General features: G+C 38.4%; 2 protein-coding genes across 3 annotated transcripts in view; both read right to left on the minus strand.

The window, feature by feature from the left end:
* Positions 1-12332: 12332 nt before the first annotated feature.
* On the minus strand, positions 12333-26868 carry LOC114201216 (interferon-gamma-inducible GTPase 10-like). Its single transcript, XM_028093778.2, has 2 exons — positions 26697-26868; positions 12333-14040 (listed from the first exon to the last, which is right to left on the minus strand). The coding sequence occupies exon 2, from the start codon at positions 14018-14020 to the stop codon at positions 12698-12700; it is 1323 nt and encodes a 440-aa protein (XP_027949579.1). The 5' UTR covers positions 14021-14040; positions 26697-26868; the 3' UTR covers positions 12333-12697.
* Positions 26869-62845: 35977 nt separating this feature from the next.
* Positions 62846-72089, minus strand: part of LOC114201215 (interferon-gamma-inducible GTPase 10-like) — a 23911-nt gene continuing 14667 nt past the window's right edge. The window contains exons 1-2 of one of the 2 annotated variants that reach the window (XM_028093777.2): positions 67413-69788; positions 62846-64571 (exon numbers count right to left, since the gene is read on the minus strand). In XM_028093777.2, the coding sequence (XP_027949578.1) occupies positions 63226-64551 (1326 nt within the window). In that variant the 5' untranslated portion in view covers positions 64552-64571; positions 67413-69788 and the 3' untranslated portion in view covers positions 62846-63225. Of the gene's footprint in view, positions 64572-67412; positions 69789-72089 lie in introns of those variants that run through there. The other variant, XM_028093776.2, reaches the window with a different exon arrangement.

Genomic DNA, 72089 nt, shown 5'->3' on the forward strand with positions numbered 1-72089 from the left:
TTTTGAAAGAATTAACATGATTGATAAACCCCTGGCCAGACTTATCAAAAAGAAATAGAAATGACCCAAATAAATAAAATCTTGAATGAAAGAGGAGAGATCACAACCAATACCAAAGAAATACAAACAATTATAAAAACATATTATGAGCAACTCTATGCCAGCAAATTAGATAATCTGGAAGAAATGGATGCATTCCTAGTAATGTATCAACTACCAAAACTGAACCAAGAAGAAATAGAAAACCAGAACAGACCTATAACCACTAAGGAAATTGAAGCAGTCATCCAAAATCTTCCAACAAATAAAAGCCCAGGGTCAGAAGGCTTCCCAGGGGAATTGTACCAAACATTTCAAGAAGAATTAATACCTATTCTTCTGAAACTGTTTCAAAAAATAGAAATGGAAGGAAAACTTCCAAACTCATTTTATGAAGCCACCATTACTTCGACCCCCAAACCAGACAAAGACCCCATCAAAAAGGAGAATTACAGACCAATATCCTTGATGAACATGGATGCAAAAGTTCTCACCAAAATACTAGCCAATAGGATCCAACAGTTCATTACTTCACCACGACCAAGTGGGATTTATCCCTGGGCTGCAAGGTTGGTTCAACATCCGCAAATCAATCAATATGATGTAATACATTAATAAAAGAAAGAACAAGAACCATATGATCCTCTCCATAGATGCAGAAAAAGCATGTGACAAAGTACAGCATCCTTTCTTGATCAAAACTCTTTAGAGTGTAGGGATAGAGGGTACATACCTCAATATCATAAGCCATCTATGAAAAACCCACAGAAATATCATTCTCAATGGGGAAAAATGAGAGCTTTCCCACTAAGGTCAGGAATACAGCAGGGATGTCCACTCTCACCACTGCTATTCAACATAGTACTAGAAGTCCTAGCCACAGCAATCAGACAACTAAAAGAAAAAAAGGCAACCAAATCCACAAGGAAGAAGTCAAATTCTCACTCCTTGCAGATGTCATGATACATTATGTGGAAAACCCAAAAAACTCTACCCCAAAACTGCTAGAATTCATACAGAATTTCAGTAAAGTGGCAGGACATAAAATCAATGCACAGAAATCAGTGGTATTTCTATACACCAACAACAAGACATAAAAAAGAGAAATTAAGGAGTTGATCCCATATACAATTGCACCCAAAACCATAAGATACCTAGGAATAAATCTAACCAAAGAGGCAAAGGATCTGTACTCAGAAAACTATAAAATACACATGAAAGAAATTGAGGAACACAAAGAAATGGAAAAACGTTCCATGCTCATGGATTAGAAGAACAAATATTGTGAAGATGTCAATGCTACCTAGAGTAATCTACACATTCAATGCAATCCCCATCTCAAAATATCATCCACTTTTTTCAAAGAAATGGAACAAATAATCCTAAAATTTGTATGGAACCAGAAAAGACCCCGAATAGCCAGAGGAATGTTGAAAAAGAAAAGCAAAGCTGGCGGCATCACAATTCCAGACTTCCAGCTCTATTACAAAGCTGTCATCATCAGGACAGTATGGTACTGGCACAAAAACAGACACATAGATCAGTGGAACAGAATCGGGAGCCCAGAAATGGACCCTCAACTCTATGGTCAACTAATGTTTGACAAAACAGGAAAGAATGTCTGATGGAAAAAAGACAGTCTCTTCCTCAAATGGTTTTGGGAAAATTGGACAGCCACATGCAGAAGAATGAAACTGGACCATTTCCTTACACCACACACAAAAATAGACTCCAAATTGTTGAAAGACCTAAATGTGAGACAGGAGTCCATCAACATCCTAAAGGAGAACACAGGCTCTTCGACCTCAGCTGCAGCAACTTCTTCCTAGAAACATTGCCAAAGGCAAGGAAAGCAAGGGCAAAAATGAACTCTTGGGACTTCATCAAGATAAAAAGCTTTTGCACAGCAAAAGAAACAGTCAACAAAACTAAAAGACAACCAACAGAATGAGGGAAGATATTTGCAAATGACATATCAGATAAAGGGCTAGTATCCAAAACATAAAGAACTTATCAAACTCAACACCCCGAGAACAAATGATCCAAACAAGAAATGGGCAGAAGACATGAAGAAACATTTTTCCAAGGAGGACATCCAAATGGCCAATAGACACATGAAAAAGTGTTCAACATCCCTCGGCATCAGGGAAATCCGAATCAAAACCGCAATAAGGTATCACCTTACACCAGTCAGAATGGCTAAAATTTACAAGTCAGGAAAGGACAGATGTTGGCGGGTATGCGAAGGAAAGGGAATCCTCCTACACTGTTGGTGGGAATGCAAGCTGGTGCAGCCACTTTGGAAAACAGTATGGAGGTTCCTCAAAAAGTTGAAAATAGAGCTACCATATGATCCAGCTATTGCACTACTGGGTATTTACCCCAACGATGCAAATGTAGGGATCTGAAGGGGTACATGCACCCCAATGTTTATAGCAGCAATGTCCACAATAGCCAAACTGTGGAAAGAGCCAATATGGCCATCGACAGATGAATGGATAAAGAAGAAGTGGTATATATATATATATATATAATGGAATATTATACAGCCATCAAAAGGAATGAGATCTTACCAGTTGCAAAGACGTGGCTGGAACTGGAGGGTGTTATGCTGCGTGAAATAAGTCAACCAGAGAAAGACATGTATCATATGACCTCACTGATATGTGGAATTCTTAATCTCAGGAAACAAACTAAGGGTTGCTGGAGTGGTGAGTGGTGGGAGGGATGGGGTGGCTGGGTGATAGACATTGGGGAGGGCATGTGCTATGGTGAGTGCTGTGAATTGTCCAAGATTGTTGAATCACAGACTTGTACCTCTGAAACAAATAATACATTATATATTTAAAAAAAAAGAAGATAGCAGGAAGGGAAGAATAAAGGGGCAGAAATCGGGAGGGGAGATGAACTATGGGAGATGATGGACTCTGAAAAACAAACTGAGGATTCTAGAGGGGAGGGGGATGGGAGGACGGGTTAGCCTGGTGATGGGTATTAAAGAGGGCATGTTTTGTATGGAGTTATATGTTTGTTATATGCAAACAATGAATTATGGAACACTATATCAAAAACTACTGATGTAATGTATGGTGATTAACATAACATAATAATAAAAAAATAGAAAAATAGAATAAAAAGAATGACTGGGTCAATCATGAAATTAGAAGAACTTACCAATTCATGCAAACTAATGAAAATGAAGACACATCAATTCAAAACTTATGGGATACTGCAAAGTGGGTCCTAAGAGGGAAGTACATAGCAGTCCTTGTCTCTAAAAAATTGGAAAAAATCCTAAATACACAAGCTAACCTTACACAGAAAGGAGCTGGAGAAAGAACAGCAAATAAAGCCTAAAGCAAGAAGGAGAATAGAAATAATAAAATTAGAGCAGAAATCAATAAAATAGAAACCAGAACAGTAGAACAGATCAACAAAATTAGAAGCTGGTTCTTTGAAAGAATTAATAAGATCAATAAACCTCTGGCCAGACTTATGCAAAAGAAAAGAGAAAGGACTCAAATTAATAAAATCATAAATGAAAGGGGAGAGATCACAACCAATTCCAAAGAAATACAGGGAAATATTAGAACATATTATGAGCAACTATAATGGATATATTGCTGGAAACTCATAAACTACCAAGACTGAAACAGGAAGAGGTAGAACATCTGAACAGAAGAACATCCAGGAAGGAAATTGAAGCAGTAATCAAAAACCTCCCCAAAAAAACAGGAGTTCTGGGCCAGATGGATTCCCAGGGGAATTCTACCAAATATTTAAAGAGGAATTAATACCTATTCTCCTGAAGCTGTTTCAAAAAATAGAAACCGAAGGAAAACTTCCAAACTCATTCTATGAGGCCAGCATTACCCTGATCTCCAAACCAGACAAAGAATCCCTCAAAAAGGAGAGCTACATAGTAATATCCCTGATGACCATGGATGCCAAAATACCCACCAAGATCCTAGCTAATAGGATTCAAAAGTACTTTAAAAGGATTATTCACCATGACCAGGTGGGATTTATTCCTGGGATGCAAAGTTGGTTCAACATTCACAAATCAATCAATATGATAGAACACATAAATAGAGGAGAGAGAAGAAACATATTGTCCTCTTAATTGATGCAGAAAAAAGCATTTGAAAAAATACAGCATCCTTTCTTGATTAAAACCCTTCAAAGTATAGGGATAGAGGGAACATACCTCAACATTATAAAAACCATTTATAAAAAGCCCGTGGTGAATATGATTCTCAATGGGGAAAAACTGAGAGATTTTCTCTTTAGGTCAGGAACATGACAGGGATGCCTACTCTCACCACTTTTGTTCAACATGGTACTAGAAGTCCTAGCCTCAGCAGTCAGACAACAAAAATAAATAAAAGGCATTCAAATTGGCAAAGAAGAAGTCAAACTCTCTCTCTCTGCAGATGACATGATATTGTATGTGGAAAACCCAAAAGACCCCACCCCAAAATTGCTAGAACTCATACAGCAATTCAGCAAAGTGGCAGCATATAAAATCAATGCACAGAAATAAGTTGCATTTCTATACACTAACAGTGTAACTGAAGAAAAAGAAATTAAGAAATTTATAAGATACCTAAGAAGAAACCTAAGCAAATAGGTAAAGGATCTGTACTCTAGAAACTACAGAACACTTATGAAGGAAAATGAGGAAGACACACAGAGATAGACAAACATTCCATGCTCATGGTTGGAAGAATAGACATGGTTAAAATGTCTATGCTGTCCAGAGCAATCTACACATTCAGTGCAATCTCTATCAAAATGCCATGGACATTTTTCACAGAGCTATAACAAACAATCCTAAAATTTGTGTGGAACCAGAAAAGACCCCAAATTGCTAGGGGAATGTTGAAAGAGAAAACCAAAGCTGGGGGCATCACAATGCCTGACATCAAGCTATGTTACAAAGCTGTGATCATCAAGACAGCATGGTATTAACACAAAAACAGACACATAGATAAATGGAACAGAATAGAAAGCCCAGAAATGGACCCTCAACTCTTGGTCAACTAATCTCCTAAGTCAGTTTTAACTGGAGGAAAGGATTTCCTCAGGATGGTTTTCATTTTATTGGCATCTAAATCAAAGAACCATCTTTACTTCATCCACCTGAAGAAGAGAATGACATAGTTACCCAGAATTGGACATAGCTGGGAAGGCTGAGGAATGCTTTATGACAGAACAAGTCATGAAATCAGTCTCCAGTTCACTTTATGGAGAGGGTACAGATCCAGAGACTTCCTGATGGCCCTGTTCTCCTCCATGGGCATCCCCATACTCTGGGCCACATGATAGAGAGATTCCTCATCTATTCCAAAGAGCTAACAGCAGATGTTCAGACACTACTCTAAATCGTCTTCATCCTGGACACCAAGAATGTCCTGAAAATACAGTCTGGGTATTCTCTTCTGCAGAGAGATTGCCTTGTGATTAATGATCTTCTCACTGGTGTGAACAGGTTTTCCATGGGACTATGACACCTGATGTCAGGGAAGCCTCTGTGCAAGGTGTCCCTCAAATCTGGGAAGTCATGAAATAAGGGGTTGAGGTTGAAGGTCAGGAATATGATGGATTCACATACCCATGCCTGGAGAATTCCCTCGATATTATCCCACATATTCTGCATGAGTCATTCCTCCAAGAGGGCAGTTCCCTGTTCACCTTGGTTCAGACTATATAGAACCTCTTTTCCAGACCCTATATGGTTTTGGCACGCTTCACAACATTCATGCTGAACTGTTTGGATGCAGTGATGTTGAAGAGATTATAATGGTTAAAGTGCTTCTCCTCCAGATAGTTCTCCAGGCTTTGGGTGGCTGCCCCTGTGCTAAGTACATCCCATAGCACCACACTGGTAAAGTGAGAAAAAGAATGGCAAGTGTGAATTTGGGATGTGGAAGCTGACCCCAGTGGAAGCTGAGGCATCCACCTCTTGCTTAGTTCGCCGCAGTGCTTTGATGAAGGACACGTTGTTTCCAGAGTCCTCAGGGAATGCAATGCTTACTGGGGCACTGGATGCTTTCTTCAGGGTCCCCCTGACCAGAGAGACCACCTCCAGCCAATTCCCTTCTCCCAAGGCTTTTTCAATGTTCATGGCACCTCCTTGATGTAAAACCCTCTAGTCCATATTGTATTGCACAGCAGAGGTGAATGAGGAGATAATTAGGTGTGAGGGGACAGAGGTGGCTATATCATACTACTTACTAGTGCAGTAACCTAAAGAAGAAGGAAGACCAGAGGAGTTAGGAGGGTTGGGTGCACAGGACAACAGAGGAATGTCAGACTTAGCATCAATCCCAGGTGATTAGATCCACACCCAAGCTGCTAACAAAGATCTTTTGATTACAGAGTGAGCAAAACCCTCATTCAAGAATATGCACACTCTTAAGGGTCAGAGGAGACTGTTGAGGAATGCTCTACTGCTGTGATGCCAGTGGTCAGCACCAAAGCATGTTATGGACAGAAGAGAACTTGAGTAGCAGCGCATCTGTGGTTCACTCAGAGCCAAGAAGCTGCCCGTCCCTCATCCACACAGCTAAGTGAACAGGACAATCCATGAGGGATGTGTGAAGAGCAGGGGTTAGCTTGTGCTGGCTGTCCATATTCTTCACTCATTGGGAACTTCTGTCTTCACTTCGTTTGCCTTTTGAGTCAAGAATAATTTATTTTTATTGGTATTGAAAAGTGCATTTTCCTTCCCCTCAAGACATTTCTTCATAAAATATTTGATATCTTTCCTTTTTTCCTCTTTTTAAAAATTTAAATTCAATTAGCCAACATTTATCACTTGTGTATAACACTCAATGCTCATCCCATCACATGCCCTCAATGCTAACTGCATACCTAAGGAATGCCTGTGTCTCTTCAACTTGAACATCTAAGTCACAACAAACTTCCCAAATAATTTCCTACCAATTTTAAGTCAACACTTACAGTTGTATTGATTGTTTATCATTGTTGCTGTTGTTATTGTCATTATAACTTATTGTAAGTATTTAAGATCTTCCATGAATGTAGGTTATCTTATAGGCTGAACCCTGCAGTGAGATAAGGCTGGATTAGGAAGGAGAATTGGTTGGGATAACCTGGTGGACTCTCCTCCTGGTCACTACACACAGTCCTCTTGGCTGGAGGACTTTCATAATGCCACAAGTTATGAGTGCCTACTTGCTAATATCCCTTAAAATTCTACTACTCCTATATGCATGAATGCAAATTTTTAAAATTCAAGACCTTTTTTTTTGGCTAAGGAGTTGCCCTGTGAGCCCATGATGACCTTTTGTTCCTTGGAGGGCTGTCTGTCAGGCCAATCTATGGGGCCCTTTGAAGCGTCTGCAGACCCATCCTCACCTCCATCTGTTAAAGTTCTGCCCCAGAAGACTCACTGTCCCTTCTCTGGTATAAGTTCCACACCTATCTCTATGCCTCATGGTGCTGCTTCATGCTCATCTTCTTGGGGCACCCAAGATCACTTTTCCTAGGGTGGGTTCTATTTGCTTCATTGCTCCTCAGACTCCTCTGGCTGCATTCAGTGCCAGGGCTTGGACTCACTCTCCCCACTGAGGGAATGGGCCAACAACTCTTCCTGAGGCAACATGAATATTTTCACATTGAAAACCAAGTTGCAGTGTTCTTTGCTGTGCAGCAGGGAAGCCATGGGACCTACCTCTCAGGACTTCAGTGAGGGTTTCATGGTATGATGCAGGCGAAGCTCTCTCAGCAGGGCTCCCAGCACCTCTCAGTGAATCCTCTCTGGTCTTAATAGGATCTCTGAGGAAGATTTCCTCTGGTTCCTCTTATTCCCTCCAATTCTTACAACAGTATATGAAGGTCCTATGTCTGTGAGTCTGTCTAGGCTGGGTCTTTTGCATGCCTTTTCTGGATTAATCTTCCCCAAGCTCTATTAGAAAAAGGATATTATTATTCCTGGTTACAGATGAAGAAATACTGTCTCTGCAGATAAGAAACAAGCCTCAGTGGAAAGAGCCAAGATGTCCATCAACAGATGAATGGATAAAAAAGATGTGGTATAAAGATGTCCATCGACAGATGAATGGATAAAGAAGATGTGGTATATATACACAATGGAATATTATGTAGCCATCAAAAGGAATGAGATCTTGCCATTTGCAGTGACGTGGATGAACTGGAGGGTGTTAAGCTGAGTGAAATAAGTCAATCAGAGAAAGACATGTATCATATGACCTCACTGATATGAGGAATTCTTAATCTCAGGAAACAAACTGAGGGTTGCTGGAGTTGTGGGGGCAGGAGGGATGGGGTGCCTGGGTGATAGACATTGGGTAGGGCATGTGCTATGGTGGAGCGCTGTGAATTGTGCAAGACTTTTGAATCACAGATCTGTACTTCTGAAACAAATAATGCAACATATGTTAAGAAAAAAGAAAAAGAAGAAGATAGCAGGAGGGGAAGAATGAAGGGGAGTAAGTCAGAGGGGGAGTCGAACCATGAGAGACGATGGACTCTGAAAAACAAACTGAGGGTTCTACAGGGGAGGAGGGTGTGGGGATGGGTTAGCCTGCTAATGGGTATTAAAGAGGGCACATTCTGCGTGGAGCACTGGGTGTTATGCACAAACAATGAATCATGGAACACTACATCAAAAACCAGTGATGTAATGTATGGTGATTAACATAACAATAAAAAAGAAAAGCAATTTAGTGTTCTAGAAAATCAAATGGAAACATGCAGAATAAAAAAGAAATAGAAAAGTTTTTTAAAGTCATTAAGTATAAGCTTAGCATTTGTAAGTTTATAAATAATGGAATGAGAACAAACGAAGATGTAATAATAAAGAAATAACAGGAAAAAAGATGTCGTATATATATACAATGGAATATTATGCAGCCATCAAAAGCAATGAAATCTTGCCACTTGCAATGACGTGGATGGAACTGGAGGGTATTATGCTGAGCGAAATAAGTTAATCAGAGAAAGACATATATCATATGATCTCACTGATATGAGAAATTTTTGATCTCAGGAAACAAACTGAGGGTTGCTGGAGTGGTGGGGGTGGGAGGGATGGGGCGGCTGGGTGATAGCCATTGGGGAGGGTATGTGCTATGGTGAGCACTGTGAATTGTGTCAGACTGTTGAATCACAGACCTGTACCTCTGAAACAAATAATACATTATATGTTAAAAAAAAAAAGAAGAAGAAGAAGAAGATAGCAGGACGGGAAAAATGAAGGTGGGGAAATCAGAGGGGGAAATGAACCATGAGAGACTATGGATTCTGAGAAACAAACTGAGGGTTCTAGAGAGGGTGGGGTGGGGGGATGGGTTAGCCTGGTGATGGGTATTAAAGAGGGCATGCACTGAATGGAGCCCTGGGTGTTATATGCAAGCAATGCATCATGGAACACTACATCAAAAACTAATGATATAATGTATAGTAACTAACATAACATAATAAAAAAATAGCAAAAAAAAAAAAAGAAAAGAGAATTCTCAAATAAATGCATGTTGATAAGTAACCCCTACACATACACACACACACATACACAAAAAGAGAGAGAGCAAAAGTAGTAATGTCTCTGACATGGACCCCCACAACATTTTTCTAGAGATGTCTCCTGAAGCAGGGGAAACAAAAGCAAAAATAAACTATTGGGACCACATCAAAATAAAAAGATTTATACAGTGAAGGAAACCATCAACAAAACAAAAAGTTTACTAAATAGAAGATATTTGGTAATGATATATCCAATGAGGGGTTAATATCCAAACATATAATGAGGTAATACAACTGAGCGGCAAAGAAATCTAAATAATCCAATTAAAAAATGAGCAAAAGACATGAACAGCCATTTCTCTGAAGAAGACATACAGATGGCCAACAGGCACATGAAAAGATGCTCATCATCACTTATCATCAGGAAATGCAGATTAAAACCACAATGAGATATCACCTCCTGCATGTCAGAATGGCTAAAATTACAAATGCAAGAAACAACAAGTATGCTGAGGATTTGGAGAAAAGGAACACTAGCACACTGTTGGTGGGAAGGCAAACTGTTGTAGTCACTGTGAAAAGAGTGTGATTGTTCCTCAAAAAATTATACATAGAATTACTGTATAATCCCATAACTCAAAAAGTGAAAAAAACAATCCCATTATCTCCACTACTGGGTATTTACCCAAAGAAAATGAAAACACTAATTCAAAAAAATAAATGCACACTTATGTTTATTGCATCATTATTTACAGTAGCCAAAATATGGGAGCAACTCAGGTGTCCATCCAGAGATGAGTGGATAAAGAACATGTGGTGGACATATAAAATGGAATATTACTCAGCCACAAAAAACAATGAAATCTTACCATTTGTAATGAGATGGATAGAGGTAGAGAGTATAGTGCTTGGCAACATAGGTCAGTCACAGAAAGACAAATACAATAGGATTTCACTCCTATGTGGAATTTAAGAAACAAAACAGATAATAGGGGGAAAAAAGAGAAAGAGAGGCAAACCAAGAAATAGACTCTGAACTATATAGAGAACAAATTGATGGTTATCAGAGGGGAGACATGTGAAGGGATGGGTGAAATAAGTGATGGGGATCAAAGAGTACTTATCATGATGAACACTGAGTAATGATTAGAAGTATTTAAATACTATTTTGTAAAGCTGAAACTAATATAACACTATACACTAATTATACTGGAATTAAAAATTAAAAATAAATAAGTAAAATCTTGAAATAATTTGTTTTGTTATATCAACAAAGCTTAGATCAATTTGTTTTGATTTGTATTTCTATAAATGTTGGATCTTTTCACTTAATTACACAGTTATATAGTTTTGTAAAACATTTGCATGTTCCAATGTAAAATAAGTTGCATTGAGTAAAACCTAGTCCTTACAACCGCCTCTCCACACAGTACCATCACTTCCCCTATAGATAACTGAATTTTATTACTACAGTTGTCTTGTGTTTAATTAAAGAATATGTGCAAATATATATATACATATTTTACACTGTCTTAGATCATCAGTAACATACTATACACATAATTCTCCATCTTACTTTTTTCAATGAACAATAAACAGTATATCCTGGAGATGAGAGCATAGCAATATATAGGATATTACTCCTTTGTATATATAAGCCGTCTATATTGTGACTGTAACATTTCCTTTAAAGAACATTTGAATTTTGTGTTTTACCATTTCAAATAGTGCTGCAATTAATAATTTTAAGCATGTATCTTTTTAAAATTTTCCAGCTTTTTTGTCCCCCCCAGCTTTATTTAGGTAAAACTGACAAACAGAATCATATATATTTAAAGTATACAATGTGATGATTTCATATATATGTACATATGGTGGAATGAGCACTGCAGTCAAATTAATTAATACATCCATCACCTCACATATTCACCTTGTGTGTGTGGTGAGCAGGCTTAGGATCTACTGTCTTAGCAAATTTCAAGTATTGTTGTTGTATAGTATTATTATACAGTATTATTAACTATAATCACACTATACATTCACCTTATAACTGAAAGATGTGCTCTTTCAACAGCATTATATGTTTCCCCCACTTTCCAATGCCTACCAACCACCAATCTACTCTCATTTTTTTATGACCCTGATTCTTCAAAGTGAGATCACTGGGGCAAAGTGTTAATGTGTGTATAATTTTCCTAGAGATGGGTTAATTTACCACATTGTAAGCTAGATCATTTTGTGTACCCACCAACATTGCATGATGACAACAATTTTTCTATAGTTTCACCCACAGAATATCAAACTCTGCAATTTTCCCCAATCTAAAGGGAGATAAATGATATTTTTGTGTAGATCTCATTCCTAATTTGCATTTCCCTTATTAGATGGAGGATTGCATATATTTAAATACCTTTTGCATTTTTAAAATTTCCACTTAGATTTATCAAAATCCTCTTGTCTGTTATTCCCTAACCTCTCAAGTTCAGGCACCAAATACACTGATAGCAGCCAAGGAGTGTCTAGACCTACAATATGCAAACCTTGGACTATTTTTCTATCTTAGACACTTGTCCCTCTCACAAAGTACCCCAGATAAAGTTTTTCCTTAGCTAATGTTTCCCTTTCATTTCCTGTGGCACATGTTCAGCTATCTTTTATGCTTTTAAATAAAATGATAACTCTGGAAAGGACAAGGAGGATTATCAGTCACATTAATTGATGATCTACTAATAATCAGAATTTATGCATTCACAAAAGAATGACAGGAATGCCAAAAATAGACTATGTATCCATTTATTTAAAAATCAGTTTTGAGGATCTACTGTGTAAACAGTAGATTTTTTTACTACTATGTCAGTAGAAAGACCAGTGCTGGCTATACAGTAACAATGACACAAAGTGTTATTCTCTCCCATGAGCAGAAAACTCGATTCTTGTCCTTTATTTTCCTAGGAAGGATCATATCAAAGGATTCTTTAGAGCTGATTGCTTTCACTGTTAAGTAACAGTCATTAAATTCATGGTTTGTTCAAGAGTGAATTATGGAAATGTCTGTGAAACACCTTGAGGGCAGTGGGTCAGTATTGTTTCAAGGGAAGTCCTAACTCAATTTTCTAGGCACCAATGCTATACCAACACTGAGAATAATTCAGGAGCTGGCTGCCTCACTTTTCCCATTTTCATTCCCTACATTATGAAGTGGATAGGTTTGCCCAGAGCCCACAAGGTCCTTAAAAATCTCTTCTTTTTTAAAAAAAACTTTTGCGTCACTCACCACAGTCTCAAGGAAATAGTTTTGCAAGTAGAAAATCTTCCTAAAGTAAAGACCAGTGGCAATGAGTCCTCCATTAACAGAGCAGAATTTTTCCACATATCTTAACAGTTTTTCTCCTAACGATTCATCATCCTTTTCAATTGATAGCAAGTGGGGAGAACTAAGGTTTGCCTTGAGTTTCTCCAATGACATGTTAAAGTCCTTGGCCATGGTTTCCAGGGATGCATCATCCAGCCCAAAGTAAGACCTGTAGAGGGTTAAGGTCTCCTCCAGCTTCTCCACATCATTATCACTGATCAAGCCCATGAAAGGGATGGTGGCTGATGCTCCAGCCTTCAGGGCCTCCAACCAGACCTTCTGTCTCAGGGAATCCCTCTTCTGGTCAATGGCGGCCTCAGTAATATTTGGCAGGTATTGCATGAAGATGTGGCGCTTGTGGGCTGGGAGGTCCCTCAGAAGGGTGGTCTCCAGGCTTTGGAAATCATAGTCAGACAACTCGAGGTTGGAGACTAAGAAGACCTGAGGGTCTCTCACTTTGGCATTCTGCAACTGAGTCACACAGTCATTGCGGATCCTTTGCAGGATTTCATCCTTATTGAATGTGTTGGGTTTACTCCTTTTTAGATTATATAAATCACTGTCCACTTTAGATCGGACAAAGTAGAAATTCTTGTTCATTTTTCTAATTGCCTTTGCTAGATGTGCATCATTGCTTTTGAAGCGTGTAGAAGAGATGATAATAAAGAAGTCATACTCACCAAATTTCATTTTCTCCAGATACTTCTGAGGCGGAAAGTTAGTGGTCCCTATGCCTGGCAGGTCCCATAATGTCACATTGGGAAACTTCTTGTGTTCATATTTGGTTCTCTCAAAAGTTGTTTCCAGTTCCCCAGTGGGGGCAGCCCCTTCTTCTTCATGCTCCAAACCCCGCAAGGCATTGATGAAGCTGGACTTTCCTGTCCCAGACTCCCCAGTCACAGCAATGCTCAGTGTGGCATTGTCAATGTCTCTCAATGCATCACTAATTGCAGAAACTGCTCTCTGAAGGTCCCCCTCCTTCAGGCATGATTGAATCAATGTGACGGTTTCCTGAGAGAGGATTTTGCTTTCCACCTTGAAGTTCTTAAAAAAGTTGTCAAAGCTGGAGGCCAAATCGCAACCCTTTCTATTAGAGGATGTGGAAGAGGAGGACCCCATGGCTGGAGCAGTAGAGGACCCTATGGGGAGCAAAGAAGAGGGAAGCAAAACGAGTTAGTGCAAGAGGTGGCTTGGGTGTGTTATCATGGGCAATGGAGAAACTCAGTCTTCACCACAACATTGTATTCAGGAGCTCTTCTCTTTCTGTTCAGGCTTTGTGTAGACTTCTGACCTAGAGGAAAAGTTTGCCCATGCTCAGCCTCTTCCCTTATCTTGGAAAGCCCTTCTTCTTAAAGGTGTTCTTCATTTTTCTAGACTTATTTCAAAGCCTGATTCTTCCATCCAAACTTAGCTGCCCATATTTTTCTTTATTTAACTTGCTTCACTTTTCTTTATTTGTAATGTTATGAAAATAATACTTCTTTGTGGTAGCAAATCTAAAAAGACAACACCAACATTCACCACCACACCCCTTCTCACCTGTGGTGTAAGAACCTCCAGAAAACACACTTCTGATAACCTCCAACATCAGCATGTCATAGACATTGATTCCCCTCTGAGGCAGCTAAATAAGAATTAGTGGCTCCTTTCCTTCTCAGAAAAGATGCTATATATCTTGATTAGGAGATAGAAAGTTTTAATAGTTGCAAATGTGTTTTCTTTTATCTAGAAAATGTGCTGGTTCATGAAACAAGGTATTGAAAGGATTATTTTTATTTTTCCTCTAGCAGAAGCAGTAGGTGGCATGGATTCCCATGTTCTAAAAAAACGTATTGGACTATCCACTTGGGACTTGCTATGAGTCATCCCAACTGTCCTGTGACCCCCACCCATTACCTGCTTTATGCCTGTGTATAAAAGTGGAAAGAAATCATGTAGGAGAGATAATCCACCTAGAGGACTGACTGATGTATAAAGTGTCATTGATGTAAAAGATCATGTTAGCAAAGACTGAAGCAGTTACTGAATGGGATGTAAGATATCAGTCACGATAAGGAGGTCCCTCTGTCACCTTCTCTGATGTGAATGAAACTGAGCACATTTTGGAGTCCTGGATCTATCTGATCACTGGAGACTTATACCTTAAGAGGTGCACCAGAAGAAATCATATACTCAGGACAAAATGTAATGTGCAATAGTTGTATACTGTCCCCTACTGAGATTGGGTGCAGAATTTTTAGACCAGGGAACAACCTCAAGTCACTACTGATGCCTGGGCAGCATGCAGGCTGTAGAAATGTCCTTTGGCTAGAAGTGAGGGATCAGGACATCCTCTATGGGCTTCCTTGTAGCCAAAGTCTGAAGTGCAGGAGAGGATGGCAAAAGATATTTTTGGAAGAAATTATTCAGACCAAGTGTACATTGTCTGGACTGGCACACATATGAATGGGGCATGCAAACATTCTCCTTAGAAGAGAAAAGTATGGGAATCTAGCTTGTCAAATATGAAAAAGGAAGCTATTAAGCTATTAATCATGGTGCCAACACTTCTGACTACCTGGCAGGAATATTTTTCACATACAGAAGAGTGGAAATCTTGAGCATCTGGCATGTGAAGGGACGACCCCTTGCTGTTTGGAGACCAAACCCCCACAACCCCTTTGGACAGCAGGCAGCACACAAAGCAAAATGAGCAAGCCTGGGTGTGGAAGTTGCATATACAACCTGGGCCTCAAGGAGGAGCCAACAAGGTGAGACTCCAGCCCCATCAGGTGTAGTCTCATGCCTGTGCATTCTCAGAGGATGGGGGAGGAAAAACAAAAAGAGTCCTTTAAACACCTTGCTTCATGAGCCAGCATACTTTCTAGATAAAACAATACATAGGAGGGTGAGGAAATCTGACTGAGACAGGTCCTAAGGAATGGAACAAATAAAAAGAAAGGGAACCAAATGACAGGATTAGAGGGTAAGCAGATATGGACAGTAAAATTCTGTGTGCTGAGCAAATTTCAACCTCACAAAAGCCATGCCCTATTGTTAAGGTTCTATACCTCACCTGATGTTGTATGTGAAGCTCTGTTATTTATTATTTTCTGCTGCAACAGCAGTGCAGGGGGAGCAGGGGCAGAGTACTTTATGGTATCCCTGGGAGGTTGTATTTCACCCTCAAGCAGTGTGTTCTCTGTAGCTGGGATAGAAATGGGAGGAAGGTGAGAAATCCATGCCAATAAACCTTAGATGTGCATCTCTACATATATTCCTCATCTCATCCCCTTAATAATTCTGTAAGGACATATAACCATTTCCAACTTCAAATTAAAAATCAAATAAATGATGAGGTTGAGAGACAGACAATGAGGGTCCTACTGTTAGCAATGCTCAGAACTAGGATCCAAGGGCAGAGCTCTGTCTCAGGAAGCAAAGGAAGAGCACACAATTAGGTGGGGAGAGGTAAAACTAGGACTCAAAATGAAGTCAGTGTGAGACACACAGGTTTTATATTTCTATGGAGAGATGTGTTAAAAAGAAAGCCACAGGGCCATAATGGATCCATTTAAGTTAAAGCCCCAAGTCAGTAAACCAAGACTTGGCACCTAACGGCAGTTTCAACCCCCAGGGATGTAATCTTACAGCAGTCAACTTGGCAGTTTCCTGGTTAGCACTAAAAACTGTACTGACAGATCCCCTTCTCTCCCCTTAGGATGGCAACTGTGCCTAAAACAAGGATTCTTTCCTAATAATTGTTTTTCTGCTTTCTTCATTTAAAATTCTTTCCTTTTCTACCACATAATGGTGCTCCTTTCTAATTCCTAGATGAGATATTACCCAATTCAAAAAATCACTTAATAAAGTCAATTAGGTCTTTAGAATTACTTGGTTCAATTTGTTTGTTTAACAGTTTGGTGTCAGTGTCTAGATCCAAAGCAAACTTCTGACTGTATTTGGGGACAACAAGCAAAACAAGTGTGGTGCCCCATGAATCCTTTTGAGTTCACTCTTTCTCAACATTTCCAAGAGCCATTGGTAAGTCCATCTTGCTTTGGGCTCTGCTCTTTTTTGCATTAGAGCTTCTGAATGAATTGCCTTTCCAACCCAGGGTTAATAGATAATTCTGTCACTGATATAGGAGGTTCTGACAGAGCAACCATTCTTAGCCCTTGGTTCAATCCACAAGTCCACATTGGAATTCCTTCCCCAGTTCCAGTCCACAGTCTATATTCACTGCTCTTTGGTGGCTTAGTCTGTTCCCTGTTTCCTGTCTGCCATCTTCATTAATGGAATCTGCTGATTTAGTCCACAATGGAAATTTGTGGTTATGTGTAGAGGGCACTCTATTGAATAGTTCATAGTAACTTAAACCTAGTCCTTGGTTCTGAACTCAGATTCCAAGTTGGGAACTGTTGGTGGCAGCTACAGTTCTCCATGTGTGTGGAATCAGGCTGCAGCCCCCATTCTTGGAGGTCTACTAGTTCAATCACTGTCTCAATCCCTAGTTATTTGGGTACTGCTGGTGTCCATAGTTCAATTACATCAATACTGTTGGTTTCTCTTAATATGTCCATGAGGTAAATGATTAGCTTAGGGTAAAACACTAAATAAACAAATAAACAAAAATAAATGGGATTTTTAAAAACTCCAAACAGTTAAGTGCTCTACCCACCAGCACACTGTGTATGTTATATCTAAGATCTATGGTTCTGCCTCTTTCTCTGTTGGTAGGAATGCAGACTAGGGCTGCACTCTGGAAAACAGTATGGAGGTGACTCAAAAAGTTAAAAATAGAACTACCATATGATCCAATAATTGCAATACTAGATATTTACCCAAAGAATTAAAAAAAACTGATTCCAAAGGATACATGCACCCCAATATTTATAGCAGCATTATCTACAATAGCCAAATTATGGAACTAGCCCAAATGTCCATTGACTGATGAATGGATAAAGAACATGTGGTACATATATAGAAAATGGAATATATAGAAAATTTCATCCATAAAAAAATAAAGTCTTCTCATTTACAAAGATGTGGATGGACTATCACATCATTCTGAACACCTATGAATTCAACCTGAGATGTAAGAAAAGAATTGCTGAATCTCTACAAGTGGAAAAGCGACCACTTTTTGCAAGGTAGGAGGTGCAGGGAAGTGAATCTGAGGGGAGAAAGATAAAGGGCAGGTGAGGGAACCTCCATAAGCTGGTTATGGGAAAGAGAAATAACCCCAGAGCACAAAGCCAAAACCTGTAGAAATCTGCTTCAGTGAAAGACATCCCTGCCTGAAATGTGCTCATTAGGTGAAGCGGGAGACTAGTTGGGACAATGTGGTCTCAGGATCCCCTGAATCACAGAAAGAACAGGTTGCCTGAGCCAGTAGAGTTCCCAAGCATTGGAGCAGAGAAACCAGTTGTCAGCAAGCTCTGGAGGAGGCCCTCAATTCAGTTCACCATAAACCACAAGCTATGGCCCGCTGGGGTGACTGCTCTCTGTGTGGAGACCCTGTAAAGGACAGGAGCATGGGGACCCTCTGCCTTCCCCTGGGAGGGGCAGAGCAGGTGCGTGCAGGACCAGGCAACAGTTCTCTGTGTGGGAGCCCTGTAAAGGACAGTAACTGGCAACCATCCGCAGTCCCCTGGGAGGATTGTTGTGGGCACACACCGCAGGAGTCTGTAGAGTTTGGCACACACAAAATCGAAGACCATTTATCCCTGAGAGAGGGGGCCATAATTTTTCAGTTCTGGGGCTAGAGATCGGGCATGGCCATTTTTATTTTGATCCTCTAAAGAGGCATGAAAGCCTTCAGGGAACAAATGCCAGTCAGAGCAACTAAAAACAACTTACACTGAGTCTGGTCCACTCACAAGGGGAGGTGAAGTACTCCCAGGCAAAGACACCTAAGAATCAATGCAGCAGGTCCCACACCCAAAAGGTCAACTGGAAGAACAGGTGAACAGCAAGTTTACAGCCCACATGGGATTGCAAAACTCCAGTGCTAGGGGAAAATAGTATATACAATTTGAGGGTTTTTTTCTCATGATTCGTTTATCTTTCTGTTTAAAATTTTCCATTTTTTTTCTTTTTTCCTCTTTCAACAAGTTTCTTATTTTATCAAGTCTTTGTTTTTAAGTCTTTTTTTAACTTTCCTTTTTTACATTTACTTTATAAGTGTATATGTATATATATATATGTATGTGTATATATATTCCTCATTTTGGCTTCCTTTCTCTATTCAATTTTATACACATACACACACACACACACACACACACACACACACATACGCACATTGTTTTGCTTTCCTTACAATTTTGGGATTTAGTGTCTTCTAACAACAGACCAAAATACACTAAGGACCAAGTGGATCACCCTGTTTTGTCCACCTTATGAAATTATATACTATCTTCTCCTGTCCTTTTTTTTTCTTTCCTTTTTTTCCTTTTTCAGTTTTTTCTAGTTTCTGACCTCTTCAGATTTGTCTAATGTGTATTTTGCTTGGGTCATGGTTCATATTTTTGATAGTGTTCACTCATTCATCCATTCTTCTCTGGGCAAAATGACTAGAAGGAGGAATTCACAACAAAAGAAAGAACCAGAGGTAATACTCTCTGCCACAGATCTAATTGATATGGATATAAGTAAAACATTGGAGTTGTAATTCAGGATAACAATTATAAAGTTACTAGCTGGGCTTGAAAAAGGGATAAAAAACACTAGAGAATATCTTAGTGCAGAAATGAAAATTAATCAGGCCAAAAATAAAAATGCTCTAACTGAGATGCAGTCTAAATTGCATACCCTAACAGGGGGGGTAAATGAGGCAGAAGAGAGAGGGAGTGACACAGAAGACAAGTTGATGGAAAGGAAGGAAGTTGAGGAAAAGAGAGATAAACAACTAATGGAACATGAGGGGAGGCTTTGAGAAATCAGTGATACCATAAAGCAAAACAATATTAGGATTATTGGGGTCCATGAGGCAGAAGAAAGAGAGAGAGAACCAGAGGGTATATTTGAGCAAATCATAGCTGAGAAATTCTCTAATCTGGGGAAGGAAACAGGCTTTCAAGTCCAATAGGGAAAGAGAACACCTCTCAAAATAAATAAAATAGACCAACACCCCAACATATAGTAGTGAAACTTGCAAATTTCAAGGTAAAGAGAAAAATCCTGAAAGTAGCTGAAAGAAATTCTGAAAGAAAAGAGATTTCTTAAGTTACAGGGGTAGAAACATTAGGCTGGCATTAAACCTATCCACAGAGACCTGGCAGGCCAGAAAGGGCTGTCATTATATATTCAGGGTACTAAATTGAGAAAAACAGCCAGGAATACTTCATCTAGCAAGGCTTTCATTCAGAATGGAAGGAGAGATAAAGAGCTTCCAGGACAAACAGAAATTAAAAGAATTTGTGACCATGAATCCAGCCTTGTAAGAAATATTAAAGGGGATCCTGTCAGCAAAGTGAGAGCCCAAGAATAACATAGACCAGAAGAAACAGAGGCAATCTACAGAAATCTACATGGGCTTTAAAGATAATACAATGGTATTAAATTCATACCTTTCAATAGTTACTCTGAATGTAAATGGGCTAAATGCTCCAATCAAAAGACATAGATTGGATAAAAAAGCAAGACCCATCCTTATGCTGTCTACAAGAGACTCATTTTACACCTAAAGTCTCCTCCAGACTGAAAGTGAGGGGGTGGACAACAATTTATCATGCTAATAGACCTCAAAAGATAGCTGGGGTAGCAATCCTCATATCAGACAAATTAGATTTTAAACCAAAGACTATAGTAAGGGATGAAGAAGGACACTATATCATACTTAAAGGGTCTACCCAAAAAGAAGATCTAACAGTTATAAATATTTGTGTCCCTAACTTGGGAGTAGCCAGTTAGATCAACCAATTAATAACCAAATTAAAGAAACACATTGATAATAATACAATAATGGTAGGGGACTTCAACACCCCACTCACAGCAAAGGAGAGATCATCTAAGCAGAAGATCAAAGAAAACAAGGATTTTGAATGACACACTTGACCAAATGGACTTCACAGATATACACAGAGTGTGCCATCCCAAAGCAATACAGAAGAATACACATTCTTCTCAAGTGCACATGGAACATTCTCCAGAATAGATCAAAGACTGGGTCATAAATCAGGTCTCAACAAAGGCAGAAGATTGGGATTATTCCCTTCATGTTTTCAGACCACAGTGCTTTAAAACTTGAACTCCATCAGAAGAGGAAATTTGGAAGGAACTCAAACACTTGGAGGCTAAAGAGAATCCTACTAAAGAATGAATAGGTCAACCAGGAAATTAAAGAATAATTTAAAAAATTAATGGCAACTAATGAAAATGAAGACACAACTGTTCAAAATCTCTTGGATACAGCAAAGGAGGTCCTAAATGGGAAGTACATAGCAATACAAGCCTTTATCAAAAAATTAGAAAAGTTAGATTACACCTAAAGGAGCTGGAGAAAGAACAGCAAATACTGCCTAAACCAAGTAGGAGAAGAGAAATAATAAAGATTAAAACAAATCAATGAAATAGAAACTAGAACAGTAAAACAAATCCATGGAATTAGAAGCTTCTTTGAAAGAATTAATAACATTCATAAACCCCTCAGCAAACTTATCAAAAAGAAAAGAGAAAGGACCCAAATTAATAAAATCACGAATGAAAGAAGAGAGATCATGACCAACAGCAAGAAAATACAACAATTTTAAGAACACATTATGAGCAACTATATGCCAACAAGTTAGGCATCTGGAAGAAATGGATGCATTCCTGCAAACTTATAAACTACCAAAACTGAAACAGGAAGAAATAGAAAGCATGAACAGACCCATAACCAGCAAGGAAATTGAAGCAGTAATAAGTCTCCCAAAACACCAGAGTCCAGGGCCAGATGACTTCCCAGGGGAATTCTACCAAATATTTAAAGAGGAACTAATACCTATTCTTCTGAAGTTATTTAAAAAATAGAAGTGAAAGGAAAGCATTCTATGAGGCCAGCATTACCTTGATCCCAAAACCAGACAAAGAACCCACCATAAAGGAGAATTACAGACCAATATCCCTTATGAAGATGGATACCAAAATACTCACCAAGATCCTAGCTAATAGGATCCACAGTACATTAGGATTATTCACCACGACCAAGTGGGATTTATTCCTGGGCTGCAAGGGTGGTTCAATGTTCACAAAACAATCAACGTGACATATCACATTAATAAAAGAAAAGACAAGAACCATATGATCCTCTCAATTGATGCAGAAAAAGCATTTGACAAAGTACAGCATTGTTTCTTTATGAAAACTCTTCAAAATGTAGGGATAGAGGGAACATGTCTCAATATCATAAAAGCCATCTACAAAAAGCCCACAGCAAATATTATTCTCAATGGGGAAAACTGAAAGCTTTTCCTCTAAGGTCAGGAACATGGCAGGGATATCCACTATCACCACTGTTGTTCAACATAGTACTAGAAGTCCTAGCCTCAGTAACCAGACAACAAAAAGAAATAAAAGGCATGTAAATTGGCAAAGAAGTCAAACTCTCACTCTTTGCAGATGACAGGATACTTTATGTGGAAAACCCAAAAGACTCCACCCCCAAGTTGCTAGAACTCATACAGCAATTCAGCAATGTGGGAGGTTATAAAATTAATGCACAGAAATCAGTTGCATTCTTATACACTAACAATCTGACTGAAGAAAGAGAAATTAAGAAATTGATCCCATTTACAATTGCACCAAAAACCATAAGATACCTAGGAAGAAATCTAAGCAAAAAAGTAAAGGATCTGTACTCTAGAAACTATAGAATACTTACAAAAGAAATTGAGGAAGACACAAAGAGATGGAAAAACATTCCATGCTCATGGATTGGAAGAATAAACACTGTGAAAATGTCCATGCTGTCCAGAGCAATCTATACCTTCAATGCCATCCTAATCAAAATTCCAATGGCATTTTTCAAAGTGCTAAAACAAACAATCCTATAATTTTATGGAATCAGAAAAGACCCCGAATCGCCAAGGAAATGTTGAAAAAGAGAAACAAAACTAGGGGCATCACAATGCCAGACTTCTAGCTATATTACAAAGCTGTAATCTTCAAGACAATATGGTACTAGGACAAGAACCGACACAGCCACCAATGGAACAGAATAGAGAGCCCAATGTGAGTCGGTCCTGACATGCAACTCACATTGGGAATGAATAAATTTTAATACAAAAGTAAGCTGGTGAAAAATTAATATTTGGTTTCCTATCTGCTAAAAAGACAAAGTTTTCATTTCTTTGTTTTTAACATTTGATCTACTTTTGGTAATAGGTTGTTAAGGTTTCCTTTCCATTTAAATGATCTTCTTAGAAAGCAAAACACGTGAAATTTCTAGAAATTTGATACCATCTTAATATAATGTTATCACTTGTAATCACTCTCTTACCTTCTGAAATTGCTGTCATCAAAACTGAGGCTCACACTAAAAGGACTGAACCAGAGTATCAGGAAAATGCCCCAGCTGACTCTCACACAAAGGCAGCCAGCAAAAGAATCTATAAAGATTGTGGCACATGTGGATAACATCCATTCTGCTGCTAGAAAAAAATATCCCCTCATTGTGAGATTTCTGCCATTCTGATGTCAGGGTAACATGGCAACACTCTACTTCTGAACCAGAGAAAATAAGATAGATAAACAATGGCTATAAGTTGAACAAACAATTAAGCTTTGGGAAACCCAAGACAGCTGCTTGATTTTTCCTGACTCCTTGATAAACTCCATTTTTTGTTTTTTTCACCCCTTCACCAACCATAGTACATTTAAGATGACTCAAACTATGACTAGACATTCGAGGGGAGATTTGTATAAAATTGTGAGAACAGTCTACCAGCAATGTCTGACTTGTCAGGTCCATTATCCTGGAAAAACTGTTTTGCCCCTGGAGGCCTCACACAGGAATTCCTGTATTGAATACCTGCAGATGGTTTTTATTCAACTAAAACCTAGTACAGGTTATCAATATTTTCTTGATGTTATATGTATGTTTTTCACATATGTTGAAGATTTCTCCTGCTGCAAGGCTGACGTTCTCACAGTAGCACAAAAACTGGTAGAAACTGTGTTTGCCACATGGGATATACCTTCCACAATTGCCAGTGATTGAGGCAGCCATTTCATTGGACAAATCATACCAGCTTAATCAAAACCTTACAAACTTCTTGGAATCATCACTGGCCCTATCACCCTCAATCATCAGGCAAAGCTGAGAGATTTAATGGGATCCTCAAACTTAAAATTTTTAAACTAGCCAAAAATACCTAGATATCCCTACCCTAAGGTATCACCTTTGGACATGCTGACCCTTTGCAGTACCCTCTTTGGGCAATGTAAACTCACCCCACACAACATAGTCACTGGAAGACCAATGTCTATTGGTATAAAACTTTCTGCTGATACCTTGTTGTTTCATGCTAGTATGACCAACTACAGCAAAATATTTAATGTTTTACCATTAAGACTATCATCAACAGGTTAAAGATGTCTTCCTAGATCCCAATTCAAAGGATCCTGTTGGTCATAGTCTAGAGTCTGGTGATTGGGTATTCTGGATCGAAAGGGATCTTGCCAAGTGCTCTCAACCACTGATATTTCTACAAAACTAGAAGATGTTGAATCTTGGGTACACATTTCACAGCTAAAGAAGGCTTTACCTGACACCTGGTCCTGTACAGATGCTAGAAATCTCTAAATCAATTGAATAGGTGGATAAGTAGCTGACATCGAGGTAGACTGCCTTCCTCCAAGACAACAGATCAAGTCTTCATACTTTAACTAAATATGAAACCCTTTGTCCTTCTTTTCCTTTCCTTTATTCTGACATAATCCTGGAAAAATAATGCCTGATAAAATAAAAATAAAATAAATAAAAATAAAAATAAAAATAATGCTCAGCTGTATGTCTGAGCCAGTTGCTCAGAAGGGGAGGAAACTCCAGAATGTAAAACAATCTTTTATTTTAGTCTAAGAGAAAATCCAATCATGTCCCTAAATTTTCTCAAGCAAAATATGACATCACATTGGTCAGCTCCCTTGGATTTACATCACTGAGTTAAAAAAAGAGCAACCAGGGCACATTCATAACTCAAGATTTGCTTCCTTTGACAAGGTTATGCTTCCCTGGTTAACAGTAAATTTACAGGACAATTTGATCAGGAACCTTTCCTTAACTCCTAAAGATATTACAAAATCCATTCCTAAGACAATAAATGCCCAAGAAAGAGCCCTAGACTCTCTGGCCAAAGATTGTCTTGACAATAAGACAGCCTCTGATTATCTTTTAGCCTAGCAAGAGCTGTCTATACTGTAACCAACATCACCAGTGCATCCAGATTAACACTTCTGGGGAAATTGAAACACAACTACATAAGATCACTGAGCAAGCCACTTGGCTTAAAAAGATGACTCCGTTAGTGGGGACTTCCTTTGATTTATTTGATTTTGAGTATTTGGGTCTTGGAAACCATGCCTTCAAAGTACACTCTAATCATTAAAAAGAATCCTGTTTATAAAAATTATAATAATCTACCAGGTATATTGTATGGTATCAAAAGTTTTAAATGCATGTTCACCGGTGCTGACCACTAAACAAATAATCTCCCTGAGACTGGAATGTCAGAAAAAGAAGGTAGAGGGATGGCTGATACCAAAAGGGTGAACCTGAAGTCATCACCTGTGAATATCACAGAGATTAAGCAAGAACATCATGACATGTGAATACCATGCAAAGGATCAACAAAAGCTGCAAGAACCACTGAAGAGTAGCTCAAGTTGGCACCATTGTCTTACATTTTGATCACATCTTTAAGTTAAGCTTAGAGTCTGAACAAAGTAGGGGAATTGTGAAAAAGAAGTTCCACAGGGCCACAGGGTCACAAGGCCATAGGAGCTTCTTAAGTTAAGGCCTGACCTCATTAAACCAAGACCAAATACCTAACCTAACTACAGTTTCACTCCCCTGGGCATGTATAATTTAACCAGTCAATGTAGGAATTTCCTGATCAGCCATGGGAAATTTGCTTTCCCTTCCCTTTAGGAGAGCAATCCTGACTAAAGCAATGGATTCTTGGGGTCCCAGGGTGGCTCAATTGGTGAAGCATCCTACTCTTAATCTCAACTCAGGTCTTGACCTCAGGGTTGTGAGTTCAAGCCCCAAACTGGGCTCCATGCTGGTCATGGAGTGTACTTAAAAAATAAAAAAAAAATAAACCGCAATGGGTTCTTTGATAATATTTTTTCCCCTTCCTCTCTTCCTTTAAAAACATTTGTTTTCCTACAGTTCAATAGGGCTTCTCTGTATTTGCTAGATAAGATGCTACCTAATTCATGACTCATTTAATAAAGCCAATCATTCTTTCCTATTTATTCAGTTGAATTGTCTTTTAACATATATATGCATTGTATCCCCAAGGGAAGGTATTTAGGCATGAGATGGGGGATGTTTGATCCAGAAGCTCTTGGGGAAAAGCCCCTATCCACTGACACCCCTGACATTCACACGATCCTTCTGCAGTTCACAGGAATAAAGTTTGTTCTCTGAAAATGTCCCAAATAGTTAAGTGCTCTGACTGGCTTAAGACATCCACCAGACATCCTGCCCCTCAGCCTTCTAAGTCCACAGCACCCAAAATCAAGCATCCAGACACTCTCACCCTTAGATGTATGGATCTAGAATTGTATTTTTAAACCTGTACTCAATCCAAAGTGATTTCTTGCTTACCAAATCCTGAAAGAAAAGAGTCTTCTGGTGTCAGAGTTGAACTCTGAATGTGTCCCCTGGCAGCTCAGGAAACGCTAAGTCTGGTTCAAGTGCTCCCTCTAGTCCACAGCAGGAACACTCCTCTGCACAGACTGGCCTTGCACTGTGGTCACTGCAGAGATTAAAGAGCTGACTGTCACCCAAAGGTCTAAACTGTATGTGAGGAGCAGACAGGATTTAAATCATCTCTGACCTCGGCTCCACCCCCACAGGAATCTGGCCAAGAGTAAAAAAGCAGGCATCACATTACAGAGCCCTGAATTTCCAAGAACAGAAAGTGATATCAAAGTTCAGTAGTTTTCTCTTCTGGGAAACACAGCCATTGTCAGGAAGGGAAAATGAAAGCCACCATAGCCATTGATTTTGTGTATTTTGGGCATCATCAGTAAGAGGAGGGCACAGGATCCCAGGCGGGAGGCTCCTAGTGACAACTGAGGCCCACACTAACCAGGTTATAGGCTCCAAGCCAGGCAGAATCTGAATCCAGAATAGGAGAACACAGGCTGAGTCCTGAGAAAATGACACTTATCTCCCCCCTGTTAACCTTGGACAGCCCAACTCTATGGAGAGTGAAGTCTAATAAAGAGTGTGTCTAGTCCTTGTCCCTGGTTCCTAGCACAGAGCTTCAAAAACCCCAGGGAATTTCACTAAGTGATAGGAGTTGTCTTTGTTATGCTGATGAAGTGATTCCAGGCAGGATCCTAGATAGCTTCATGTCAGTGGCCGGTCACTAGAAAGACCAACCATGTGAATAGAAGGAGGAGAAGGGGGGGTTAGCGATTGAGTTCAATCAAGTGGTCAATGATTTGATCAATCATGTCCATATAATGAAACCTTAATCAAAACCTTGGACACCAATGCTCAAGTGGGCTTTTTGGTTGATTTTTGCATTGATATTCTGGGAGGGTGATGTAAGCATGGAAGCTGTGTACTCCCAGACCTCACCCTATGTGTATTCTTTTAAATAGAACTGTATTTGTACAGATAAAGCTTTCCTTACTTCTGTGTATTATTCTAATTATCAAGCCTGAGGGGGTTATAGGACCCCTCTAATTTGTGGACAGTTAGAGGTCCAGGTGACCTAGGGAATCCACTCAAGTGCAGCTGGTGTCTGAAGTGAGGGTAGTCTTCTGAAGGACTGAGCCCTGATATCTGGGAAATCTTTGCTAACTCTGGGTGGTTAGTGCAGGAATTAAAAGGTAGTATGCCAGTTTGGGGTGGAAACTGAGTTGAGAGTAACCCTGTGTCCTTGGCAACCATATTCTGGCTTTAATTTTTATTTTTTTTTCATTTATTTGTTGAAAAAGAATCTGCTATATAATTTATATTTAAGAATTATAAGACATATACAATAATATGTCCCTCCAGAAACAATGGCCATTCATCAAGTTTCCATACCAGAGGGACGGTGCCATCCTTAAAGGTCCATTTTATGAATGTATGAGCAAATATGCAAAATGTGTTTTCTCCTTTTTACAAAAATGGCAATATTCCCTACACAATGTCTTCTACCCTGGGTTCTTCATTTGCTTTCGTAATTGTTCTGGATGAATACACTTAAAGCTCCTCCTGTTAAAAATATTTTTATTAATGTCTTTTCAAACAAACATCTATTTTACTGACAAGCAGGTCAAAAAATAAAACCTATGTGAACTATAGCTTAATAAAGCTGTCACTTTAAAAATGAGGAAAAAGAAATGGAACCTATCCAACCCAGTAAACTCTGGTGATTTCCTGCAAGTAGCAACTATCTCTTCCAATTTGGAGGTTACCCCTTCACACACACCACATTTTGATTGAAGAATAATTAACATAAAATATTATCTTAGTTTTAGGTGCCCAACATATTGATTCAACAACTCTATACATTAATCAAAGCTCTCCACAATAAATGCAGTCACAATTTGACATATAACATTGTTACAATATTATTGACTACATTCCTCACGTTGTACTATTCATCTCTTTTTATTCTTTTTTTTATTATGCTATGTTAGTCACCATACAGTTCATCATTACTTTTTGATGTAGTGTTCCACGATCCTTCCTTTGCGTATAACACCCAGGGCTCCATGCACTACATGCCCTCCTTAATATCCATCACTGGGCTAACACATTCCCCCACCCTCCTCCCCTCTAGAACCCTCAGATTGTTTCTCCGAGTCCATAGTCTCTCGTGGTTCATCTCCCCCTCTGATTCCCCCCCTTCATTTTTCCCTTCCTTCTCCTAATGTCCTCCATGCTATTCCTTATGTTCCACAAATAAGTGAAACCATATGATAATTGACTTTCTCTACTTGACTTATTTCACTTAGAATAATCTCCTCCAGTCCCATCCATGGTGACACAAAAGTTGGGTATTCATCTTTTCTGATGGCTGAGTACTATTCCATTGTATATATGGACCACATCTTTATCCATTCATCTGTTGAAGAGCATCTTGGCTCTTTCCACAGTTTGGCTATTGCGGACATTGCTGCTATGAACATTGGGGTGCATATGGCCCTTCTTTTCACTACCTCTGTATCATGGGGTAAATACTCAGTAGCGCAATTGCTGGGTCATAGGGTAGCTCTATTTTTAATTTTTTGAGGCACATCCACACTGTTTTCCAAAGTGGCTATACCAGCTTGCATTCCCACCAAGAGTGTAAGAGGATTCCACTTTTTCCACAACCTCTCCAACATTTGGTGTTTCTTGCCCTGTCAATTTTTTGCCACTCTAATTGGTGTAAGGTGGAATCTCAATGTGGTTTTGATTTGAATTTCCCTGATGGCTAATGATGATGAACATTTTTTCATGTGTCTGTTAGGCACCTGTACGTCTTCTTTTGAGAAGTGTCTGTTCATGTCTTCTACCCATTTTTTGACTTATTTGTTTTTTGGGTGTTGAGTTTCAGAAGTTCTTTATAGATCTTGGATATCAGCCCTTTATCTGTAGTGTCATTTGCAAATATCTCCTCCCATTCTGTGGGTTGCCTCTTTGTTTTGTTGACTGTTTCCTTTGCTGTGCAGAAGTTTTTTATCTTGATGAAGTCTCAAAAGTTCATTTTCACTTTTGTTTCCCTTGCCTTTGGACAGTGTCTGAAAAAAGTTGCTGTGGTCGATATTAAAGAGGTTATTGCCTATGTTCTCCTCTAGGATTTTGATGGATTCCTGTGTCACATTGAGGTCTTTCATCCATTTTGAATTTATCTTTGTGTATGGTGTTAGAGAATGGTTGAGTTTCATTCTTCTGCATGTGGCTGTCCAATTTTCCCAGCACCATTTATTGAAGAGACTGTCTTTTTTCCATTGCATATTTTTTCCTGCTTTGTCAAAGATTACTTGACCATAGAGTTGAGGGTCCATATCTGGGCTCTCTATTCTGTTCCGTTGGTCTATGTGTCTGTTTTTGTGTCAGTACCATGCTGTCTTGGTGATCACAGCTTTGTAATATAGCTTGAAATCAGGCAACGTGATGCCCCCAGCCTTGTTTTTCTTTTTCAACATTTCCTTGGTGATTCGGGGTCTTCTCTGGTTCCATACAAATTTTAGGATTGTTTGTTCCAGCACTTTGAAATATGTCATTGGAATTTTGATTGGGATGGCATTGGAGGTATAGATTGCTCTGGGTAGCATAGACATTTTAACAATGTTTATTCTTCCATTTCATGAGCATGGAATATTTTCCCATCTTTTTGTGTCTTCTTCAATTTCTTTCATGAGTGTTCTGTAGTTCCTAGAGTTTATATCCTTTACCTCCTTGGTTAGGTTTATTCTGAGGTATCTTATCGTTTTTGGTGATATTGTAAATGGAATCTTTTCTAATTTCTCTTTCTACAGTTGCGTTGTTAGTATATAAGAAAGCAACTGATTTCTGTGCATTGATTTTGTATCCTGCCACATTACTGAATTGCTGGATGAGTTCTAGCAATTTGGGGGTGGAGTCGTTTGGGTTTTCCACATAAAGTATCATGTCATCTGCGAAAAGAGAGTTTGACTTCCTTGCCAATTTGAATACGTTTTATTTGTTTTTGTTGTCTGATTGGTGAGGCTAGGACTTTTAGTACTATGTTGAACAATAGTGGCGAGAGTGGGCATCCTTGGCATGTTCCTGATCTTAAGGGAAAGGGCCCTCAGCTTTTCCCCACTGAAGGTGATATTCGCTGTGGGTGTTTCATAGATGGATTTTATGAACTTGAGGAATGTTCCCTCTATCCCTATACTCTGAAGAGTTTTAATCAGGAAGGGGTGCGGTATTTTGTCAAATGCTTTTTCCACATCAATTGAGAGGACCATATGGTTCTTCTCTCTCCTCTTATTAATGTGTTATAGCACGTTGATTGACTTGTGAATGTTGAACCACCCTTGCATCCTGGGGATAAATCCCACTTGGTCATGGTGGATGATCCTTTTAATGTATTGTTCGATACTATTAGCTAGGATTTTTTTGAGGATGTTGGAATCCATATGCATCAGAGATATCAGTCTGAAATTCTCCTTTTTGATGGGGTCTTTGCCTGGTTTGGGTATTACAGTAATCCTGGCCTCATGGAATTAGTCTGGAAGTTTTCCTTCTGTTTCTATTTTTTGAAACAGCTTCAGTAGAAAAGGTATTATTTCTTCTTTGAATGTTTGGTAGAATTCCCCACGGCACCCATCAGGCCCTGGACTCTTTTTTGGGGAGGTTTTGGATCACTGCTTCAATCTCATTATTGGTTATTGGCCTATTCAGGTTGTCAATTTCTTCCTGTTTCAGTCTTGGCAGCTTATAGGTTTCCGGGAAGGCCTCCATTTCATCCAGATTGCTCATTTAGTTGTTGATAATAGTTTCTAATAATTGTTCCTATTTCCTTGATGTTAGTAGTGATCTCTCCCCTTTCATTCATAATTTTATTAATTTGGGTCCTTTCTCTTTTCTTTTGGATAGGTCTGGCCAGTGGTTTATCGATCTTATCAATTCTTTCAAACAACCAACTTCTAGTTTCATTGATCTGATCTACTGTGTTTCTGGTGTCTAATTCATTGATCTCTGCTCTAATCTTAATTATTTCTCTTCTAATGCTTGGTTTAGGCATCATTTGTTGCTTTTTCTCTAGTTCTTTAAGGTATAGAGTTAGTTGATGAATTCAGGATTTTTCTATTTTTTTTGATTGAGTCTGGGATGGCTATGTATTTCCCCCGTAGGACCGCCTTTGCAGTATCCCATAGGTTTTGGATTGATGTGTTTTCATTCTCATTGATCCATGAATTGTTTAAGTTCTTCTTTGATTTCCTGGTTGACCGAAACATTCTTGAGCAGAGCAGTCTTTAGCTTCCAAGTGTTTGAATTTCTGCCAGATTTTTTCTTGTGATTGAATTCCAGTTTTAAAGCATTGTGGTCTGAGAATATGCAGGGAATCATCTCAGTCTTTTGGTATCAGTTGAGACCTGACTTGTGACCTAGTATGTGGTCTATTCTGGAGAAAGTTACATGTACGCTCGAGAAGAATGAGTTTTCAGTTGTTTTAGGGTGGAATGTTCTGTATATATCTACGAGGTCCATCTGGTCCAGTGTATCCTTCAAAGCTCTTGTTTCCTTGTTTATTTTCTGCTGAGATAACCTGTCCATTGCTGGACAGTGGAGTATTGAGGTCTCCTACAATTAACGTATTGTTATCAATATGACTCTTTATTTTGGTTAACAGTTGGCTTATGTAGATGGCTGCTCCCATGTTGAGGGCATATTTATAATTGTTAGATCTTCTTGTTGGATAGACCCTGTAAGAATGATATAGTGTCCTTCTGTGTCTCTAATTATAGACTTTAGTTTAAAATCTAATTTTTCTGATATAAGAATTGCTACCCCAGCTTTCTAATGAGGTCCGTTGGCATGGAAGATGGATCTCCATCCCTTCACTTTCAGTCTGGATGTATCTTTAGGTTCAAAATGAGTCTCTTGTAGGCAGCATATGGATGGGTCCTGTTTTTTTATCCAATCTGCAACCCTGTGCCATTTATGGGAGCATTTAGGCCATTCACGTTGAGAGTGATTACTGAAAGATATGAATTAATTGTCATCATGTTGCCTGTGAAGACATTGTTTTTATAGATTGTCCCTGTAAATTTCTGGTGTATATCACTCTTGAGGTCTTTCTCCTTTTATAGAACACCCCTTAATAGTTCTTGCAAGGCCAGCTTAGTGGTCACATATTCTTTCAATTTCTGCCGGTCTTGGAAGCTCTGCCTCTCTCCATCCATTCTAAATGACAGCCTTGCCGGATAAAGAATTCTTAGCTGCATGTTCTTCTCATTTAGTACCCTGAAATGTCTTGCCAGCCCTTTCTGGCTTGCCAAGTCTCTGTGGATAGGTCTGACATTATTCTGATATTCCTCCCTCTGTATGTAAGGCATCTCTTCCCCCTAACTGCCCTTAAGATGGTTTCCTTGGTTCCAAGACTTACAAGTTTTACTATTACATGCTGGGGTGTTGGCCTGTTTTCCTTGATCTTGGGAGGGGTCCTCTCTGTCTCTAGGATACGAATGTTGCAGTCCCCAGATTAGGGAAGTTCTCAGCTATGATTTGCTCAAATATATCTTCTAGTCCTCTCTCTCTCTCCACTCCCCCTGGGATTCCAATTATTCTGACATTGGAATGCTTAATGGTGTAACTTATTTCTCTGATTCTATTTTCATAGATTCTGAGTTGTTTTTCCCTGGCCTCCTCTTTTCCCTTTTTATCTCTTATATTGTCTTCCAGGTCACTTATTCATTCTTCTGCCTCAGTTACCCTAGCTGTTAGATTACCTAGATTGGATTGGATCTCACTGATAGCATTTTTAAGTTCTGCCAATTCAGCTTTCATTTCTGCCCTTAGAGACTCTATGTTGCCATTAATTGATTTCTCCATTCTAGCCATTGTCTTCACAATTGCTAGCCTGAATTCCATCTCCAACATCTTGGTTATATCTGCATCCATTTGTAAATCTACAGCGTAAGTCATAGTCTCTGAGTGTTTCCTATTTTGGGAGTTCCTCCTCCTAGTCATTCTGTTGATGGGTGTTTGAGGGAATGTATAGAGTCCAAATGATTGACCAGAACCCAAGCAAGACGCACCTGTTTTCTTGGGATCTTAGGGTTGCTGGCTTCTTGTTTTCCCAGCCTGTCTTCTGGGTGAGGGGCCTGCCGCGCTGTTATTTAGGCAACACTGTTTGGGCGGAGTTACCCTGCCCCCCCCTGTGTTGGGGGATGGGCTCAGCGGGGTTCAATTTTTGGGGCTTTTGTTCTCTGGCAGCTTTCCTTGGTGGCTTTCTGCATCTCTTCTGCTAGTCAGAGCAGAAGAGACCATTTCCAACCCTCTGCCTCAGAGCAGAGAGACTGCAGTCTGTTCTTCACTGAACTCTCCAGGACGCACTGTCTCTGTTTCTGTCCGCGCTGCTATAAACTGCTGCGTCCTGGGTTGTGCGCCCCTCTGCAGTGCTCCCAGTCCTGCCTCAAGGTCGGGGCACGTCTCTGCTTCTAAAACCACCAGCCCCTCCCATTTCCGCACACGTGACCCTGCCGCTCCGGGTTTCCACCCCAGGGGCTGCCCTAAATTCCTTTCCCCACCACTACTGATCTGCGAGTCTGTGCCCTGTCCCCAGAGAGTGAGGCTGTTGCTCACCGGTGGTGTAGGATCCCCACGGCCAGGCACCCTCCCACTGCCTTTTATCCTCTGGTATCAGCCCACAGAATCAGGTCTCCTTGCTCCATACCTCGAAACCAACCACCTGCGATATTCTGTATGTAGAGATCCAGATCTTCTTACATCTCAGGCTGGTTTCCTGGGTGCTCAGAGTGGTCTCGTAGATATCCAGCTCAATTCTGGGGACCAGTTGAAATAGGGTCCCCTACTCCTCCACCATCTTTCCTTCAATCAACATTTTTTAAATATAAAGAATTTCAGCAGGTATGCAGAGGGCACAGAACGGTGGAGCCAAGAGAGGCAGAGACCTCCTGGGATGCAGTCTAGTCCCCTGAGCCAGGCAAGCTCTGCACTCAGGACCAAAACAAAACAAAGAGGCAACCGACAGAATGGTCTTTATCTTTAGTGTCATTTGAAAATATCTTCTCCTATTCTGTGGGTTGCCTCTTTGTTTTGTTGACTGTTTCCTTTGCTGTGCAGAAGCTTTTATCTTGCTGAAGTTCCAAAAGTTCATTTTTGCTTTTGTTTCACTAGCCTTTGGAGATGTATCTTGGAAGAAGTTGTGGTGGCCAATGTCAAAGAGATTACTGCCTATGTTCTCCTCTAGGTTTTTGATGGATTCCTGTCTCACATTGAGGACTTCATCCATCAAATTGTATTCTTTTTTTCATAATTGTTTTGTCTATTTTTTCCCTTGTATTTCCTATATAATTTTAGAATTAGCCTGTCTATATCAATGAACAAATGTTGGTGGAATTTTGATTGGGATTGTTTTGAATCAATAGGTTTAATTAGAAAAAAATTATCACATTATTGAGCTTTCAATCTATGAACACACTTTGTATTTCCATATATTTGAATCTTCTCATATCTTTCATCAGTGTTTTGTAGTTTCAGTGTATAGCTCCTGCTCATATTTTGTTGTTTATACCTAAGTATTTTATTTATTTGGTATTATTATTATTTTTTTTTTTACAAATTTCAAATTCCAATTTTTCATTGCTGGAGCACAGGAGTATTTTTCTACTGTGGCCTTGTATTTTGTGACATTTCCACTCACTCAGTTTAGGAGATTTTATGGAATTTGGGTGATTTTTTTGATGCAAAAAAAAAGTATCCTGTGAACAGAGGCAATTCTATTTCTTCCTATCTGGTAAGTATACATTTAAAAAAAAAATTCTTGTCTTATTGCCCACACTAGGGCTTGAAGTAGCATTTATTCTAGATTGGTGAGAGAGGATTTTTTTTTTTTAGATTTTATTTATTTATTTGATAGAAAGCACAAGGTAGGGGAACAGCAGGCAGAGGGAGAGGAAGAAGCAGGTTCCCCACTGAGCAGAGAGCCCGACTTGGGGTTCGATTCCAGGACTGTGGGATCATGACCTGAGCCAAAAGTATATGCCTAACCAACTGAGCCACCCAAGTGCCCTGAGAGAAGATATTTTTGTCTTGTTCTTGATGTTAGGGAAAAGCATTTTGTCTTTCATGATTAAGAATGATATTATCCAGAGGGATTTTGTTTGTTTTGTTTTGTTTGTTAATATAAATGGTGTTCACTAGGTTAAGGGAGTCCTATTCTTAGTTTGCTGAAATTTTTTTTTTTTAGAGAGGGCGTTTTTATTTTTTTTAATTCTTTTTTATTATGTTATGTTAGGCCCCATACAGTACATCATTAACATCATTAGGTTTTTTTTAAAGATTTTATTTATTTATTTGAGAGAGAGTGAGCATGAGTGGGGGGAGGGGCAGAGGGAGAAGCAGACTCCCTGCTGAGCAAGGAGCTCAATGTGGGGCTTGATCCCAGGACCCTGGGATCATGACCTGAGCCGAAGGCAGATGCTTAACCAACTGAGTCACCCAGGTGCCCCAGTACATCATTAGTTTTTGTTGTAGTGTTCCATAATTCATTGTTTGTGTATAACACCCAGTGCTCCATGCAATATGTGCCCTCCTTGATACCTATCACACAGCTAACCCATCCCCTCACCCCCTACCCTCTAAAACCTTCAGTTTGTTTCCTGGAGTCCACAGTGTCTCATGGTTCATCTCCCCCTCTGATTCCCCCCCCTTTATTTTTCCCTTCCTTCTCCTAATGTCCTCCATACTATTCCTTATGTTCCACAAATAAGGGAAATATTATGATAATTGACTTTCTCTGCTTGAGTTATTTCACTTAGCATAATCTCCTGAAGATTTTTCAAAAAATAGAAACAGAAGGAAAACTTCCAGACTCATTCTATGAGGCCAGCATTACTTTGATCCCAAAACCAGGCAAAGAGCCCATCAAAAAGGAGAATTTCAGAACAATATCCCTGATCAATATGGGTGCCAAAATTCTCAACAAAGTCCTAGCTAATAGGATCCAACAATACATTAAAAGGATTATACATCATGACCAGGTGGGATTTATCCCTGGGATGCAAGTGTGGTTCAATATCTGCAAATCAATCAGTGTGATACAACACATTAATAGAGGAGTGGGAAGAACCATATGATCCTCTCAATTGATCCAGAAAAAGCTTTTGACAAAATACAGCATCCTTTCCTGATTAAAACTCTTCAGAGTGTAGGGATAGAGGGAACATTCTTCAATTTCATAAAAACCATCTATGAAAAGCCCACAGTGAATATCATTCTCAGTGGGGAAAAGCTGAGAGCCTTTCCCTTAAGATCAGTTACATGATAGGATGCCCACTCACCACTGTTGTTCAACATAGTACTAGAAGTGCTAGCAATAACAATCAGATAACAGAAAGAAATAAAACGTATTCAAGTTGGCAAAGAAGTCAAACGCTCTCTCTTCACAGATGACATGATACTTTATGTGGAAAACCCAAAAGACTCCACCCCTAAATTACTAGAACTCATACAGCAATTCAGTAATGTGGCAGGGTATAAAATCAATGCTGAAACATTTTTTAAGAGAAAATGTATGGTAACTATTACTGAAATGTTTTTCTGCATCTATTGAAATTCACACTATTTTTCTTACTATATCTGCTAGTGCTATGAATTAGAGTGACTGACTTTTTCCAGTATTTAAAGAGCTTTGCATTCCTGGAGAGAATCTCATTGGTGGTGATGTATTATCCTTTTCATATATTGCTGTAATTGCATTGTTAACATTTATTGAGGATTATTGTGCTTATATCTACGGGGACTGCCTCTTTAGTCTTCTGTTGTAATTGTTTTGTTTTCTTTTGTTTGGAACTAGGGTGTAATGGCCTCAAGAAATTAGTTGGAAGGTGTGCCTTCCTCTTCTGGAGAAGTTTGTGTAGAATTAGTATTATTTCTTCTTTAAATGTTTGGTAGAATTCACTAGTGAAAAATTATAGGCCTGGACTTTTTTTCTTTCTCTTTCTGTTTCTCTCTCTCTCTCTCTCTCTCTCTCTTTTTCTCTGTCTTTTTTACTTTCTTCCTTTGTTTTTGGAAGATTTTTAATAGACATAGGGCTATTTACTTTGTCTCTTTTGCTTGTGAGTTTTGGTAGTTCTTGTCTTTTAAGTAATTTGTCCATTTTTTCTCACTTGTTGAATTTATGAGCATAGAGTTCTTAGTATTCCTTATTCTCCTTATAATGTCCATGAGAATAGTATTGATGTCCCTTGTTTCATTTTTTATATCGATAATTTTTGTTTTCTTTGTTTTGTTTAGTCTGATTAGATGTTTATCAAATTTATTGATCATTTCAAGCAGCTAACTTTTTGTTTCATTGCTTTTCTCCAATTTTTTTACTTCATTATATCTGCTATAATCTTTATTATTTCCTTCCTTCTTGTTTTCAGTTTCACTTACTCTTTTCTCTCTAGATGTGAGGTGAAAATAGATTTCTGATTTTATAATTTTATAGCTTTTTTCTTTTCTAATATTGACACTTAATGCTATAAACTTCCCTCTAATGACTGCTCTAGCTTTGTAATAAATTTTGACATGTGACATTTATTTTCAATTAGTCAATATATGTTTTAATTTCCTGTGACTTCTCCTTTGATCCTTGCATACTTAGAGCTCTTCTGATTTCCAAATATTTGGGAATATCTTTGTTTCATGTTTTTAATTGAGGTATAATTGACATGCAACTTTATATTAGTTCCAGGTGTACCACAAAATGATTCAATATTTGTATATATTGCAAAATGATGACAAGTGTAGTTGTCATCCCTTCCCTTACATAGTTACAAATTTTTTTTCTTGTAATGAAAAGTTTTGAAATCTATTTTGTTAGCAACTTTCAAATATGTAATTCAGTATAAACTATACTGTATTCACTGTACTGCACATTACATCCCCACAACTTACTTATTTCATAATTTTTTTTGTACCATTTACCTCCTTAACCAATTTTACCCCTCACTCAGCAGCAGCCACCAATCTGTTCTCTATATCTTGAAGCTTGTTTTTTTTTTTGTTTTTTAGATTCCATATATAGTGAGAACATATGGTATTTTTCTCTGTCATCTGGTTAATACCAAGTTTACCCATCACACAGAACTGCAAACTCCAGCACTAGGGGAAAATAGTTTATAGAATTCGTGTTTTTTCCTCATGATTCATTAGTCTTTCAATTTTAATTTTTTCTCTTTCCTTTACAACTAATTCCTTATTTTATCAACTCTTTTTTAAAGTCTTTTTAAAATTTTCATGTTTACAGTTACATGCTATCTTTTCATTGTATTTAATTTTCTTTTTGTATATATATATATAAATTTTTCTTTCTTTACAATTTTAGGTTGTAGTTTCTTCTAAGAACAGACCAAAATACACCCAGGATCTAGTGTATTGCTCTGTCCCATACACCTAACTGATTATATTCTCTCTCTCTCTTTTTCTTTTCAGTTTTGGGTCTCTTCTGATTTGTTTAATGTATATTTCTCTGGGGTTTTTGTTGCCATTTGTGTTTTGTTCTCTCGTTCATCTATTCTTCTCTGGACAGAATGAAAAATGGTAAAACTTATTTCAAAAAAAGAGAACAAGAGGCAGTACTGACTGCCAGGGAGATATCTAATCAGTATGAATATAAGTAAGATGTCAGAACTAGAGTTCAGAATAACAATTATAAAGATACTAGCTGGGCTTGAAAAAAGCATAGAAGACACTAGAGAATCCTTTCTGGAGAAATAAAAGAAATTGTAATCTAATCAGTTCGAAATAAAAAAAGGCTATTAATGAGATGCAATAAAAAAATGGAGACTCTTACTGCTAGGATAAATAAGGCAGAAGAGAGAATGAGTGATATAGAAGAAAAATGATGAAGAATAAAGAAGCTGAGAAAAAGAGAGATAAACAACTACTGGGTCATGAGAGGAGAATATGAGAGATAAGAGATACAATAATAATGATAGAATAGAATAATAGAATAGAATAATAATAGAATAGAATAGAATAATAATAGAATAGAATAGAATAATAGAATAGAAGGGATCCCAGAAGAAGAGGAAAGAAAGATAGTGGGAGCAGTTTTCTTTGAGCAAATTATAGCTGAGAACTTCCCTAATCTAGGGAAAGAAACAGGCATTCATCTCCAGGAAGCACAGAGAACCTCCCTCAAAATAAAAGTAGGTCCACACCTCGACATATAATAATCACTTACAAATATCAGAGACAAAGAGAGAATCATGAAAACAGCTTGGGACAAGAGGTTCTTAACCTACAAGAGTAGAAACATTAGACTGGCAGCAGACTTATCCACAGAGACCTGGTAGGCCAGAAAGGACTGGCATGATATATTCAATGTGCTAAATGAGAAAAATATGCAGCCAAAAATAATTTATCCATCAATGTTGTCATTCAGAACAGAAGGAGAGACAAAGAGCTCTCAGGACTAAAAGAAAAGAAACAAATTTATGATCATTAAACCAGCCCTGCAGGAAATATTAAAGGGGATCCTTTGAGCGAAAAGAGAGCCCAAAAGTAACAAAGACCAGAAAGGAACAGAGACAATATACAGAAAAAGTGTCTTTATTGGTAATACAATGGCACTAAATTCTTTTCTTTCAACAGTTACTCTGACTATAAATGGGCTAAATGTCCTAATCAAAAAACACAGGATATCAAATTGGATATAGAAGCTTGGCCCATCGATATGCTGTTTACGAGAGAATCATTTTAGACCCAAAGTCACCTCCATATTGAAAATGAGGGGGTGGAGAACCATTTATCATGGTAATGGACATCAAAAGAAAGCTGGGGTAGCAATCCTTATATCAGACAAACTAGATTTTATTTTTATTTATTTTTTTATTATGTTTAGTTAGCCAGCATACAGTACATCATTAGTTTTTGATGTAGTGTTCAACGATTCATTAGTTGCATATAACATCCAGTGCTCATCACAACATGTTCCTTCCTTAATACCCATCACCTGATTATCTCATCCCCCCATGCCCCTCCCCTCTGTAACCCTCAGTTTGCTTCCAGGAGTCCAGACAAACTAGATTTTAAACTAAAGACTGTAACAAGAGATGAAGAAGGACACAATATCATAATTAAAGTGTCTATCCAACAAGAAGATCTAACAACTGTAAATATTTATGCCCCTAACATGGGAGCTGCCAGTTATATAAACCAATTAATAACAAAATTAAAGAGACACATTAATGATAATACAATAATAGTAGGGGACTTTAACACCCCACTGACATCAAAGGGTAGATCATCCAAACAATCAACAAGGAAACTGTGGCTTTGAATGATACACTGCACCAGATGGACTTAACAGATATATTCACAAGATTGCATCCAAAACAGCAGAATACACATTATTTTCAAGTTTACACAGAACACTCTCCAGCATAGATCACATTTTAGGCAACAAACAAGTCTCATCAAATTCAAAAAGAAGTCATACCATGCATCTTTTTTGACAACACCACTATGAAACTAGAAATCAACTATGAGACAACAATCTAGAAAGCAAACAAATACATGGAGGTTAAATAACAAGCTACTAAACAGTGGCTGGGATAACCAAGAAATCAAAGAGGAAATAAAAAAATGCATGAAGAAAAATGAAAATAAACACACAACAGTCCAAAATATTTGGGATGAAGCAAAAGCTATTCTAAGAGGGAAGATTATAGCAATACAGGCCTATGTCAAGAACCAAAAAGAACCTCAAATAAAAGACGCAGCCTTACACCTAAAGGAGCTAGAAAAAGAAAAACACACAAAACCCAACACTAATACAAGGAAAGAAATAACAAAGATTAGAGTGGAGATAAACAGTAGAAACTACAAAACCAACAGAACAGAACCGTGAAACCAGGAGCTGTTGTTTTGAAAAGATGAACAAAATTGATAAACGTTTAGCCAGACACATCAAAAAAAAAAACAAAACAGAGAGAGAAAGAGATACAGAGAGGACTCAAATAGACAAAATCAGAAATGAAAGAGAAGAAATAACAACTGACACCACAGAAATAGAAAGGATTATAAGAGAATATTATGAAAAATTATGTCAACAAATGGGACAATCTAGAAGAAATGGATAAATTTCTAGAAACATATAACCTTGCAAAACTGATTCAGGAAGAAAAGACAATTTGAACAAACAGATTCCTAGTAATGAAATTTAATCAGTAATTAAAAACTCCCAAAAAAGTGCAGGACCAGATGGCTTCACAGGTGAATTCTGTTAAATATTCAATGAGGAGTTAATACCTATTTTTCTGAAAGGATTCTAAAGAAATAAAAGTGGAAAGAAAACTTCCAAATTCATTCTAAGAAGCCAGCATTACCTTGACCAAAACCTAAGAAAGAAGAAAGAAAGAGAGAGAGAAAGAAAGAGAGAAAGAAAGAAAGAGAGAAAGAAAGAAAGAAAGAAAGAAAGAAAGAAAGAAAGAAAGAAAGAAAGAAAGAAAGAAAGAAAGAAAGAAAGAAAAAGAAAGAAAGAAAGAAAGAAAGAAAGAAAGAAAGAAAGAAAGAAAGAAGAAAGAAAGATAGAAAGAAAGATAGAAAGAAAGAAAGAAAGAAAGAAAGAAAGAAAGAAAGAAAGAAAGAAAGAAAGAAAGAAAGAAAGAAAGAAAGAAAAGAAAAAAGGAAAGGAAAGAAAAATACAGGCCAACATTTCTGATGAATATAGATGCAAATATCTTCAAAAAATATTAGCAAGTTGAATCTAAACATGCATTGAAAAAACCACCACAATCAAGGGAAGTTTATTCTGGGGATGCAGACATGGTTCAATATTTGCAAATCAATCAATGTGATATATCACATACACAGGAGAAAGGATAAAAACTATAAGATCATTTCAATAGATGCAGAAAAACATTTCACAAAGTACATCTATTCATGATAAAAAAAAACCTTCAACAAAGTAGGTTTATAGGGAACATACCTCAACATAATAAAGTCCATCTACAAAAAACCCATGCCTAACATCATACTAAATGTTGACAAATGGAGAGCTTTTTACTAGGTGCAGATGACATGATACCATATATAGAAAATCCCAAAGAGTCCACCAAAAAACTAGTAAAACTGGTCATGAATTCAATAAAGACACAGGATACAAAATTAATGTACAGAAATCTGTCACATTTCTATATACTGATAATGATGCAGCAGAAAGAGAAATTAAGAAAACAATCCCATTTACAACTACACCAAACAGAGTAAAATAACTAGAAATAAATTTAACCAAAGAGGTAGAAGATCTGTACTCTGAAAACTATAAAACACTGATGAAAGGTACTGAAGATGACACACACACAAAAATGGAAAGATATACCCCACTCATTGGTAGGAAAATTTAATATCAGCAAAACACCCAAAGCAATTTACAGATCCAATGCAAGCCCTATCAAAATACAAGCAAACAGTCCTAAAATAAAAATCCTAAAATAATCCTAAAATCCTAAAATTGGAACCACAAAAGACCCTGAATAGCCAAAGCAATCGGGAAAATAGCGAAGCTGAAGCTATCACAATCCCAGATTTCAAGACATACTAGAAAGTGTAGTCGTCAAACAGTATGGTACTGGAGCAAACAGACATCTAGATAAATAGAACAGAATAAAAACCAGAAATAAACCCAAGATTATATAATCAATTGATCTTTGACAAAGCAGGAAAGAATATGCAATGGGAAACAGACAATCCCTTCAACAAATAGTCCTGGGAAAACAGGACAGCTACAAGCAAAAGGATGAAACTGGACCACTCACACCAAAATAAACTCAAAATGGATTAAAGACCTGAATGTGAGACCTGAAACCATAAAAATCCTAGAAGAGAGCACAGGCAGTAGTCTCTATTATTGGCTGTAGCAACATTTTTCTAGATATGTATCTTGAGGGAGGGAAAACAAAAGCAAAAATAAACAATTGGGACCACATCAAAATAGAGATTTCGCACAGTGAAAGGAATCATCAACAAAACAAAAAAACAATCTACTAAATAGAAGATATTTTCTAATGATATATCTGAGGAGGGCTTAATATCCAAACATATAATGAACTGATACAACTCAACTTCCAAAAACAAACCCAAATAATTCAATCTAAAAATGAGCAGAAGAAATGAATAGACATTCTTCAAAGACATACAGATGGCCAAAAGGCATATAAAAAATGCTCAACATCACTAATCATCAGGAAATACAAATCCAAACCAAAAAGAGAAATCACCTTACACCATTCAGAACAACTAAAAACAAAACAAAACAAAACAATAAACAAGTGTTTCTGAGGATGTGGAGAAAAGAAACCCACATGTACTGTTGGTGCAAATGCAAACTGGAGTAGTCACTGTCAAAAACAGTACGGAATTTCCTCAAAAAATTAAACATAGAATTACCATATGATCAAACAATTCCACTCATGGATATTTATGCAGGAAAATGACACACTAATTCAAAACACCTCAATATTTATTGCATCATTATTTACATTAGCTAAGATGTGGAAGCAATCCAGGTGTCCATGCAGAGAAGATGTGGTATACACATACAATGGAATATTACTCAGCCATAAAAGCAAGTGAGATCATGCTTTTTTTTTTTGCAACATTTTTTTTTTTAATTTAAATTCAATTAGTGAACATATAGTACATCATTAGTTTTTGGTGTCATGTTCAATGATTCATTAGTTGCGTATAACACCCAGTGTTCATCACATCATGTGCTCTCCTTAATACCCATCACCCAGTTTCACCCAGTTACCTAATCTCCCTACCCCGCTCCACTTCCACAACCCTCAGTTTGTTTCCTGGAGTCGTCTCTGATGGTTTGGATCCCTCTCATATTCTTTCCATTCAGTTTTCCCTCCTTTCCCCTATGATCCTCTGTGCAATTTCTTATATTCTACATATAAATGAAACTATATAATAATTGTCTTTCTCTGATTGACTTATTTCAATTAGCATAATACCCTCAAGTTCCATCCAAGTCAATGTAAATGGAAGGTATTCATCCTTTCTGATGGCTGAGTGATATTCCATTGCATATATGAAGCAGACCCTTTTTTAAAATTTTATTTTGTTATGTTAATCACCATACAGTACATCATTAGTTTCTGACGTAGTGTTCCATGATTCATTGTTTGTGTATAACACCAATACTCCATTCAATACGTGTCCTATTCAGTACCCATCACCGCCTCCCCTCTAGAACGCTGTTTGTTTCTCAGAGTCCATAGTCTCTCATGGTTCTTCTCCCCCTCCGATTTCCCCCCTCCATTTTTCCCTTCCTACTATCCTCTTTTTTTTTTTTAACATATAATGTACTATTTGTTTCAGAGGTACAGGTCTGTGATTCATCAGTCTTATGCAGTTCACAGTGCTCACCATAGCACATACCCTCCCCAATGTCTATCACCCAGCCACCCCATCCCTCCAACCCCCCACCACTCCAGCCACCCTCAGTTTGTTTCCTGAGATTAAGAATTCCTCATATCAGTGAGATCATATGATACATGTTTTTCTCTGATTGACTTATTTCACTTAGCATAATACACTCTAGTTCCCTCCAAGTCATTACAAATGGCAAGATTTCATATATATATATATATATATATATATATATATATATATATATATATATATATACCACATCTTCATTTTTTCTCTTTTTTTATGTTATGTTAATCACCATGCATTACATCATTAGTTTTGGATGTAGTGTTCCATGATTCATTGTGTATAACACCCAGGGCTCCATGCAGAACGTGCCCTCTTTATTACCCATCACCAGGCTAACCTATCCTCCCACCCCCTCCCCTCTAGAACCCTCAGTTTGTTTTTCAGAGTCCATAGTCTCTCATGGTTCGTCTCCCCCTCCGATTTCCCCCCCTTCATTCTTCCCTGCTGCTATCATCATCTTCTTCTTCTTCTTCCTCTTCTTCTTCTTCTTCTTCTTCTTCTTCTTCTTCTTCTTCTTCTTCTTCTTCTTCTTCTTCTTCTTCTTCTTCTTCTTCTTCTTCTTCTTCTTCTTCTTCTTCTTCTTCTTCTTCTTCTTCTTCTTCTTCTTCTTCTTCTTCTTCTTCTTCTTCTTCTTCTTCAACATATATTATTTGCTTCAGAATACCACATCTTCTTTATCCATTCATCTGTCAATGGATATCTTGGCTCTTTCCATAGTTTGGCTATTGTGGACATTGCTGCTATAAACACTGGGGAGCACATACCCCTTTGGATCCGTACATTTGTATCTTTGGGGTAAATACCCAGTAGTGCAATTGCTGGGTTGTAGGGTAGCTCTATTTTCAACTTTCTAAGGAACCTCCATACTGTTTTCAAGAGTGGCTGCACCAGCTTGCATTCCCACCAACAGTGTAGGAGGGTTCCCCTTTCTCCGCATCCCCGCCAACATCTGTCGTTTCCTGACTTGTTAATTTTAGCAATTCTGACTGGTGTGAGGTGGTATCTCATTGAGGTTTTGATTTGGATTTCCCTGATGCCGAGCAATATTGAACACTTTTTCATGTGTCTGTTGGCCATTTGGATGTCTTCTTTGGAAAAATGTCTGTTCATGTCTTCTGCCCATTTCTTGATTGGAGTATTTGTTCTTTGGGTGGTGAGTTTGATAAGGTCTTTATAAATTTTGGATACTAGATCTTTATCGGATATCTCATTTGCAAATATCTTCTCTGGAAAATAGTATAGAGGTTCCTCAGGAAGTTAAAAATTGAGCTACCTTATGACCTAGGAATTGCACTACTAGATATTTACCCTTATTTTATATACATATATATATATATACACATATATATACATATATATATACACATATACATATATATATATATATGTATATATATATATATATATATATATATTCCAGAGTGGCTGCACCAGCTTGCATTCCCACCAACAGTGTAAGAGGGTTCCCCCTCTCTGCATCTTTGCCAACACCTGTCATACCTGATTTATTAATTTTAGCCATTCTGACTGGTGTGAGGTGCTATCTCATTGTGGTTTTGGTTTATATTTCCCTGATGCTGAGCGATTTTGAGCATTTTTTCATGTGTCTGTTGATCATTTGTATGTCTTCTTTGGAGAAATGTCTGTTCATGTCTTGTGCCCATTTCTTGACTGGATTTTTTGTTTGTTTTATTGGGTGTTGAGTTGATAAGTTCTTTATCGCTTTAGAATACTATCTTTTATCTGATAAGTCATTAGCAAATATCTTCTCCCATTCCGTAGGTTGCCTTATAGATCTGTTGACTTTCCTTTGCTGAGCAAAGCTTTTTATCCTGATGAAGTCCCAAAAGTTCATTTTTGCTCTTGTTTCCCTTGCCTTTGGAGACTTCTCTAGCAATTAGTTGCTGTGGCCAAGATCAAAGACGTTTCTGCCTGCGTTCTCTCATCTAGGATTCTAATTGATTCCTGTCTCACATTTAGGTCTTTCATCCATTTTGAGTCTATTTTTTTGTATGGTATAAGAAACTGGTCCAGTTTCATTCTTCTGTTTAATTTTCCCAACACCATTTGTTGAACAAACTGACTTTTTTCCACTGGATATTCTTTCCTGCTTTGTTGAAGATTAGTTGACCATAGAGTTGAGGGTCCATTTCTGGGTTCTCTATTCTGTTCCATTGATCTATGTGTCTTTTTTTTGTGCCAGTACCATGCTATCTTGATGATAATAGGTTTATAATATAGCTTGAAGTCTGGAATTTTAATGCCACCCTTTTGGTTTCTTTTTCAACATTCTTTTGCTATTCGAAGTCTTTTCTGGTTCCATACAAATTATAGGATTATTTGTTCCTGCTCTTTGAAAAATGCTGGTGGTATTTTGATAGGGATTGCATCGGATGTGTGGATGGCTTTGGGTAGCATAGACATTTTAACAATATTTTTTCTTCCATTCCATGAGAATGGAATGTTTTTCTATTTCTTCATGTCTTTCTCAATTTTTTTCATGAGTGTTCTATAGTTTTCAGAGTACACATCCTTTACCTCTTTGGTTAGGTTTACTCCTATCTTATGGATTTTGGTGCAATTGTAAAAGGGATTGATCCCTTGATTTCTCTTTCTTCTGCCTCACTGTTAGTGTATAGAAAGGTAAGTGACTTCTGTGCATTGATTTTTTATCCTGCAACTTTGTTGAATTCCTGTATCAGTTCTAGCAAGTTTTGGGTGGAGTCTTTTGGGTTTTCTACATAGAGTATGATGTTGTCTGCAAAGAGTGAATGTTTGACTTCTTCTTTGCCAATTTAGGTACCTTTTATTTCTTCTTGTTGTCTAATTGCTGAGGACAGGATATCCAGTACTAATTTGAACAATGATGGTAAGAGTGTACATCCTTGTCATATTCCTGACCTTAGGGGAAAAGTTCATTTTTCCCCCATTTAGGACCATATTCACTGTGGGTCTTTCATAAATGGCTTTTATGATGTTGAGGTGTGTTCCCTCTATCCCCACATACAGGAAGGTTTTTATCAAGAAAGGATGGTGTATTTTGTCAAATGCTTTTTTTTAATTTAATTTAATTTTATTATGTTATGTTAGTCACCATACATTATTAGTTTTTGATGTATCGATCCATGATTCATTGTTTTTGTATAACACCCAGTGTTCCATTGCAGTTTGTCAAATGCTTTTACTGCATTAATTGAGAGGATCACATCATTTTTGTTCTTTCTTTTATTAATGTGGGTTTATCACATTGATTGAATTGGAATGTTGAACTACACTTGCAGCCCAGGAATAAATCCTGCTTGGTCATGGTGAATAATCCTTTTAATGTACTCTTGGATCCTATGGGCTAGTATCTTGGTGAGAATTTTTGCATTCTTGTTTCTCAGGGATATTGCTCTGTAATTCTTTTTGGTGGGGTCTTTGTCTGCTTTTGAGATTAAGGTAATGCTGGCCTCATAGAACGAGTTTGGAAGTTTTCCTTCCATTTCTATTTTTTGAAAGAGCTTCTGAAGAATAGCTATTAGTTGTTCTTTAAATGTTTTGTACAATTCTCCTGGTAGCAATCTAGCCCTGGACTCTCATTTGTTGGGAGATTTTTGATGACTGCTTCAGTTTCTGTGCTGGTTATGGGTCTGTCCAGATTTTCTATTTATTCCTGTTACAGTTTTAGCAATTTATATGTTTCTAGAAATACATCCATTTTTTCCATCTTGCCTAATTTGTTGGCATATAATTGCTCATAATATATTCAGCATTCTTTGTATTTCTTCTGTCCTGGTTTTGCTCTCTCATCTTTCATTCATGATTTTATTTATCTGGGTCCTTTCTCTTTTCTTTTGGATAGGTCTGGACAGGGTTTTATGATTTTATTAATTCTTTCAAGGAAAGAGCTCTTAGTTCCGTTGATCTGTTCAACTGTACTTTTGGTTTCTATTTCATTGATTTCTGCTCCAATCTTTATTAATTTTCTTCTCCTGCTGGATTTAGGCTTTATTTGCTGTTTTTTTCTCCAGGTCCTTTAGGTGTAAGTTTAGCTTGTGTATTTGAGACCTTCCTTGTTTCTTTCTTTCTTTTTTTTAAATTTTATTATGTTATGTTAGTCACCATACAATACATCATTAGTTTTTGATGTGGTGATGAACGATCCATTGTTTTTGTATAACACCCAGTGCTCCATGCAGTACGTGCCCTCCTTAATACCCATCACTGGGCTAATCCATCCTCCCACCCCACCTCCCCTCTAAAACCCTGTTTGATTCTCAGAGTCCATAGTCTCTCACGGTTCATCTCTCCCTCCGATTCGCCCTCCTTCATTTTCCCTTCCTTCTCCTAATGACCTCATGCTATTCTTTATGTTCCACAAATACGTGAAACCATATAATAATTGACTTTCTCTGCCTGACTTATTTCATTTAGCATAATCTCCTCCAGTCCCAACCATGTTGATGTAAAAGTTGGGTATTCATCCTTTCTGATGGCTGAGTAATATTCCATTGTATATATGGACCACATCTTCTTTATCCATTCATCTGTTGAAGGGCATCTTGGCTCATTCCACAGTTTGGCTAATGTGGAACATATTGCTATGAACAATGGGGTGCAAATGGTCCTTCTTTTCACTGCATCTGTGTCTTTGTGGTAAATACCCAGGAGTGCAACTGCTGGGTCATAGGGTAGCTCTATTTTTAAATTTTTGAGGAAACTCCACACTGTTTTCCAAAGTGGCTGTACCAACTTGCATTCCCTGCAAGAGTGTAAGAGGGTTCCCCTTTCTCCACAACCTCTCCAACATTTCTTGTTTCTTGCCTGTCCATTTTTGCCATTCTAACTGGTGTAAGGTGGAATCTCAATGTGGTTTTGATTGATGGCTAGTGATGATAAACATTTTTTCATGTGTGTGTTAGCCATTTGTATGTCTTCCTCAGAGAAGTGTCTTTTCATGTCTTCTGCCCATTTTTTGACTTGATTATTTGTTTTTTGGGTGTTGCGTTTGGGAAGTTCTTTATAGATCTTGGATACCAGCTCTTTATCTGTAGTGTCATTTGTAAATATCTTCTCCCATTCTGTGGGTTGCCTCTTTGTTTTGTTGACTGTTTCCTTTGCTGTGCAGACTTTTTATCTTGATGAAGTCCCAAAAGTTCATTTTTGCTTTTGTTTCACTAGCTTTTGGAGATGTATCTTGAAAGACGTTGCAGTGGCCAATGTCAAAGAGGTTACTGCCTATGTATTTCTCTAGGATTTTGATGGATTCCTGTCTCACACTGAGGTCTTTCATCCCTTTTGAGTTTATCTTTGTGTATGGTGTTAGAGATTGGTCGAGTTTCATTCTTCTGCATGTGGCTGTCCAATTTTCCCAGCACCATTTATTGAAGAAACTATCTTTTTTCCATTGCATGTTTATTCCTGTTCTGTCAAAGATTATTTGACCATAGAGTTGAGGGTCCCTAGCTGGGTTCTCTATTCTGTTCCATTGGTCTATAAGTCTGTTTTTGTGCCAGTACCATGCTGTCTTGGTGATCACAGCTTGGTAATATAGCTTGAAATCGGGCAACGTGATGCCACCAGCCTTGTTTTCCTTTTTCAACATTTCCTTGGCAATTCAGGAGTCTTTTCTGATTCCATACAAATTTTAGGATTGTTTGTTCCAGCAGTTTCAAATATGTCATTGGAATTTTGATTGGGATGGCTGTGAGGTACAGATTACTCTGGGTAGCATGGACATTTTAACAATGTTTATTCTTCCAATCCATGAGTATGGAATATTTTTCCATCTTTTTGTGTCTTCTTCAATTTCTTTCATGAGTGTTCTGTAGTTCCTAGAGTTTAGATCCTTTACCTCCTTAGTTAGGTTTATTCTGAGGTATCTTATGGTTTTTGCTGCTATTGTAAATGGAATCATTTCTCTAATTTCTCTTTCTACAGTTGCATTCTTGGTGTATAAGAAAGCAACTGATTTCTGTGCATTGATTTTGTATCCTGCCACATTACTGAATTGCTGGATGAGTTCTAGTAACTTGGGGGTGGAGTCCTTTGGGTTTTCCACATAAAGTATCATGTCATCTGCGAAAAGAGAGAGTTTGACTTCTTCTTTGCCAATTTGAATACCTTTTATTTGCTTTTGTTGTCTGATTGGTGAGGCTAGGACTTCTAGTACTAGGTTGAACAATAGTCGCGAGAGTGGGCATCCTTGACATGTTCCTGATCTTAAGGGAAAGGGGCCTCAGCTTTTCCCCACTGAGGGTGATATTCGCTGTGGGTGTTTCATAGATGGATTTTATGAACTTGAGGAATGTTCCCTCTATCCCTATACTCTGAAGAGTTTTAATAGGGAAAGGGTGCTGTATTTTGTCAAATGCTTTTTCTACATCAATTGAGAGGACCATATGGTTCTTCTCTCTCCTCTTATTAATGTGTTATAGCACGTTGATTGACTTGTGAATGTTGAACCACTCTTGCATCCCGGGGATAAATCCCACTTGGTCATGGTGGATGATCCTTTTAATGTATTGTTCAATCCTATTAGCTAGGATTTTGTTGAGGATTCTGAAATCCATATTCATCAGGGATATTGGTCTGAAATTCTCCTTTTTGATGGGGTCTTTGCCTGGTTTGGGTATTACAGTAATGCTGGCCTCATGGAATGAGTTTGGAATTTTCCCTTCTGTTTCTATTTTTTGAAACAGCTTCAGTAGAAAAGGTATTATTTCTTCTTTGAATGTTTGGTAGAATTCCCCAGGGAACCATCAGGCCCTGGACTCTTGTTTTTTGGGAGGTTTGGGATCACTGCTTCAATCTCGTTACTGGTTATTGGCTTATTCAGGTTGTCAATTTCTTCCTGTTTCAGTCTTGGCAGCTTATAGGTTTCCAGGAAGGCCTCCATTTCATCCAGATTGCTCAGTTTATTGGCATTTAGTTATTGATAATAATTTCTAATAATTGTTCCTATTTCCTTGGTGTTAGTCGTGATCTCTCCCCTTTCATTCATAATTTTATTAATTTGGGTCCTTTCTCTTTTCTTTTGGATAGGTCTGGCCAGTGGTTTATCGCTCTTATTAATTCTTTCAAACAACCAACTTCTAGTTTCATTGATCTGATCTACTGTGTTTCTGGTGTCTAATTCATTGATCTCTGCTCTAATCTTAATTATTTCTCTTCTAATGCTTGGCTTAGGCATCGTTTGTTGTTTTTTCTCTAGTTCTTTAAGGTATAGAGTTAGTTGGTGAATTCAGGATTTTTCTACTTTTTTTTGATTGAGTCTTGTATGGCTATGTATTTCCCCCTTAGGACCACCTCTGCAGTATCCCATAGGTTTTGGACCCCATAGGTGTTTTCATTCTCATAGGTTTCCATTAATTGTTTAAGTTCTTCTTTGATTTCCTGGTTGACCCAAACGTTCTTGAGCAGAGTGGTCTTTAGCTTCCAAGTGTTTGAATTTCTGCCAGATTTTTTCTTGTGATTGAGTTCCAGTTTTAAAGCATTGTGGTCTGAGAATATGCAGGGAATAATCTCAATCTTTTGGTATCGGTTGAGACCTGATTTGTGACCCAGTATGTGGTCTGTTCTGGAGAAAGTTCCATGTGCACTCGAGAAGAATGAATATTCTGATATTTTAGGGTGGAATGTTCTGTATATATCTGTGAGGTCCATCTCGTTCAGTGTGTCTTTCAAAGCTCTTGTTTCTTTGTTGATTTTCTGCTGAGATGATCTGTCCATTGCTGAGAGTGGAGTATTGAGGTCTCCTCCAATTAACGTATTGTTATTAATATAACTCTTTATTTTGGTTAACAGTTGGCTTATGTAGATGGCTGCTTCTATGTTGGGGGCATAGATATTTACAATTGTTAGATCTTCTTGTTGGATAGACCCTTTAAGAATTATATAGTGTCCTTCTGTGTCTTTAACTACCATCTTTAGTTTAATATCTAATTTGTCTGATATAAGAATTGCTACCTCAGCTTTCTTTTGAGGTCCGCTGGCATGGAAGATGGATCTCCATCCCTTCACTTTCAGTCTGGATGTATCTTTAGGTTCAAAATCGAGGTCTTTTTCCTTTTATAGAACCCCCCTTAATAGTTCTTGCAGGGCCTGCTTAGTGGTCACATATTCTTTCAGTTTCTACTGGTCTTGGAAGCTCTGTATCTCTCCATCCATTCTAAATGACAGCCTTGCTGGATAAAGTATTCTTGGCTGCATGTTCTTCTCATTTAATACCGTGAATATGTCTTGCCAGCCCTTTCTGGCTTGCCAGGTCTCTGTGGATAGGTTTGACATTATTCTGATGTTCCTCCCTGTGTACATAAGGAATCTCTTCCCCCAACTGCCCTTAAAATGGGTTCCTTGGTTCTAAGATTTGCGAGTTTTACTATTACATGTTGGGGTGTTGGCCTGTTTTCCTTGATCTTGGGAAGTGTCCTCTCTGCCTCTAGGATGCGAATGTTTGTTTCATTCCACAGATTAGGGAAGTTCTCAGCTATGATTTGCTCAAATACATCTTCTAGTCCTCTCTCTCTCCACTCCCTCCGGGATTCCAATTATTCTGATATTGGAATGCTTCATGGTGTCACTTATTTCTCTGTTTCTATTTTCATAGATTCTGAGTTGTTTTTCCCTGACCTCCTCCTTTCCCTTTTTATCTATTAAATTGTCTTCCAGGTCACTAATTCGTTCTTCTGCCTCACTTACCCTAGCTATTAGATTATCTAGATTGGATCTCATTGATAGCATTTTTAAGTTCTGCCAATTCAGCTTTTATTTCTGCCCTTAGAGACACTATGTTGCCATTAATTGATTTCTCCATTCTAGCTATTGTCTTCACAATTGTTAGCCTGAATTCCATCTCTGACATGTTAGTTATATCTGTAGCCATTTGTAAATCTGCAACATAAGTCATAATCTCTGAGTTTTCCTATTTTGGGGGTTCCTCCCACTAGTCATTCTGTTGAGGGGTGGTTGAGGGAATGTATAGACTCCAAATTATTGACCAGAATCTAAGGAAGATGCACCTGTTTTCTAGGGATCTTAGGGTTTCTGGCCTCCTGGTTTCGCAGCCTGTCTTCTGGGAAGCAGCTTGCTGCACTGTTACTCAGGCAACCCTGTTTGGACAGAGTTGCCCTGCCCCCCTCTGGCGGGGGATGGGCTCAGTGAGAACCAGTTTTGGGGGCTTTTGTTCTCTGGCGGCTTTCCCTGGTGGCTTTCTGCATCTCTTCCAAGAGTCAGAGCAGAAAGGAGTTTCCAGCCCTCTGCCTCAGAGCAGAGAGATCGCAGTCTGTTCTTCAGTGAACTCTCCAGGCCACACTATCTCTGTTTCTGTCCATGCTGCTATATGGGTTGTGTGCCCCTCTGCAGCACTCCCAGTCATCGCCTCCAGGTGGGGGCATGTCTCTGCCCTTTGTGCTTCTAGAACCACCAGCCACCCCCAGTTTGCTCACAAAGCCCCGCCACTCCAGGTTTACATCCAGGGGCTGCCCAAAAGTCCTTTCCCTGCTGCTAGCAGTCTGCGAGTCTGTACCCTGTCCCCAGCGGGGGAGGCTATCACTCACAGGTGGTGTAGGATCTCCACGGCCAGGCTCCCTCCCACTGCCATTTATTCTCCAATATCTGCCCACGGAATCATGGCTCCCCGCTTCATACCTCGAAACCAACCGCCTGCGATATTCTGTTTGTAGCGATCCATATCTTTTTACATCTCAGGCTGAATTTGTGGGTGCTCAGAGTGGACTGGTAGATATCCAGCTCAATTCTAGGGACCAGTTGGAATAGGTTCCCCTACTCCTCTGCCATCTTTCCCCCCTCCCTTCCTTATTTCTTGAAAAAGGCTTGTATTGCTATATAGTTCCCTCATAGGACCCCCTTTGCTCCATCCCAAAGGTGTTGAACAGTTGTGTTTTCATTTTCATTTGTTTCCATGAATTTTTAAAATTCTTCTTTAAATTCTCTGGTTGACTCATTCATTATTTAGTAGGATGAATGAACTCATGTTCATTCTCACATGTATGTGAGAATCTCACAACTCAAATCCATGTATTTGAGTTCTTTCTAAATTTCCTCTTCTGATTGTGTCCTAGTTTCAAAGCATTGTTGTCCAAAAATACACAGGGAATGATCCCAATCTTTTGGTCCCAGTTGAGACCTGATTTGTGAACCAGTATGTGATCGATTCTGGAAAATGTTCCATGTGCGCTCGAGAAGAATGTGTATTCTTTTGCTTTAGGATGGAATGCTCTGAATATGTCTGTGAACTCCATCTGGTGTCCTTGTTATTCAAAGCTCTTGTTTCCTTGTTGATCTTCTGCTTGGATGATCTGTCCATTGCTGTCAGTGAGGTGTTAATTTCCCGTACTATTATTATATTATTATCAATGAGTATCTTTAATTTTGTTAGTAATTGGTTTATATATTTGGCCACTCCCATGTTAGGGGCATAAATATTTACCTTTGTTAGATCTTCTTGTTGGATAAACCCTTTTATTATGATATTGTGTCCTTCTTCATCCCTTGCTACAGTCTTTGGTTTGAAAACTAGTTTGTCTGACAGTAAATGGCTACTCCAGCTTTATTTTGATGTCTATTAGCCTGATAAATGGTTCTCCACTCTGTCACTTTCAATCTGGAGGTGTCTTTGGAACTAAAATGAGTCTCTTGTAAGCAACATATTGGTGGATCTTCTTTTTTTATACATTGTCATACCCTATGTCTTTTGATTAGAGCATTGAGTCCATTTACATTGAATAATTATTGGAAGACTTGAATTTAGTGCCATTGTATTACCTGTAATGTCATTGTTACTGTTGATCATCTCTTTTCCTTTCTGATCTTTGTTACTTTTTGGCTTTCTCTCCACTCAAATAATTCCCCTTAATCTTTTCTGCAGGGCTGGTTTAGTCATCACAAATTCCTTTAGTTTTTGTTTGTCCTGGAAGCTCTTTATCTCTCCTATTCTGAATGACAGCTTTGATGGATAAAGTAATCTTAGTGCATATTTTTTTCTCATTTTGTACATTGAATATATCATGCCTGTCCTTTCTGGCTTGCCAGGTCTCTGTGGACAGGTCAGCTGCCAGCCTTATGTTTCTACCATTGTTGTTTATAGATCTCTTGTCCTGAGCTGCTTTCAGGATTTTCTCTTTATCTTTGAAATTTGCAGGCCTCACTATTATTTGTCAAGGTTTGACCTAATTTTATTGATTTTGAAGGGGTTTATTATGCTTCCTGGATTGAATGTCTGTTTCCTTCCTTAGTTTAAGGAAGTTCTGAGCTATAATTTGTTCAAATAAAACTTTTGATCCTTTCTCCCACTCCTCATCTTCTGGGACCCCTGTGATACTGATATTATTTTGCTTTATGGAATCACTGATTTCTCTAAGTCTCCCTTTGTGATCTAATAGTTCTCTTTCTCTCTTCTTTTCAGCTTTCTTATTTTTCATCATTTTATTTTCTATATCACTCATTCGGTCTTCTACTTCATTCATCCTTGTTTTTATGGCCTCCACTTGGGATTGCATATTGGCAATAACATTTTTAAATTTGGACTGAGTTAATTGTAGTTTTGTTTTGTTTTTATTTTTTTCATTTCTACAGTAAGTGTTTCTCTATTGCCTTCTATGCTTTTTTAAAGCCTAGCTAGTATCTTTATAATCATTGTTTTAAATCTTAGGTCAGACATCTTTACTTACACCCATATCAATTAAATCTCTTGCAGTGAGTGCTATATCTTGTTCTTTCTATTGGGGTGAATTTCTCTGTCTCCTCATTTTGTCCAGAAAGGAAACACAGAAAGAAAAGGAAAAAACAAGAATAACAACGACAACAGAAAAAAACAAAAATAAAAAAGAACAAAACAAAATAAACACTAGATCTTGGTCTCCTTGTTAAAAGAAACTAGATCCCAAAATAAGAAAGAAAGAAAGAAAAATATTAGATAGATAGACGATAGATAGATAATAGATAGATAGATAGACATAGATATAGATAGATTGTTATATTGCTATATTGATATTTATAAAATAAAATACAATGGAAGGAAACAAAAAATTAAAAAAATATATAATGTATATATAAAAATCAAAATTAAAGAATAAAAGAATTGCAATGAATCATGGAACACTACATCAAAAATTAATGATGTACTGTATGGTGACTAACATAACATAATAAAATAAAATAAAATTTAAAAAAGAATTGAAAAAAATAACACAATAACTGAAAAAATAATATTAAAAGACTAAAGAATAAAAATACAAAGAATGCTATATACTGTTTTCCCCAAGAGCTGAAGCTTTGCAGCTCTCTATGATCAGTAAACTTGGTGGGAGCCAATTGTTTGTGCTGGCCTTCTTGGGGATGGGCCTGTCGTGCTGATTCTTAGGTGGACCAGCCCTATTGCAAATGTGTCTCCCTTACACAGATGCAGTGCTCAGTGTAAGTGGTTCCAGATTCCAACATGTGTGGCTGTTTTGTTCCCTGAAGACTTTCAATTCAATGATCTATGGGATGAATATGGTGGCTCCCTACTCTCTAGCTCCAGAGCTGAAAGTTCACACTCCCCACTCTTCAGTGAGCCCTCAAAGAAAAGCAATCACTCTTGTCTTCCCTGTTTCCATCAGAACTCTGAGTTCACCCTGTCTATGACCAAGTTTTGTTTTTGTTTGTTGTTTTTATTTTTTTGTCTCAGGCATGTGACTGAGTTTCAGAACTCCAAATTTTATGGACTCCTGTGGCTGGGATCCATACTGTTCCTCCTAGGGGAGGGAGTGGGTCTCATCACACTTCTGCTTTTTGCTGGGCCCCTTGCAGGAAAGCAGTGGCATGACCATGGAGTGGTTCACAGTTTGTGGCAACATACAACAGAAAACTGGCCCCTAGACTCATTGTTTTTAGCCAGTTTCCCCACTCCTATGCCTGGGAACTCTGCTCCACTCAGGCACCCACCCACCCAACCCCCGCATTCTTCTTGTGACCCCAGGGATCCTGAGACCACACTGTCACACCTATGATTCTGCCGATTCAACACCTGAGCACCTTTAAGCCAGGCACGTCCTTCACTGTAGCAGACTTTTAAACATCCCAATTTTGCTCTCTTTTGCTTATAATAATTTGCAGTAGTCTCCTTAAGCAGGGTCCCTCTCCTCTGCCATATCCTCAGTTATGTCACCGCAGGTTCAAATCTCTACACCTCCTAACTTTTCTACAAGTAGACTCACAGCATTTCTTTTCTCAGATCTATGATTGATTTCTCAGATGTTCAGAATGATTTGATACCTATCTGGCTGTATTCCAGGGCTGAGACAAACTTAGGGACCCCCTACTCCTCTGCCATCTTAACTCTAATTATACTGGAATTTTTAAAATTATGAATAAATAAATAAATAAATAAAATTTTTAAAAATCTGCTTTGTTAGACCACCCATTAGCTTAATTTTTTGATTTGCTTTGTACTTCTGTAAATGTTGGGTCTTTTGTTTAACTATACAGTTACATATCTATGTAAAACATTTGCATAGTTCCAATGAAAATAAGTTGCATTAAGTGAAATCTAGCTCTTACCACTGACACTCTACCCAGTATCATCACTTCCCCTGTAGGTAATTAAATTTTATTCCTAAAGTTTTCTCTTGTTTAATTGAAGAATATATGCAAATATATATTTATATTTTGAACTGTCTTAGATCATCAGTAACATACTATACACATAATTCTCCATCTTACTCTTTTCATTGAACAATAAACAATATATCCTGGAGATGAAGGCATAGCCATATATAGGGTATTACTCACTCCTTTGTATAGTTGTCACAGTTATAGCCACAGCTGTGGCTATAACATTTCCTATTGAAGATCATTTCAACTTAGTGTTTTCCCATTTCAAATAGTGCTGCAATTAATAACTTTAAATATATATTTTTTGGTAATTTTTCCAGTTTTTTTGGTCCCTCCTCCCACCCCAGTTTATTTGGTTAAAAATGACAGATGAAATCATATATATTTAAAGTGCACAAGGTGATGATGTGATATAATTATACATTTTATGAAATGATTACCACAGTCAATTAATACATTCATCACCTCACATATTTACCTTTTGTGAGTGTATGGTAGTAATGCTCAGGACCTACACTGTTAGCAAACTTCAAGTACACAAAACAGTATTATTGACAATAGTCATATTCATCTTACAACTGAAAGCTTGTACTCTTTCAATAACATTACACCTTTTTCCCATTTTCCAACCCCTACCAAAAACCAACCTACTCTCAATTTTTATGGCCCAGATTCTTCAAAGTGGGATCACTGTGGCAAAGTGTAAATGTGTGTGTAGTTTCCCTAGAGATGGTGTAATTCATCACGTTATAGGCTATATCATTTGTGCAACCACCAGCATTGTAGGACAACAACTATTTTTCTACAGTTTCACCAAACTTTGCAATTTCCCCTAATCTAATATGGGATAAATGATATCTTAGTGTAGATGCCATTTCTAATTTGCATTTCCCTCATTAGATGAGGGATTGGATATGTTTAAGGACCTTTTGCATTTTTCTTTTTATTTCCATGTAGTAATCACAATCCTCTTGTCTCTTATTCCCTAACCTCTGAAGTTTAGGCACAAAATATACTGCTAGCAAGCAAGGAGTGTCTAGGCCCACAATATGCAAACCCTTTGACTATGTTCCCATCTTATGCACTTGTCTCTCTCACAAATACCCCAGATAAAGATTTTTCTTAGCTAATGTTTCTCTTTCATTTCCTGTGACACATGTTCATCTACCTTTTATGTTTATTAAATACAATGATAAGCCAAGAAAGGACAAGAAGGATATCAGTGAACATTAATTGATGATCTATTAAAGATCAGAATATATGCATTCATGAATGAAAGCAAATGTTTTGGAGAGGAAAATGGTGGCAGAGGAGGAGGACCCTAGGTTCACCTTGTCCCACAAATGCAAATGGGTAACTATCAAATCATCTTAAATACCCCAAGAATAGACCATGAGGACTACAGAACAAACTCCATGACTAAAGGAGAGAAGAGGCCACATCAAATAAGGTAGGAAATGCAGAGCCATGGTTTAGGGGAGAATGGGATCATGGATGGCTGTGGAGGGAAAGGAGGCATGGTCATAGAGAAGAACAAGAGAGAATGGAGCACACAGGTAACACAAAAGGAAAACATTTCCCCAAAGCCATTGGCATAGGAAACAGGAGGGTCTGAATGTCATGATTTCTTGAAACTGGTAGGGCTTAAAGCCTGGAGTCTTAAAGGTCAGTGGCCTTGGCTGGTTTAGATCCCAGAGGCACTACACTGCTTTTGGAGAGAACACAGGCAAACAACCCCAGGATAGACAGTCTGGAAACAGTGATCTAAATAGCACCTGGGGCACACAGAGGGGAGAAGATTCAATCTTCTCAGACCAGTCCCTGAGAGGCATCATCATGGAGACACCTCTCTGGGAACAAAGGAAATGGTCAGTGTCCTTTCCCTCCCCCACCCCTCAGCATAAACACAAAGCCACCTGCAGGAAACAGCAGAGTGCCAACATTAGCTGCTTAACTTGTATACACCAAGCACCACCCCTCTGAGCTCCAGTGAAAATGCCCTTCTTAGGCTTCCATCAGTCCCAGCATGACAGGTTCCTCACCCAGAAGACCAGTACAAATCCCTGCCCACACCACATCTCCCACCAACCAGAGAGTTCTGCAGGGCTTCAGTTCTCATAGAGGTGGTGTCAGGTCTCATTTCACAAGAAGACCAGAGCACACTTAGTTAAAACTCAGGACATTCAGGACAAGGACCAAACACTGCCTACTGTAGGCAAGGAGAGCCTCTACAGGCAATTGGCCTGAAAGAGCAGCCAAAACACAACAGCAAAGTCCATGCAACACAAACCAGAGACATGCCCTAAAACTGCACCACTTCTCTTTTTTTTAAGATTTTATTTATTTATTTATTTGAGAGAGTGAGAATGAGAGAGCGAGAGAGCACATGAGAGGGAGGAGGGTCAGAGGGAGAAGCAGACTCCCCGCTGAGCAGGGAGCCCAGTGTGGGACTCGATCCCAGGACTCCAGGATCACGACCTGAGCCAAAGGCAGTCATTTAACCAACTGAGCCACCCAGGCACCCTGTACCACTTCTTTATACCATACACAAAAATAAATAGAAAAATGGATTAAAGAATTAAATGTGAGGCCTGAGACCATAAAAATCCTAGAAGAGAACACAGGCAGTAACTTCCCTGATATTGGCTTTATCAACTTCTTTCTAGAAGAGTCTCCTGAGACAAGGGAAACAAAAGCAAAAATAAACTATTTGGACTACATCAAAAGAAAAAGCTTCTGCACAGTGAAGGAAACAACAAAAAATTAAAAGACAACCTCTGGAATGGGGCAAGATATTTGCAAATGACATACCTGATAAAGGGTTAGTATCCAAAATATACAAAGAGCTTATACAATACAACATACAAATAATAAATAACATAAAAATGGACAGAAGACATGAATAGACATGAATTTTTCCAAAGAAGGCATCCAGCTGGCCAAAAGACCCATGAAAATATGCTCAACATCACTCATTATCAAGGAAATGCAAATCAGAACTACAATGATATATCACCTTGCACTCGTCAGAATGGCTAAAATCAACAATACAAGAAACAGGAGGTATTGGTGAGGATGTGGAGAAAGGGGAACCCTCTTGCACCATTGGTAGAAATGCAAACTGGTGCAGTCACTCTGGAAAACAGTATGGAGGTTCCCCAAAAAGTTAAAAATGGAAGTACCCAATGACGCAGCACTACTAGGTATGTGCCCAAAGATTAGAAAAATACTAATTAAAAGGGATACATGTACCCCAATGTTTATAGCAGCATTATTTACAATAGCCAAATAATACAAACAGCCCATGTGTCCATTGACTGATGAATGGATTAATAAGATAGGATATATAGATATAGATACAATGAAATATTACTCAGCCATAAAACAGAATGAAATCTTGCCATTTGCAATGACATGGATGAGGATAGAGTTATGTTAAGTGAAATAAGTCGCTCAAAGAAGACAAATATCATATGAATTCATTCATATGTGGAACTTAAGAACTTAAAAAAACAAATAAGCAAAGGGAAAAAAAGAGAGAGAAAGGCAAACTAAGAAACAGACACTTAACTATAGAGAACAAACTAATGGTTACCAGAAGGGAGGTGACTGGGGGGATGGGTTAAATAGGAGATGGGAATTAAGGAGTGTACTTTTTGTGATGAGCACTGGGTGTTACATGGAGGTGTTGAATCACTATATTGCACACCTGAAACTAATATTACACTGTATGTTCCCTAATTGGAACTTAAATAAAAACTTTAGGGGCACCTGAGTGGCTCAGTCATTAAGCATCTGTCTTCAGCTCAGGTCATGATCCCAGGGCCTGGGATAGAGCCCCGCATCAGGCTCCCTGCTCTACAGGAAGCCTGCTTCTCCCTCTCCTATTCCCCTTGCTTGTGTTCCCTCTCTTGCTGTCTCTCTCTGTTAAATAAATAAATAAAATCTTTAAAAAAACTTTAAGGAAAAGAATTTATGAATTCATAACAGAATGTCAGGAACACCAAAGATACACTATGTACGCATTTATAAAAATTCATTTTTCAGAACCCACTATGAGCATAGCCATTTTTAACTAGTATGTCAGTAGAAAGACCAGTGCTGTGCATGAAGTAACCATCACACAGAGTTATTCTCTCTGCTAAGCAGAAAATTCCAGACTACTGTCCTTCATATTTTCCAAAATAATCATATGAAGGATCATATGAAGGAAGGATTCTTTAGAGTTCATTGCTCTCACTGTCAAATAATAGTCACTAAGTTCATAGTTTTTTCAAGAGTGTATTATGGAAATATCTGTGATACCCTTGAGGGCAGTGGGTCAGAATGCTTAAAGGAAACTCTAAGTTATCTTTCCAGGCACCAGTGCCATGCCAACACTGAGAATAATTCAGGAGCTGGCTGCCTCACTTTTCCCATTTTTATTCCCAACATCCTGAGGTAGATAAGCTTGCCCAGGTTCTTCAGAGTCCTTAAAAATCTCTTCATTTTTAAGAAGAACTTTCGCATCACTTGCCACAGTCTCAAGGAAATAATTTTGCACATAGTAAATCTTCCTAAAGTAAAGACCAGCAGCAATGGGTCCTCCAATAACAGAGCAGAATTTTTCCACATATCTTAACAGTTTTTCCCCTAAGGACCCATCATCCTTCTCAATTGATAGCAAGTGGGGAGACATAAGGTTTGCCTTGAGTTTCTCCAATGACACGTGAAAGTCCTTGGCCATGGTTTTCAGGGATGCATCATCCAGCCCAAAGTAAACCCTGTAGAGTGTTAAAGTGTCCTTTAAAGTCTCTACATCTTTATCACTGATGTAGCCCATCAAAGGGACAGTGGCCAATGCTCCAGCCTTCATGGCCTCCAGCCAGACCTTCTGTTTCAGGGAATCCCTCTTCCAGTCAATGATGGCCTCAGTAATATTCGGCAGGTGTTGCATGAAGATGTGGCGCTTGTGGGCTGGGAGTTCCCTCAGAAGGGTGGTCTCCAGGCTTTGGAAATCATAGCGAGACAACTCAAAGCTGGAAACTAAGAAGATCTGAGCATCACTCACATTGGCCTTCTGAAGTTGAGTCACACAGTCATTGCGGATCCTTTGCAGGATTTCATGTTCATTGAATTTGTTGGGTTGACTCCTTTTTAGATTATATAAATCACTGTCTATTTTAGTTCGAACAAAGTAGAAATTCTTCTTCATTTTTCCAATTGCTGTAGCCAGTTGTGCATCATTGAGTTTGAAGCGTGTAGCAGAGATGATAATAAAGAAGTCATACTCACCAAATTTCATTTTCTCCAGATACTCATGAGGCTGCAAGTTAGTGGTCCCTATGCCAGGCAGGTCCCATAATGTCACATTGGGAAACTTTGGGTGTTTATATTTGTTTCTCTCAAAGGTTGTCTCTACTGGCCCAGTAGGGGCAGCCCCTTCTTCCTCGTGTCCCATGCCCCGCAGGGCATTGATGAAGCTGGACTTCCCTGCCCCAGACTCCCCAGTCACAGCAATGCTCAGTGGGGCATTATTGATGTCTCTCAATATATCACTGATTGTAGAAACTGCACTCTGAATGTCTCCCTCCTTCAGTCTTGATTGAATTGACTTGATGGCTTCCTGAGAGATGATTTTGCATTCCTGGTTGTAGTTCTTAAAAAACTTATCAAAGCTGGAGGCCAAATCACCACCGTTTCCATGAGAGGGTATGGAACAGGAGGACTGACTCATGGCTGTAGCAGTAGAAGGCACTATAGGGAAGAGAGAAGAGGGAAGGAAAAATAGTTAGTATAACAAGGGGTGGGTTGGGATGTGTTGTTAGGGACAGGTATAACAGCAGTCCTGGCCACAAAATTGTATCCAGCAGCCCTTCTCTTTCTGTCCAGATGTGTGGACTTCTGACCTAGATGTAAAGTTTGCCCTTGCTCAGTCTCTTCCCTTATCTTGGAAAGCCCTTCTTCTTTATGATACTTTTCATTCTTGCAGATTAATTTCAAAGCCTGATTCATCTATCCAAACTTTCCTGCCCACATTATTCTTTGTTTATCTTGCTTTAGTTTTCTTTATCTGTAATGTTATGAAAATAATACTTCTTCATGGTGGCAAATCTAAGAAGTCAGCACCAGCATTTATCCCCACACCCCTTCCCACCTGTGCTGTGGGGCCCTCCACAAAATCCACTTCTGATCACCTTCAACATCACCACGAGACCTTGGTTCTCATATGAGGTAGCTAAATAAGGATGAGTGGTTCTTTTCCTTCTCAGAAAAGATACTATATATAATCATTAGGAGATAGAAACTTTTAATGATTAGAAAGTATCATATGACCTCATTGATATGAGGAATTCTTAATCTCAGGAAACAAACTGAGGGTTGCTGGAGTGGGAGTGGTGGGAGAGATGGGGTGGCTGGGTGATAGACATTGGGGAGGTGCTATGGTGAGTGCTGTGAATTGTGCAAGACTATTGAATCACAAATCTGTACCTCTGAAACAAATAATGCAATATATGTTAAGAAAATAAAAAGAAGAAGATAGCAGGAGGGGAAGAATGAAGGGGGGTAAATCAGAGGGGAGACGAACCATGAAAGATGATGGACGCTGAAAAACAAACTGAGGGTTCTAGAGGGGAGGGGGGTGGGGGGATGGGTTAGCTTGGTGATGGGTATTAAAGAGGGCATGCTCTGCATGGAGCACTGGGTGTTATGCACAAACAATGAATCATGGAACACTACATCAAAAACTAATGATGTAATGTATGGTGATTAACATAACAATAAAAATTTAAAAAAATAAAAATGCTGATTTAAAAAAAAAGAAATGTGTTTTCTTTTATCAGAAAATATGTTGGCTCATGAAATAGGTGTTGAAAGGACTCTCTGTTTTTCTGGGAGTAGATACAGTAGGGGGCATGGATCCCCATGTTCTAAAAAGTCATGCTGGACCATCCACCTAGGACTTGCTATGAACCACCCCAACTGTCCTGAGACCCCACCCATCCCCTGCTTCATGCCTGTGTATAAAAGGAGACAGAAACCATATGCGAGAAATAAACCACATGGAGGACTCACTGGTACATAAAGTGTCGTTAATGGAAAAGTTGATGTGAGTGAAAACTGAAGCAGGAGTTGAGTGGAATGTTGTAAAAAGTCAGCCATGGTAAGGAGGTCCCTCTGTCTCCCTGCCTGCTGACAATCAAACTGAGCTCGTTCTGGAGTCCTGGACCTATCTGATCATGAAGGATTATAATACCTTGAGATGTGGGCACAAAGGAAATCATATACTCAGGACTAAATGGAATGTGAAGTATTTGTATACTGTCTCCTATGGAGATTGACAACTGTGGGAATTCATATTGCCTGGCTAGAGAAGATTTAATAAATACATGTCTCCCTGGATGAGACTGGTTGAAAAGCAAAGAAGAAGTGTCTGGAAAACTGGGACTTTTTGAAATTTCTGGGCTGAAAACAGCCAGATTCTCATTGTGGTTCAATGCACTCATCCAGGGAGTAAATCCTTGACTTAGTAGAAGCAATTATATTTGGAGGTCATGCATTCCACACACTCCCTGTCTGCATGCCCATCACAAGCACAGCTTGTTCTAGTCACATGATACTCCTTATGCCACTGTCTTGATTATTACAGCTTCACATTCCTTCTTGTTTTTCTTATTCCCTTGTTGTATTGATAATATTCACAATGAAAGTGGAGGCAGAGTCTGGCTTGTGACCTTTCACCACTAGAGCATCTGGTCCCCAGGCCCTCTCCTTTCTCCTACTAAGGTGTCTGAAGTAATTGTTTCATTTGTTTTCTCAGGGTTTGCTGGTCAAACCTGACAGACAACCAAGTTTTTCGACCAAGAAGCAAGTCACTTCAAGTCACCACTGATGTCTGGGCAGCATGCAGGCTGGAGAGGTGTCTTTGGCTAAAAGTGAGGGATCAGACACATCTTCCAGGAGTTTCCTGGCCGCCACAGGCTGCAGCCCAGAACAGGATGGCAAAAACAAATTTGGGAAGAAATTATTCAGACCAAGTGTACATTGTCTGCACTGGCACACATATGAATGGGGCACGCAGACATTCTCCTTAGAAGACAGAACTGTGGGAATCTAGCTTGAAAGGGGCAGCTATTAAGCAACTAAAAAAGCACTTGTGACTGCTCAGCAGGAATATTCTTCACATGCAGAAGAGTGGAAATCTTGAGCATGTGGCATGTGCAGGGCCAACCCCTTGCTGTTTGGAGAGCAAACACTATCACCCCTTTGGACAACAGGCAGTACACAAAGCAGAAGGAGCAAGCCTGACTGTGAAAGAGGCATATACAATTGGGGCCTCAAGGAGGAGCCAACAAGGTGAGACTTCAACCCTATCAGGTGTGGCCTCATGCCTGTGCATTCTCAGGGAATGTGGGGGAAAATACACAGAGAGCAAGGAATCTCTGACTGAGACAAGTCTTGAGAAATAGAAAAAATACAGCAAAAGGAAACCAAATGATAGGGTGGGGAGGGCAAACAGATGCGGACAGCAAAATTCTGGGTACTGAGCAAATTTCAACCTCACAAAAGCCATGCCCTATTGTTAAGTTTCCATACCTCACTTGATGTTGTATATGACATTCTGTTATTTATTATTTTCTGCTGCAACAGCAATGTGGGGGGAGCAGGGGCAGAGCACTTTATGGTATCCTTGGGAGCTGTATTCCAGCCTCCGGCAGTGTGTCCTCTGCAGCCGGGGAGAGAATGTGAGAAATCCATGCCAATAAATCTTAGATGTGCATCTCTACGTACATTTCTTATCCTCTCAACAACATGACTCACAATTCTATGGAGCAATGTGTTAAAAAGAAAGCCACAAGGTCATAATGTAGCCACTTAAGTTTATGCCCCAAGTCAGTAAACCGAGGCTAATACCTAACAGCAGTTTCAACCCCCAGGGATGTAATCTTTCAGTAGTCAACTTGGCTATTTCCTGGTGACCACTAAAAACTATACTGACAGACCCCATTCTCTCCCCTTAGGAGGGCAAACTTGGTTAAAACAATGGATTCTTATCTGCTTTCTCTCTGCACTTAAAAACGTTTCCTTTCAGTACCTCGATGGAACTTCTTTCTATTTGCTAGGTGGGATACTCTCTGATTCATAAACCATTTAATAAATCCAATTAGGTCTTTAGAATACACTTGGTTGAATTTTGTTTTTTAACAGATTTTGTGGCAGTGTCTAGATCTGAAGCAAACTTCTGACTGTATTTGGGGACAAAAAGAAACACAGGTGTGGCACCCCATGAATCCTTTTGAGTTCATGGTCTTTCTCAACATTTCCAAGGGCCATTGGTAAGTCCATCTTGCTTTGAGCTCTATTCTTTTTTGCATTAGACTTCCTGATTGAATTGCCTTTCAAGTCCAGGTTAATGGGTCACTCTGTCACTGACACTGAAGACTGAAAGAGCACCAGCCCTTAGCCCTTGGTTCAATCCACAAGTCCACATTGGAATCCCTTCCCCAATTCCAGTCTACAGTCCGTATTTACTGCTCTTTGGTGGCTTAGTCTGTTCCCCACTTTCTGTCTGCAGTCTTCATTAATGGAACCTGCTGGTTTAGTCCATGATGGACATCAGTGGTGAAGTGTAGAAGACACTTTATCGAACAGTTCACAGTAACTTCTAAACTTAGCCTTTGGTTCTGAACTCAGATTCCAAGTAGGGAACTGTTGGTGGCAGCTATAGTTCTCCATGTGTGCTGAATCAGGCTGCAGTCCCCATTCTTAGAGGTCTGCTGCTTCAATCCTTGTCCCAGTCCCAAATTATTAGGATACTGCTGTTGTTTATAGTTCCACTACTTCAGTATTGTTGGTTTCTGTTAATGTGTACATGAGATAAAGCCTCAGTTTAAAGAAAAAATAGTAAATAAATGACTACATAAATAAACAAAAAAATAAATGGGATTTTTAAAAATCCAGTTAAGTGCTCTAACTCCCGCACATTGCTTATTTCATATCTAAGAACTATGATTCTGCAAGCTGTAAGCATTTACAAGCCTGTTTTGTGTCCCTAACAACTTGGCTTGGTAACTTTCAGGTTGGTAGCCACAAAGTAAGGCCAGACAACAATGTGAGCCACTCCCTATTTGTGACTAGATATGGTTGGACAGAAATGTGAGTTAAAATCCATTTATGGCTAGGATTGTACCAAACTGCTGCCAGTCCTCAAGGGAATTACAACATAGAATTACAGTGGCCTTTATGAGGAACATTCTAATCAGATAAGATCACATAAGAAGTGCACTTAAAAGCAAAACCTTCAAAATTCCAAAAATAGTTTCTTTGAAAGTGTCACTACAAAAAGCTGGTGAAAAAAGAAATGACATATCCAATACAAAAGACTATAAGACTGATATAATTCTTATTGCTTTCCACTATCCTCCTTTATTTGAATACTCAGTCTAAGTTATCCTCTGTCTGAATTGCCTTGACAGAAACCATAAGAAAGTCAGTTCGAGAGGCAATTCAAAGTTCACCTATTCTTTTGCCAACCCCAAAACTTTCCCTGTGTATCTCAAAGGGCTTGTGAGATACCGGTCTTAGGAAACCCAAATCCTTCCTGGAGGAACTTGCATTCTTTGTCTGCCCCCTGAAGTTATACATATTATCATGTCTTCAAAATATAAACACACCCACAATTGCCTGAGACTAAGGGGGGAAAAAAGAGAAAGAGGCCTTTCTATAATACAGATTATACCCAAAATCTGGCAGAGCCTCCTAAAGATTCATTCCAGGGATAAACACAAATCTTAAAAATCTTTTCCACAAAAATTAGTAACTGTAAGGACTTTGTGTGTTTGTGTGTCTATATATATCTGAGGGTTTTATTGTTAAAGAGTTCTATTTAGTTGGTTTGAGGCAAGCACTTGTAAAGATTAAGCATTCTAAAACTCTCAGAAAGATAGACACTAACCTAAATACTGTTCAAGTTCATGTGGTCTGGGAAAATATTCAGTATTAAAGTTAATATAAGACTATTGGTTTAAGAAAAGTAAACATTATGAGCATTAAAATTATGAACATTAAAATTAACATTTTTATTCTACCTTTGTTTACTTAAAGTCAAATAAATAAGTTGATATTTTCTCTGTTATAAAAAAATTTTAATGTGATGGGAGAACAATAAAGTGGGATTTATTTGTGGGGTATAAAGGTGGTTCAATATTCACAGAACTGTCAATGTGATGTATTACATCAATAAGAGAAAAGATAAAAACGATGTTTCATTTCAATAGCAAAAAGCATTTGACAAAGTAGAACATCCATTTATGATAAAAACCTTAATAAAGTAGGTCTAATGGGAACATACTTCAACAAAATAAAGGTCTGATATGAAAAACCCACAGTGAACATCATACTCAACAGGGAAAAACTGAGAGCATTTCCTGTAAGGTCAGGAACAAGACAAGAATGTCCCTTCTCCACACTTGTATTCAACACAGTACTAGAAGTCCTAGCAATAGCAATCAGACAACATAAACATATGAAAGCCATCCAAATTGGTAAGGAAGAAATAAAACTTTCACTATTTGCAGACAACATGATAGTACATATAGAAAACCCTAAAAAGTCCACAAAAAATCTAGAACAGATAAATGAATTCAGTAAATTTTCAGGATACAAAATTAATATACAGAAATCTGTTGCATTCCTATACACTAATAATGAAACAGCAGAAAGAGAAATTAAGAAAACAATTCCATTTATAATTGCAACAAAAACAATAAAATATCCAGGCATAAACTTAACCAAAGTGGTGAAAGACCTGTACCCTGAAAACTATAAAACTTTGACAAAAGAAATTCAAGGCAATGAGAAGAAATGGAAAGACATGAATAAATATTGTTAAAATGTCTATACTACCCAAGAAATCTTCAGATAGTACAAATGCTATCATCAAAATACCAACAGCAATTTTCACAGAACAGAAACAAACAATTTTAAAATTTGTATGGAACCAAAAAGGACACTGCATAGCCAAAGAAATCTAAAAAAATAAAAACAAAACTGGAGGTATCACAATTCCTGACATCAAGTTATATTACAAAGCTGTAGTAATCCAAACAGTATGCTTGTTGTGATGAGCACTGGGTGTTGGATGTAAGTGTGTAAGTGTTGAATCACTAAATTGTATACCTGAAATGAATATTACACTATATATTAACTAACTGGAATTTAAATAAAAAAGAAAAAAATAGGATGATATTGGCATAAAAATAGATAATATGGTTCAGTGGAACAGAATAGAACCTAGGAATAAACCCACAATTATATGGTCAATTAATCTTTGACAAAGCAGGAAAGGATATCTATTAGAAAAAGTCTCTTCAACAAATGGTGCTGGGAAAACTGGACAACTACATACAAAAGAATGAAACTGGACCACTTTCTTACACTATACACAAAAATAAATTCAAAATGGATTAAAGACCAAAATGTGAAACCTGAAACCATAAAAATTCTAGAAGAGAGCACAGCCCATAAATTCTCTGACATTGGCCATAGCAACTTTTCTAGATAGCTCTCCTGAGGCAAAGAAAATCAAAGCAAAAATAAACTATTGGGACTACATGAAAGTAAAAAGCCTCTGCACAGCAAAGGAAACTATCAACAAAACTAAAAAGCAACCTAAGGAATGGGAGAAGATATTTGCAAATGATATATTGGAAAAAGAATTAGCATACAAGAGGCGTCTGGGTGGCTCAGTCAGTCAAACATCAGAATTTTGATTTTGCCTCAGTACATGAACTCAAGGTCATGAGATCAAGGTCATGAGATCAAGGTCATGATCTCAAGGTCATGCATTGGGCTTCCTTACAGCACAGAGTCAGCTTGAGATTCTCTCCTCCCTCTGCCCCTCCCCCTGCTTCCACACATGCTCTCTTTCTCAAAATAAATAAAATCTTTTTATAAAAAAACCTTTTAAAAAAAGAATTAGTATACAAAATGTATGAGGAAATGATTACAATTCAACACCCAAAAACCAAATAACCCAATTTAAAAATGGGCAGAAGACATGAGCAGACATTTTGCCAAAAAAGACATCCAGATGGCCAATACACACGAAAAGATAAACATTATCACTCACCGTCAGGGAAATGCAAATCAAATTTAAAATGAGATACCACACACAAGTCAGAATGGCTAAAATGAACAACCAGGAAACAAGAAGTATTGGCAAGGGTGTGGAGTATAGGGAACCCTCTTACACTGTTGGTGGGAATGCAAACT

Source organism: Eumetopias jubatus, unplaced genomic scaffold (assembly GCF_037043125.1).
Source record: "Eumetopias jubatus isolate StellerSeaLion01/CBP00866 unplaced genomic scaffold, mEumJub1_p1.0 scaffold_5, whole genome shotgun sequence".
Classification (NCBI taxonomy): Eukaryota; Metazoa; Chordata; class Mammalia; order Carnivora; family Otariidae; genus Eumetopias; species Eumetopias jubatus.

Coding starts and splice junctions, on each gene's coding strand:
- LOC114201216 (XM_028093778.2), bottom strand. CDS start 14,020: ATGGGGTCCTCCTCTTCCACATCCTCTAATAGAAAGGGTTGCGATTTG.